Raw genomic sequence first — 71,310 nt, 5'->3', positions numbered from 1 at the left:
TTCGGTCCCCAGCTCCAAAAAAAAAAAGAACCGAAAAGGGGTCTTGCTGGATAGCTCTGGTTGGTCTAGAACTCATGGTTGTATAGACCAGGCTACCCTCAGACATGTGACAATCTTTCTGCTGTTGTCTCCTGAGTACTGGAATTTACTACCATATTCACTCTCTGTTAGGTCTTAATTGCAGTTCTCAGCAACCACCAGTCCCCCTGATCTGATCTCTGTGCCTGGGCCTCAATTTCCTGAGTGAAATGGGACCTCCGGCTCCACGCTGGACAGTAAAAGAATGGGCGAAATGATGGCTGGGGTGTGATTGGCAGAGGAGGACGTGGTTTCCAAAGATAGGAGGTGATCAATCACTCAAGCAGGAAAGCCAGGCCCATGGGAGCAGGCTATAATCTAGACCTCAAGAGGCGGAAGCAGAGGGGTCAGAGGTTAAAGGTCAGCCTGGGTTAGGGTGAGTCCAAGGCCAGCATGAGCAAATGAGTGGGACCTTGTCTCAGTATAAGAAGTATAAAGAGGACTAGACATAAATTCAAGATCAACCTCAGAATGAGTTCAGGCCTTCTGGGCAATGCAGCAAAATCCTTTCTCAGAATAAAAACTCCAGAGCTTGGTTAGAGTGTGCCGTGTGTGTGTGTGTGTGTGTGTGTGTGTGTGTGTGTGTGTGTGTGTGAGAGAGAGAGAGAGAGAGAGAGAGAGAGAGACCTCGTTCAATTCACAGTCCCACAAAGAAAACAGGAAAACCAAAAAGAGGAAAAAGAAACCACATAATTCTCCATTTTTTTTTAAACCAGTGAATCTAGTCTCTTACAGGAAGAAAGAAAACAAATCCAGTTTTGTGAAGTCCCTCATGCCTGTCATCTTGTCATTGTCAAGGCTAATGTAGGGCCTCACCACACTGCTGGGAAATCAGAATTAGTCCCATTTCACAGATGAGAAGACTGAGACTCAGGGGCTCAAATGACCCCACCTGAATGATGCAACTAAGAGCGATAGGGAAGGCCCTCTCCTCTCCTAGCTCCAGTACTCACCTTGCATATAGCTAGTGGTTGACACTCTCATATTAGACTCAATAGAGCAATGGTTCTCAAGCTTCCTAACGCTGCAACCCTTCAGTACAGTTCCTGGTGTTATGGTGACCCCCAACCGTAAAATTATTTTCATTGCTACTTCATAAGTGTAAGTTTCCTACCGTTATAAATCGTCATATATAAAAATATCTGTGTTTTCCCATGATTGAAAGTGACCCCTGTGAAAGGGTCCGCCAAGGGGTCACAACCCACGTGTTGAGAACCTTGACAATAGAGGGACACAGCTAAAACTGATAAGCCTCTCCCACACAGACTCAGTGAAAACCGGAGTAAACAGGATTCCATCCACACCAGGCCAGGGCTTATGGAGCCGCACCTGCACAAGCAGCAGCCTGTTCCCAGCACAGCTGTTCCCAGAGAGGCAGCAGGGATTTGCTTAGTTGCCTGGCCACCACAGGAGGCACAAGTGTGGGCCAGGCAGCACCTAGCCTTTACACCCAAACTCAACCATCACCCCAGGAGATCTCTTCCCTGGCCTGCTTCCCTCTGTCCATCCTGACCATGCCCTGGTCCAAGTCCTCACCCAGTCTGTCCTTTTGGGTCTTTCAAGTCACTCAGGGACTGAGTGAGGAGCCTGGCCTAGGTCCTGTTTGCATGTGACCTGACAGAAAGTGAGCAAACTGTCCCAGCAGTGTCCTGGGACAGCCCAGGGTACACTTGTCCTGCTAGGATGTAAACAGCCTGTACCTGACTTCCTGAGGAGGTAATCCTGTGGCTTGCCCACCTGCATCTACAAAGGAGGGGGTTTTTGAGGAGTTCATATCCTCATTCCCCAGATGACTTCTACGGCTATGGGTTCTGTTGGGCCCAGCACGGAAGACTGTGCCCTGGGCATTCTTGAGAACCTGTGTTTCTTGTGTGTATGCACATCCTGGGGAGGCTCACCGTGCCACAGAATCTGTCACCACTGCATGTGTCTGTAGCCTGTAGCCCGGAATGGGTGATCTTTTTCACTGAGTGTCTCGTGTGTGTGTGTGTGTGTGTGTGTGTGTGTGTGTGTGTGTGTGTGTGTGTGTGTGTGTGTGTGTGTGTGTGTGTGTTTGCAATGCCCCACACACCTGCGCCTGTCCCGCGAGAGTGAATGCAGCCCCCTCATGGGCTGGCACATGCGGAATGAGTAGCTCGCTGGGGCCAAGTCTGCGACCCTAAGTCAGGGAAGGCTCGGAGTGGCCCTGCGCGCCTCCCGTGTGTGTGAGCGCGCCCTGTGAGCGCGAGGAAGTGGTTGCTCTCCTGGCTCGCTCGCTCGCTCCCTCACTCTCTCCGTGCCCGCCAGCCCGCCCGCCCGCCCGCCCGCGCGCGCAGCCCGCACACTCACCGCTTGGTTGCTGCCGGGTGACGCGGGCTGGGCCCGCCCCCTGCTGCCGGCCCCGCACTCACTTGCACCGGCCGCCGCCGAGCAGGCAGCAGCCGCGTCAGGGCCGTCCGGGGGCCACACCGGCGATGCCCGCAGCCCCCGCAGCGCCCCGCGGGACCCGCTGACTTACCCCCGGGCCGGGGTCATACCGGGCCGGGCCGGGCCGCGAGCGGCGGCGCTGCCTGCATGACCCTCCGGAGGCGCGGGGAGAAGGCGACCATCAGCATCCAAGAGCATATGGCCATCGACGTGTGTCCCGGGCCCATCCGGCCTATCAAGCAGATCTCCGATTACTTCCCCCGCTTCCCGCGGGGCCTCCCCCCCACCGCCGCGCCCCGCGCCTCCGCGCCCCCGGACGCCCCCGCGCGCTCGCCCGCAGCCACCGCCGGCCCCCGCAGCCCCTCCGACGGCGCCCGCGACGACGACGAAGATGTGGACCAGCTCTTCGGAGCCTACGGTGCCAGCCCAGGCCCCAGCCCCGGACCCAGCCCCGTGAGGCCGCCGGCCAAGCCCCCCGAGGACGAACCGGACGCCGACGGCTACGAGTCAGACGACTGCAGTAAGTTTCCCAGTCGCCGGCCGCGCGCCCCCTCCCAGCACCCGGGTCCCTGCAGGGCAAGCGCCGCCGCCGCCCAGTACACCTGCACACAAGAGCTGGGAAGTTTGGGGGCGTCCTCTGGGGGCGCCCCGTCTCCAGGCCTCCGCTCCCCGGGGCGCGCCCCGCACTCCTTCTCGGCCCGCGCGCCGGGAGCTCCAGCGCGGGCGGCGGCTTTTGTTCCCGGGAAGGGCGGAGCTGCGCCCCGGAGAGACACCAGTTGCTGCGGGCCGCGCGGTCCCTCCCGGCCCCAGAGCCCTGTGCGGGCAGTCCCGAGGTGGCCACCTGGAGAGCTGGGGACCCTGCGGTAACTGGGGCGGGCCCCGCAGCCCATACCGCGCCGCGGCTCTGCTGGTGCGCGGGGCCGAGGACCAGGACCATGGGGCTGCTTGTCCTTTGGAAAAACCTTGGCGGTTCCTCTTCCCGCATCCGCGGACCCCGCTGGCCCTGGCCGTGGACCTTCGCCCACCTGTTACGCCGGCTTCCCTAATCAGGAATGTCCCTAGCCACCCCCTCCTCACGGACTCAGCCCCAGGGAGACAACAGACAACAGGGTCTCCTGAGCCAGGCCAGGACCTCTTCTGGTGTCTTGTGTGGTCCCTAAGGGTGCCTGATCCGGCCCACCAGGGACCATCCAGAAAGCAAAGGAGGAAAGAAGTCACATCACCCGTCCCATGAATTTGCTAGGGGCTGGGGTTGGGGGTGACTACATGGAAGGGCCCCAGCCCAGCTGTCATCCTGGTTCACTTAGAAAAAAACAGAGCCAGCCTCAAAACCTAGTCATGGGTGCCATGGGACCGTGGGATTGGGGGATAGCATACCAGCTTCCCCAAGGCAAAAGCAGCCCCTCCTCCGTACAACATTTGTAGTTATGCCTTGTCTGGGCGTTCCCCAGGGCCTCTGGGCTAGGGGCTGACTGTTCCCCAGCATAACATGTGCCTTGGATGCTGAGGCTGGGAGTTCACAGTGTCACCCTGGGAACAGACTCCACGTTTCACTTCAGGGAGCCCATCGACAGAGGTGGATCAAGTCTGGGCAGGGAACACTGCCTTTTGTGTGTTTTCTAGGCCTGGACCCTCTAACTCAGGGCACATGGAGGCCCTACCCACAAGCATAAAGGCTGAGGCGCAGGCCCCGCCCTCTGCTCTCCTGCAGGCTGAGGGAAACTAGAGGGGCTGCATTTATTAAAGTCTGCAAAGCTGCGCCCTGGATTTACTCTTTGCCCAGTTCCTGGCACTCTCAGCAAGGATCCAGGCTGGCGGCCCTCTAGGAGGCCCTAAGTAGGACCACAGTTAGCCCCCTTAGTGGGGTCCAGAGCCATCCTGGGAAGAAAGGATAGGAAGCCATTCCCATTTGCAGCATTCTGTCTGAGCAGGTGGACAAAGATTGTGCCTGAGGCACGGGCCACCCTCAGGTGCCATAGCAGCTCAGGGGATGACATAAGGCCAAGAGGGAAGAAACCTAGTCATTTTGGCTATCCTGAAACCCATCAGAAGGAATAAAGCAGGCCGGAAGCCCCACCTCCGGTCTGTCGACTCTGGCGTTTTTTCAGAACTCTGTCAGCAGCTGGGAGTGGAGCAAAGGGAACCGTGCTGAGTCCCTGGGCTCAGGCCACAGGTGTCCTAGCTGGAGACAGGCTCACATGAGTAGGGCCTAGATACAACGTTCTCAACTGAAACTGGGGGCTGGCCACACCCAGGTGGCTGTGATACACTGACCAAGTGTGGAGAAGAGGTCTGGAGCTTGCAGAGCTGAGGAAGTGGGGATGAAGCTGAGCATCTTATTAGGGCAGAGAGCACAAGGGCTGTGGCTCTCACAGGTGAGGAGAGCCCGAGCAGGACCACTCTGTACCCAAGGCTGTGCACCCTGTGAGCTCTGACAACCAGACCTCTTAGAATAAGCCTAAGTGATTCAAGCCAGATGGTTCATTATGGCTTTAGCCAGGGTTATGCTATTTGCTGCTCCAATTATTGGATTATCTGTTCGGATGAAAAGAAATGAGGGCGGCTGCTCTGTTGTCCAGGCAGAGGCGCGAAAACAGCCTGTTTGCTTAGCCTGGTTCTCCTCTTTAAAGCCCCTCCCTTGCTGGTCACCTCAAAGTATGCAAGTATGGGCACACGAACACACACACACACACACACACACACACACACACACACACCTCATTCCCTGCTGAGCTTAGGAGGTCAGTGAAAAAGACACAGCATCACGCTAGACCCCAGCACCCAGGTATCACAAGCTACCTGCCCCCCCCCATGTGCAGAGGGAACTCGGACCCCAAAGCTGCAATGACTGAGAGGCTTTGGACTACAAGTACCATGAAATCAGTTCAAAGTAGCTCACACCGGCAGATCAGCAAAGGTCCTGCTGCAGACACCATGGTAAACTGGAGCAGCCCTCCAGCATCCCTGGCGATGAGGCTTCTGTCAGTCCTTCCTCTCAGCCAGCTCTTTCCCTCTTGGGCTGAAAACCAGGGCAGGTTCTCTATTCCCAAGGGCATATGGATGAGGAACACCAGATATAAAACAGAGTCACAGTTTTGGTCTCAGACTCCATCAGCTAAGTGGGACCCTCGTGATCCAAGGTGGCTGCTGTGGGTCCAGGCATCACATATATCTAAGGTCTTAGATTGGATTTAGAATGAAATATTTTCTATTCTCATGTCTAGGATCCAGAAAATCTCTCTTAGAAGTTCCCAGGAGACTTGTCCTTTTGTCTCATTGGCTAGAATTGCACCACGTGTCCATGTTCCCAAATGATTCACTCAGCTAGGTCAGGACAGGAGCCCACGGAGGTCTGGAGCAAGGGTGAAGTGGGAACCGTTGTCGGGTCTTCCTAGAAGGCCCTCCTGGGCCTGGCAGATCCTCGTTACTGATGTCCGTGCCTCTTCCTTCAGCCATAACACCTTTGGGTCTCCGTCATATTCTATCACTTCAACAGTATAATGACAACTGTGTATCAGGGCACCATATGGGGTCACAGAGGTCCAGGCATGGGCTGGACCACAGTCTCTGGTTTTAGGATACTCACGGAAACCCAGCACAAAGACCAACATGAGAGGGAGGGAGACAGGCCTCCGCAGAGGCCTCAGCTGGGGGAAGGAGAAAGAAGGTTAGCAGAGTGGAGGGAGATTTGGGGGGCAGCAAAGAAATGGAAATGTCAGAAGCACAGGCCAGAGGGGGTACGGTAGAACCAAGTGTCTGAGACAAAGGGGAGGGGCTGATGAGGTCAAGGCGATCAAACAGAAAGGTTTGTAAATGACAAACCAAGGATGGCTCGACTCGATGGGCTTTTGAACGACTTAAAGCAGTGGAAAAGGGAGCTTAAGTCTCAGCTCCGTCTCTAGACTCCACGAAGTAGAGATGTATCATTCACTCCTCTGCATCCAACCCCACAGTGCCTACCTAGTCCATGCCTCAGTTTCCCCACTTATGAAGTGCTTTCAAGTCAGGCTTGATGATTTTCTATACATTCTTGCCTATTTGAAAAATATTTTTATTGTATTTTTTATTGTGTATGTGTGAAGGGGTGCACGTGTGCCACAGCACACTTGCGGAGGTCAGAAGGCAACTCTGAGGAGTTGGTTCTGTCCCTCCACTTTGCCGTGCATCCCAGGGATTGGACTCAGCTCACCAGGAATGCAAAGCAAGTACCTTTACCCCTGAACCAGCTCATCAGCCCCAGCGAAACTATTTAAGAGGCTGACATTTTTCTTCCAAATACAAAACAAAAGGGACAGATTTCTGATTCCCAGGTGGACAGGTCAAGCGAGTTCAAGTGCAGACCAAGGTCACCGCCAGCTGCCTGTCTGCACTGGCCCTGTTGGGGAATGCTCAGCCTTGGAGGAAGCGACAGGGGCTTGTGCTTCATTCTCTCTGAATTAGCCCCATTAAAGCGCTATAATTATCAGCAAGTCAGTGACAACTCTCAGAGGCCCATTAGTGACCAACCTTCATTATTTTTCCAAAGACGTAAACTTTCGTCAGGGCCCATGATCTGAGTGGCTCTAAGGGCAAGGCCCTCGAGATCCTGGGGCTTACAGAGAGGCATACTCTCTTGTCCTTTGGGCCCTGCCATTGTCACCACCACTGCCACCGCCGCTCTGCTCAGGCCCTTCAGGTTAGTGGTGAGTCCCCATTCCCACCCTGCACCAGTGCTGAGGCTCAAACCCAGGGGCCTGGTCATATAAGGTAAGGGCTCTACTGCTGAGCCATGTCCCCAGCCCCTTCTCCTCCTCTTCTTCCTCTTCTTCCTCTTCCTCCTCCTCTTCTTCCTTTCTTTGTTTCTTTCTTTCTTCCTAGCTGCATTTTCAGGACTTGAGTTACACACAAATTGGGGAAGAAAACCCTTCAGGAAGCCACTAGGCTTTAAGACAAACTCCCGCTCTGCAGAGCCACCCTCACTCAGCTACCTCCCCACTCTGAGCCTCATTTCTACAAATGGAAAAGGGCAAACTTTGGATCACCCACCCCTTAAGACAGCTCCTCCACACATGTGGTCTCTCCAAATGGTGACCAAGCTTCTAGGGACAAGACAGAATTTCTTCTAGGACTTTGGTGTACTAGACATTCATCAGTCCTTTCTGGCCACACACTGGGCACACTGTTCTTTCCCCGGGGGTGGCAACAGGTGTTAGTGTTTCAGGAGACAGCCCTCCATGTTCCCTGTCTCGTCCTCTGGAGTTGGGACACAAGTAGACATCGTGGGGTGTGTGCTGTTGCACATGGAACCACACCAAATCCCTCCTCTGGGAAGTTGGCTGAACCTCAAAGCCATTTGAATGACTCCACCATGAGCACTAACCATCTGCTGCTTGCTGGTCCCCTGGGTACCTGAGGCAGCATCCTGCCCTCATAGGGTGAGGTCTTCAGGGTGCAGGTAGCCTGAGCTGGACATCATGCAAACTGATTATAATGCAAAGCCATCACCTCTGCAGAATGATGTTGCAGAAGCCCAGCTGGGCTGCTGATATTAAGGTGATGGTGCTTTGCAGTATTCTCATGCTCAGTATCCTTGCCTGCAGCATCCTCAGTATCCTCACCCTCAGTATCCTCTCCCTCAGTATCCTCTCCTCACCCTCAGTATCCTTACCCTCAGTATCCTCTCCCTCAGTATCCTCACCCTCAGTATCCTCTCCCTCAGTATCCTCCCCCTCAGTATCCTCTCCCTCAGTATCCTCTCCCTCAGTATCCTCTCCCTCAGTATCCTCTCCCTCAGTATCCTCCCCCTCAGTATCCTCACCCTCAGTATCCTCTCCCTCAGTATCCTCTCCCTCAGTATCCTCTCCCTCAGTATCCTCTCCCTCAGTATCCTCTCCCTCAGTATCCTCTCCCTCAGTATCCTCTCCCTCAGTATCCTCTCCCTCAGTATCCTCACCCTCAGTATCCTCTCCCTCAGTATCCTCACCCTCAGTATCCTCTTCCTCAGTATCCTCACCCTCAGTATCCTCACCCTCAGTATCCTCTTCCTCAGTATCCTCACCCTCAGTATCCTCACCCTCAGTATCCTCTCCCTCAGTATCCTCTCCCTCAGTATCCTCTCCCTCAGTATCCTCACCCTCAGTATCCTCTCCCTCAGTATCCTCTCCCTCAGTATCCTCTCCCTCAGTATCCTCCCCCTCAGTATCCTCTCCCTCAGTATCCTCACCCTCAGTATCCTCACCCTCAGTATCCTCTCCCTCAGTATCCTCTCCCTCAGTATCCTCACCCTCAGTATCCTCTCCCTCAGTATCCTCTCCCTCAGTATCCTCTCCCTCAGTATCCTCTCCCATAGCATCTTCCTCTACAGTATCCCACCCACAGCATCTTTACCTGCAGCGTCCTCATCCTCGGCACCCTCTTCCACAGCATCCTCGTCTGTAGTAGTCTCACCCACAGCAGCCTCTCCTGCAATACCTTCATTATCTTCTCCCACAGCACCCTCCCCCACAGCATCTTCCCCTACAGCAACTTCACAGTGTCCTTACCTGCAGTATCCTCGTCTGTAGCCTTCTCATCCATAGCATCCTCACCTGCACACCTTTCGGAAGGGGGAAAGGATACTGCAGCAAAGAACCCAGTGTGGTCATCACTAATGCATGCATTTCTCACTAGGGGATGATACTTGCAGCTCACTGCAGGCTTGTTGACTTAGTCTGAACCCGGTTCTAACAAGTATTACCTGGTTTGTGGGAGAAAGAGCTGTTTGTGCTTCCGGAGGAACCCCCCAATAGAGCAGTCACCTCACACCTCTTCTGTCTGGTGGTGACTGTGACCCACAGCAGAATCACTGTAGTCATAGCTATGATTCTGATGGTATATCGTGTTTCCAAAGACAGGGAGAGGGTGATCAAGCTTAAGGCAGTCCTCTCTAGGAAGCCCTTAGAAGGGCAAACTTAGCGCTCTAGAACCATCATCAAAGTGTGTCTACAGTGCTCGCTTCGGCAGCACATATACTAAAATTGGAACGATACAGAGAAGATTAGCATGGCCCCTGCGCAAGGATGACACGCAAAGTGTGTCTACTGTTCCTATAGCTCCTGGAGGAGCCCCATGTGCTTGGAGGTAGATATAGTTATCACTGGGTTGCAGGTGGGGAAACTGAGGTGAAGTCATGCAACAAGAATGTGCTGAGCTGGGATTTGAACCTGTGGAGTGCAACAGCAGATGTCATTCCACACACTCAACAATTGCCCTGCAGAAGGAGGCAAAGACACCACCCTGTTGGGATGGGGGAACTTGACACATTTCCACATGTCTCTCAGAACAAAGAGCACAGCTATTGATGTACCCACTCCCTCCAGACACAGAAGGCTGTTATGATGTGGCCCTGCCTTCGTTAGTAAATGCAGACACAACTTGGAGTCTAGAGCAGAACCCTGATGAGGACAGTACCCCTCCCAGTACCCCTTCAGCCATCAGCTCCATCACAGATGCCTGTGGTTATGATGTCCCCTCTGAGTCCCTCGTACCATTGGCCAACTACTACCTGTTGGTCCCTCTTGTCCCAACAAGGGACATCGAATCCTCCAAGATGCCTCCCCTAATTCACACTGAGGCCTAGAGACCCTCTTGAAGCTGTCATGGCTCTTGCCTTGCCAGACAAATGTGGGACCTGACCAGCAGTTGGGAGCAAATCAGGGATTTTAAGATACTGAAGAATGTGTATCTTGCTGTCTGGGAACTTCAGAGGTCTCCCTTGCTCACACCCTGCCTCTCTTCCTAGGACACAGCAGGCCACAGCTGTAGCAAGAGACTGTTCCTAAGGTGGCAGCTGAACCCAATTATTGCTGTGTCCTCTGCCTGGCCCTTGGGACTTATTGATGCCTTTGAAGACTTGGAGGCATGAGGACCCAGCTGGCTTGTCACTGCCCGCTTTGATCTCTGAGGGCCCAGGAGACTAGGGAGCTGCGGTGTCACTTGTCACCTGGGGGCTCAATCAACAGTCAGTCACTCAGGCTGGTCCTGCAGCCTCTCAGAGCCTGTCCTCTGCCTTGTCATATCACTGTGTCATTGCTTGTGTGGGGGAACTGAGGCAAGGGTACCCAAGCTGTCTGGTATACAATAGCACCACCATGGGACAGGACAGACAGTGCAAAGGAAGGTTTGAGAACCGCTTTCTGGGCCACCTACCTGGTTATGATCAGGTTACCTCGTAGGGGATTTAGGTGATCCACCCAGAATCTGAGAACCTCCTCATCTGGTAGTGACAGGAACTGTCCCTCCCAGGGTTGAGTGTTTCAGTGGGAGGGATAAGGAGGCTGCCACATTGTAGTTGCTCAACTGTCACAGAAGTAGCCACTGAGCTGGAGACAGTAACATTCTTTACTGGTAACTTTTATTTCTAGGAATTGAACCTGGGGCTTCAACCATTAAGCTAGATTCCCCAGTCCAAAAGGTAGTGAATGGCACACCCAAGGCCTGTGGTGAGCATGTTTGCCCTGTGGTTCTTCTTACACCCTTAACCCTTCACCTGTTACCTGGGAAGAAGGGTTATGCTGTTAACACACGTAGATTTTTCACTCTGTATTTAGTAGAACTTGAGGTGTTTGTTTTATTTTGCAGTGCTGTGGTGTAACCAAATGCCCAGCACGGGCTAGGCCATCGAGCTGCTCCTAAACCACACTCCTGTCAACATCTTTGCTTTATTTCTGAGACCTGTAGATTGGGCTACTGATGGTGACTTTGAACTTGTGCCTCCACCCTACGTCAACCGCCATCGGGCCTCAGCACTGTGGATCTGTCCACTTGCTTAATCTCCATGTGAATGTCATCTGCATAATTTAAAATGGCTTCAGTGCCACCCCCATGGGGCTTCACCTAGCCTTGTTGTAACCATATTTCGCTTGCTCTAGCTAATTCCAGCCATTTAGAAGCAAAAACGGTTTTACATTTTAGTTTGTGCAGCAGACTGAAGACAGACACTGGGGACAGCTAGTGTCCACGGGAGTAGAGTCTGTCACTGTGCACCATGGGGTGCAGGAAACCAGCTCACCTGCAGATCCAGGCCATGTATTCTCTTTTTAAATTATTTACTTACTTACTTTATGTGTATGGGTGTTTTGTCCGCATGTGGTGCCTGGTGCCCATAGAAGCCAGAAGAGACTGTCAGATCCCCAGAACCGGAGTTTTGGATAATTGTGAGCCACCACGTGGGTGCTCAGAATAGAATCTGGGACCTCTGAAAGAGTAGTCAGTGCCCCTAACCACTGAGCCATCTCTCCAGACCCCCCCCCATGTTCATATATTCTGAGGATTGTGATAGACATATTTGCCCTAAGTTTCTTCCAAATAAATTTTATTTATTCATTTATTTATGTATTTATTTTTGAGACAGGATCTTACTTTGTAACTCCGGCTAACCTGGAACTCAGTTTGTAGACCAAGTTGGCCTCAAACTCACAGGGATCCACCTTACTCTGCCTGTCAAGTGCTGTAATTAAAAGCAGATTCCGTCAAATAAATCTGTTAATGTGTCATGCTCCGGGAAGCAGGGGTGGGTGGCACACACCTTTAACGCCAGTACTCAGGAGGCGAAAGCAGGTTGATCTCTGTGAGTTTGAGGCCAGCCTGGTCTGCAAAGCAAGTTCCAGGAAAGAGGGGAGTGGGGGGGGAAGAAGGAAGAAAACAGTGTGGCTGTTGGGACAGTGAGATGATTCAGCAGCCAAGTATGAAGACCCAAACTAACATCTCATAGCCCCCATGTGACGGAGAAAGCTGACTCCTGCAAATTGTCCTCTGGCTCCATGATGCATGTCCTGGCACATGTATGTGCATAGGCATGTACAAATAAACACATGTAAAGTAACAATACTGTGGCTGTTGAAGCCACACAGGGGAGTATCACGTCTCCCACACGGTCAGCGTGTGACCCACCCTCCTTCTCCCACAGCCGCCCTGGGTACACTGGACTTCAGTCTGCTCTATGACCAGGAGAACAACGCACTGCACTGCACCATCAGCAAAGCCAAGGTAGGCCCTGCACCAGCCGCAGCTCGGGGTTCAGGAAGCAGACAGGGTCCTGCCCATGTTTTCCGTCCAGGTTTCCCTGGGGTCCCTGCTATATGGCGTGCAGCTGTCCACTTCCCAGATTGGCATTGCCCAGTAAAGCATTTAGATTCGGATGGTTTAGGATGGGGTCACAGAAAGCCAGGCGGCTTTTAGGGCCTGGGAGGGGTCTCAGAGGAAGGGGGAAGATGGGAGCTGTCTTGCAGTTGGGGGAGCGAAGGAGGTTGAATTCCACTGTCCCTGGGTCTCCCCGCTCCAAAGTTCCAGCCCCCTAGACTCCCTAGAGCTCCTAGGAAGTTCCTATGCTGGAAGCCACAGATGCCACTAGAAAAGCTAGGCTCTAGGCAGGGTTGCCATTGGTCTGAGCCCCAGAGGCCCTCTGAGCCTCACTGTGGAGTCATGGACATCTGTAGACCCAGAGTAGCCTGTCAGACCCTATTTCCTGGGCTCTTCCATGGCTCTGCTTTGAACCTGTGTCTGTTCCGTGGTCTCAACCGTACTGTTCCCTTCACACTGCTCCCTCTGGGAGAAAGGTGCCAAAGCTGATGTTTTCCAGAAAGGTAAGGGCCCAAGTGGCCATTAGAGACCCTTGTGGGGCTGTGAAAGGGCCTAGGCCAGCACAGCACACATGGAATAGCTTCCAAGCGCTGCCTGGCCTAGACCTCACCCAGCACCCCTAACCTGTAGTATCTTTTTGCCCTTCTCTCTGACCTGCCTCACCAAGGCTGCCCTTGACTCTATGCCTAGAGGGACACCCCATGCCATATCTCTACCCAGCCTGAGTCACTCGTGTGAACTGCCATGGGCAATTATGAGAACCATCAACATTGGGCTCAGGGCCCAGGTTGGGTACTTGAAGGCCCAACCACTCCATGCTGCATTCCTGCTCACTCCTAAGATAGCTTTTGAGGCTGCAATAGCCCAGGGAACAGAGCGGAGCACCTGGGGACCCCAGCCTGGCAAGGGAAAGGCAGGCTGCAGAACTGAGAAGAGCCCATCCTACCCTTCCTCCTGGCTTAGCAGAGCTTGTCCACTCCTCGCTTAGGGACCAGCTGTCTGATCACTCTGGTAGAGCCCAGCTTCCCCCGCCACTTCTCAGAGCCTAGGGTTCCTGCTGCCTCTTCCCTCCCTGTTCCAGGTGTGTGTGTGTGTGTGTGTGTGTGTGTGTGTGTGTGTGTGTGTGTGTGTCTATGTGCACAGATCTACATGGGCGCTGGTGTACACAGAGGTGAGAACCAAAGGCCCGTGAACCATGGCGGCCCTGTTCTCTGTAAGTGTCTACTATAAACAAAGACAAAGCCTGGGAAATGCTGAGGCCCCAGAGGGGAACCACAGTGTTCGCTGAAGCAGGGCTCCCACTCAGAGCCTCATGGGAATCTATGGTATATGGACTTCCCAGGCTGTGCTCCGACTTGGTGTCTTAGTTTAATTTTCTTTTGCTAAGATAAAACACTGACCAAACAGTACTTGGGAAGGAAAGGGCTTGTTTTATCTTCCAGCCTGTAACATCATTCAGGGAAGTCGGCACAAGTACCCGCAGGCAAGAGCTGAGGTAGAGGCCAGTAAGGAGTGCTGCTTACTGGCTTGTTCCTCATGGCTTGCTTTCTTCTTAGACATACCCAGGACCATCAGCCCAGGGGGTGGCACTGCCCATAGTGAGCCAGGTCTTCCCACAGCAAACAGCAAGAAAATGCATCATAAGCCAATCTAGAGGGGACATTTTCTCCTCTCAAATGACCCCACCTTGCATCAGATTGACCTAGAACTTACCAGGTCACTTAGTCACCCCCAGGTAAGGATGTATCTCAGTTTGTTATCTGTAACAGGACTCACCCCACACCCCGTGTAGCCAGGTAGGAACAATACACTTGGCACCTGGCACTTTGTCTAACACTGTCTTGCAGGGTACCACCAGGGAACATGTCCACCCACAGGTAAACTTAGGGCCCACCTTCCCAAGCAGTGCCCAGGAAAACCCCAACAGAGCCACAGCGCTGGGAGACCAGTGTTACTTCTTTTTTATTTCCAGATTTATTTATTTATTTATGTGAGTACACTGTAGCTGTCTTCAGACACACCAGAAGGGGGCATCAGATCTCATTACAGATGGTTGTGAGCCACCATGTGGTTGCTGAGATTTGAACTCAGGACCTCTGGAAGAACAGTCAGTGCTCTTAACCACTGAGCCATCTCTCCAGCACCCCCTTTCTTCCCCAGCGTTACTTCTTAACTGTGATAAAATATCACACACATGAAACTTAGCAGTGGATGTTGGGCCCACTCCAATCACTATGTTAACATCACCGCCATCCATCCCAGAGCCTTCCAGCCTGACAAACTGAAACTCTTGCCCTCAGAACAGCTGCCTATCTCCCCTTGCCCCTCCCCCCTGTCTCCAGGGACCTTATAGGGACAAAGTCATGCAGTTACTGTTCCTGTGTACCAGGCCATCTCGCCATATGGTGTCTCTCTAGGCTGAGCACTAAGAGCCCCAGCTTTGACTATCCAAAAGGTTCCAGTCCCTAATACCTAGCAAACAGTAGCCTCTGGGCAATGCAGGGACAACAAGAACTTGGCTTGGGTGGAGTCCATTCTCAGTAGACCAGTATGGCCCCATACAGTACCTCCCCTACCCATCCCTGAGACAGTGGCACCTGCTTCTATCCCGTGGTAACATGATAAGCTGATGGGCTCTGCCTGAGACAACCCCTTTCCTACCTGTGGCTGAACACAGCCTCCTGCCCCTCTCCTGGATTCAGTCAGCGCCTGGGGGTGTCCTGCAGGGCAGACCCCAGACTCAGGGACAGGGAGGCTACCTGAGCTGTGACTCTAGCTGAGCTCATCAACCCTTGCTTCTACCCCAGTGTGCTGCTCTAGGGTGCCCAGGGGCCTGCTAGGTAGACAGGTGTAAAAGTACCATCAGGGACTACATCATAGACTAGGGAGCCAACAGGCAGAGCGTGCCTTGTTGCCATTCTAGCATGACAGCTGCCCCTGTCCCTGCCCACCTTTATGGATGCCCTGGGCCTCAGGAGTTGGACTTGCCCTATCTCTGGTCAATCTCCTGCCTCAAAGATCTACAAGGGCAAAGAGAAACCAGTGAAAACATTGTAAACATGATAAACAGGAAGTAGAAACAAAACAGAAACAGTCAGTTGTCTCCTCCTCGTGCTGGGTCCCCAGATGCCCCAGGGCAGCTGCCCTTTACTGCCTGGGGGTGAGGAGTCACAGGGGGTGTAAAAGGCTGTCATTACCAAGGCACATACACTGCCTCCAGGTCAAGCCCCAGTAGCTCTGAGCCTAGCTACTTTTTTTTCTGTTATTTTCTGAGGGGGAGAAAAGGGAAGGGAAGTCCCACCCATTCTCCCTGCAACTGTGTTCCTCCTTGCTCTGTTCCACTCAGATTGTGGGAATGATTAACACTTTACCTGTGATAAAGCTGAGACTGCTAAGTGTTTGCTCCACTAATTAGGAAGTTCATGGGCCTGGGGCCACACAGAAGAGAAATGATGGGTGAGCGGGTGAGTGCCCCACCTGAAAGCTCCTCCAAGTCCATAGAACTGGGCCTGGAAGAAAGATCTGGAGCACTGTCTTAGAGTTTTACTGTTGTGAACAGGAGCCATGACCAAAGCAACTCTTAGAAAGGACAACATTTAACTGGGGCTGGCTTACACAGTCAGAGCTTCAGTCTAGGTCAGAGGTTCAGTCTAGTATCATCAAGGTAGGAACATGGCAGCCTCCAGGCAGATGTGGGGCTGGAGGAACTGTGAAGTTCGTCCTTTCGTTCGGAAGGCAGCTAGAAGACTGTGGCTTCCAAGCAGCTAGGACGAGGGTCTTAAAGCTCACACCCCAGTGACACACTTTCTCCAACAAGGCCACACATCTCCACATAATGCCACTCGCTGGGCCAAGCATATTCAAACTACCACAGGCACATGGCCAGGAATGGAGCCATTCCAGATATGTGCATCTGGAATGTAGACCATGTACCCCTTTGCTGCCTCCCTATCTCCCACCCCGTAGGTCTTCAGCACCCGGGGGAATAGACATAATTCCCAGGTTAGCTAAGGCCCTTGTGAGTCTCCTGCCGTTAGCTGTCCATTCCTGGGCTGGCAAAAGAAACTGAAGTCAAAGTTAGCGAAGGGTGCCATCTTGTGGAAGGACACTCCATGGCAGGTAGCCTGTGACTTCTAGGGACACCAACCAGCAAACGCAGGGGGAAATGGCAGTCACAGGTGACCTCCAGGACTTTCCCAGCCTCCACAGGAATGTAGGGATGAGTATACAGCCAATCATGGAGACTTGGGGTCAGAGAGGGAAGACCCAACAAGTAGTAGTGTCTGGAAAGTGGGGAGAGAGACAGGCCTCCCCAAGTTTAGAGCAAGGTGTCTCTGGGTTCAGTTTGTCAAGAAGTAGGAAGCAAAAGGACCCGGGAGTGCAGAGTGTGGGGAGGGATGCCTACCCCAGCACAGCTTGGACCTATCTTCAGGGAGATTCGAAATGTCGGAGAGGAAGCTCTACTCAGCAGGCCTCTTGTTAACTCTCTCTCAACTCACACCCTCTCTGGTCTCTGCTCAGGGCCTGAAGCCGATGGATCACAATGGACTGGCTGATCCCTACGTCAAACTACACTTGCTGCCTGGAGCCAGCAAGGTGAGGGTTTCTGCCCCAGGCACAGCACTGGCTTGGCCCTCCTGGCCTCCCTGGAGCCTCACGAATCCATTACCTGTCTGCCGAGTGAGCTCCAGAGAATGTCCAGCTTACCTCGTATAAAAAACCATTTTAGCCTGAGGTTCATATTACACCAAAAAAAAAAGAAAAGAAATGACTTCTTGGTTAGATGTGACAGCGCATGCCTTTAATCATAGCACTCGGGAGGCAGAGGCACTAGATAGATCCCTGTGAGTTAAAGGTCAGACTGGCCTACATACACAGTGAAGCTCAGGCCAGCCCAGGATGCAGGGGTGTGTAGCTCCTGCCTGTAGGACCTGTCCGAGCCGTCAGTGTTTTGATGGGCCGCACTGTGGCTTCATAATGGGGACTGAGTGGGAAGCTTTGGCCTGTTTGTTTGACCACAGAACCCCTTTCCTGCTCCCCTGCTGGGTGACCCAGCACAGAGGCAATATTTCACCCATAAGGCTTTCACTAGGAAAACATGGGTTACAGGCAGAATGAAGACCATGAGTAAAAAGGAGGGGAACGAAGGTGATCCAGGAAAGTGGTCCTGTTGTGCCACTGGCTTTGGGGACACTGCCAGTCTTGATATGGAACTCTCTTGTTAACAGTGGGGAAGAAGGACTGGGGAGATGGCTCAGTGGTTAAGAGCACTGACTGCTCTTCCAGAGGTCCTGAGTTCAAATCCCAACAACCACATCTGATGTCCTCTTCTGGTGTGTCTGATAGCTACAGTGTACTCATATATAATAAATCAATCAAAAAAAAAAAAAAAACTGGGAAAGAGGCTGGGGCTGCAGAGCTGCAGTCTTAGGTCCGGGCTAATGCCATTGGACATTCCAACTTCCCGATTGGAATGAATCTCATAGCAACCTCCCATTCCCTACAGGACTACATAGCCATCAGCTCTGTCCTACAGGACCACCCCATAGCCATTTCTCAATCCTGCTGCTGTTGCCAGAGTCCGGGGGTGGGGATGCTCCTCACATTAGCTTTCTGTGGTTTCCTCGACAAATTCCCACCGCTTGGCTATTTAAACATGCCCGTCACCTCCCTGGTCTGCTGATTGTCAGCCAGGCAGGTTGTGCTGATTGGACCAGAAGTCAAGATGCCAGCAGGACTGTGTCCATTCTGGGGACGATCATCCCCTCTCCTTTCCAAGTAGAGGCTGCACACTTCCCCAGCTGAGCTCCCAGCTGAGCTAGTCCTGTCTCTCCTGGCTCCTCTCTTGCTGCTAAATGACCCCTGGGACCACAGGGGCCTTTCGCACACCTCCAGAAGGCTTGCTGGTTTTAAGTCAGCTAATTAACAATGCAGGTTTCACCTGCCTCAGGTCCCCTCCACTGTGTCAGATAGGAATGGAGGGACCAGGCCTGCCAGCTCTGAGGCCACACTCACTCAGGACCAGAATAAGATCACTCTGTTTTTTTCCAGGCAAATAAGCTCAGAACAAAAACCCTACGGAACACTCTGAACCCCTCCTGGAACGAGACCCTCACCTATTACGGGATCACGGATGAGGACATGATCCGAAAGACCCTGAGGTGGGTGAGGGCCCCTGTGCCTACACCCCACCCGGGACACCCTACCACTTGTGAATTCCCACTGACTGTGGAAGCCAATCGCCCCCAGGATCTCCGTGTGTGACGAGGACAAATTCCGCCACAACGAGTTCATCGGAGAGACTCGAGTGCCCCTGAAGAAGCTGAAACCCAACCACACCAAGACATTCAGCATCTGCCTGGAGAAGCAGCTGCCGGTGAGTGGGGGAGTTTATTGAGCCACTACTGTGTGTCAGTACTACATTCCAGGCACAGTTACAGGGCAATGGAAGGAACCTGCTGCCTGTGGATGGCACAGGAGTAGGGCTAATTCATGAAGTAGAGAGTACAGTGGAGGGGGCAAGTCTAGGAGGGGACATCACAGAAGTGGCAGGGGATCATTGCACCTTCCACAAGTAACAAGGTAGCAATTCTTGTGGTGCTGAGGACTAAATCCAAGACCTGAGTGAATAAGAAGCACACTTCCCCTGAGCCACATCCCAGCCCTTTTAAAATTTTACTTCTACAAATACTTTTTAAATGTTCACGGGTATGTAATGCAGTGTGTATGAGTGTATGTGTGTGTGTGCGCGCACGTGTGTGTGTGTGTGTGTGTGTGTGGTCTATGTGAGTGTGTGTGCAGTGGGTAGGTATGTGAATGTATAGGCCTGTATGTAATGTAGTATGTATGAGTATGTACATGTGTGTACATGTGTGTAGTCTGTGATTATGTGTACAGTGGGCAGATGTACAAATATAGACTTGTATGTAGCATGTGTATGAGTTTGTACATGTGTATGTGTGTAATATATGTGAGTGTGTGCATGTATGTAATAGCGTGTATGAGTATATACATGTGTGTGCATGTGTGTAGTCTGTGAGTGTGTGTGCAGTGGGTAGATGTATGAATGTGTAGACCTGTGTGTAATGTAGTGTATATGAGTGTGTACATGTGTGTGTGCATGTGTGCCTGTGTGTATATAGTCTGTGTGTGCAGTGAGCAGATGTGTGAATGTGTAGACCTGTGTGTAATGTTGTGTGTATGACTGTGCACATGTGTATACATGTGTTTGTGTGTAGTCTATATGAGTGTGCATGCACTGGGTACATGTGTGAATATGTAGACCTGTCATCACATCAATATGAAGTATCTTCTTTTTTTTTTTTACAAAAGATTATTTATTTATTTATTTGTTTGTTTATTTATTATAAATACACTGTAGCTGACTTCAGACACACCAGAAGAGGGCATCAGATCCCATTACAGATGGTTGTGAGTCACCATGTGGTTGCTGGGATTTGAACTCAGGACCTCTGGAAGAACAGTCAGTGCTCTAAACCACTGAGCCATCTCTCCAGCCCCAGGACCTTCTTTAATTGCTCTCCACCTCATTTTTTTGACAAGGTTTCCCACTGAACCAAGAATTCACTAACTACTCTTACTGGCCAGTGGTCTGGGACTCTCCTGTGTCCACTTCCCCCAGTGCTAGGATTACAGATTTGAGCCACAAAGCCCAGCTTTCCAATGGTGCTAGGGATCCATACTTACACAGTAGGTACTTGACTACTGAGCCATCCTGCCTACCCACCCCTAAACAGAATCTTGCTAAATTCTCCAGACTGGCCTTGAACTTCCTCTATAGCTCAGATTGGCAGTAAGCTCTTTTTCCTTTTGTTTTTTGTTTGTTTGCTTGCTTTTTATATTTAAGTCAGGGTTTCTCTGTGTAGACCTGGCTGTGGTGGAACTCGATCTGTACACCAGGCTGGCCTTGAACTCAGTGATCTGCCTGCTTCTGAGATAAAAGTATGTGGCTACCTCCACCACTTGGCTGGCAGTGAATTCTAGATCCTCCTGTCTCAGCTTCCTCAGCAACTAAGAGTACAGCCCTGGGGATGTTATTTTAGAAGCTCCCTGCCTGCTGGGCTCAGAATGGCCAGAAGCAGAGAGAGGCAAGGGCTGGAGCCAAGAACCAGATAGAACGGGCTGGATGGAGACAAAGATTTGTGGCCAGGGCAGTTCCTGGTCCGGGGAGCCTTCACTAAGGACGACTCAATTGGAGCGCGTTAGGCCAAGAAAGCCATGAGATGCCCAGAGGAGACAGCACATAATTCTCTCCTAGACATTGTAATTGTTCAGCATGTCAGGACAAATTTGGCCCCCAGTTGTCTTCAGCAGCTGATCTCTCCCAGAGCCTTGGTGCCTGTTCCTTTCCAATCAGTCTCCTGTTTGCCTTCTCGACTTATCTCTCCTTCCCCTAGTTCATAGGGCAGAGGGTCCAGGGAGCCCCAGTGCTCAAGGCTGTCAGTCAAGCTAAGTCCTTTTCTCTCCCAGTGTCCAGGGCATGGCTGTCTTCCCAAAGCCTGAGCCAAGGAGAGGAAGCCCAGCATTTAACCTCTGTGTGCTAGGCCTGGGATATTGCTGCTCCAAAAGCTGGACCCAAGTCCAGCCCTTAGAATCCACCCAGCAGCCGAGACAGTGCCTTCATGCATGGCTTTCTCAGACTGTATTCTCATGTCACATTCTCTCCACTCAGGTACATGCATGATGGGTAGATCCTTCAATGTCACTTGACAGAGGTGACCCAAATTTTCCAAATGGCCTACACCTCTCAGGAGGGCACTACCCGCTCCCATATCCGAGTTCTGACCTCAGATATAAACAAAACTCTGTGCACGCGGGTGTACGAATGCTATGGAGCATGTATGCACATGCATGTACATGTATGTGATTGAGCATGCATGAGAATGTGTTGAGTATTCCGTGGCATCTTTGGCCATTGCTGAACCTCCCTCGAATTTACTCTTTGCTCAGTGGCCAGTTTGTGGATACACAGGGGCCACAGGAGTGGCATTTGGGATAACCACTCTGGTTGTAAGGACATATTTTTGTGTTTTAGGTTTTATATTCCTTTTATATTTCTTGTTCTAAGTAAATACTTGGCTCAATGGCTGTCATGTGAAACAGCCCAAAGTATGGTAGTGCCATCTGCCTTCGAAAATCTCTGCTCATATATGCAACGTGCAAAGCCTGGACTCCCACAGCTGCACTGTTGGCCGTGAATGCCTCAGTTTAGAAGGATGCCAAGGCTGAGTTTGAATTTGGGGTGAATGCTTGGATCCATGTCTGCTCTGGGCATGAAGCTTGGAGAAAGTCCTATGGGTCACAGACCTCCCTCCCTCACCTCGCAGGACTCTCATCTCCAGGAAGGTTTGGACATGGCCACATGTGGACTCAGGTCAATCCCAAACAGAGCGCAGCTGCAGGCAAATGCTGAGGCTGTGGAAGAGGGAACCCTGAGGAGGGACCCTCAGGGACGTGAGCTTCCAACTGAGCATGTCTGCATGACTTTACTGGAGTACGATTAAGGGAGAAGGTTTCTGTCATTTAGGGACCCACCCCCACCCTGGGCAAACTTTCTGGAAGTGAGTGGAACTGAGCAAAGATCCGGTCACCACCTCAGAGCCAAAGTCCACAGAGAAGGCTCCTTTGGGTGTGAAGAGGGGCACAGCAGGCTGGATGACTTCCTACCCAGGTGACAAATGTGCCTGGCTCTACAGAGCAGGCCATCTCTGTCACTGCCACTCACTTCTCCTACAGTATGCTACAGTAGCTGCAGGAGAAATGGAAATTGGGGGTTAAAGGGTGGGGTGGGGGGGTGAGCAGGCTCTATTCCAGAAAAATCAAACTTAAGGATATAGAAGTTGCCTGTCAACCTTCCCTTACTCCCTCCCGATCTCCCTTCTTCCCTCCTTCCTTTCCAAGCTAGAGATGGGCCCAGGGAGCTCACTTGGCAAGCGCCATACCACTGAGCTGCACCCCCAGCCCTCTGGGTTTCATGCATCTTTTATATCCAAGCCTGTCTGCTCACATCCGCCAGTGGACACTAGGGGAGGAGACTAGGGACAGCCTCTCTGTCTGCTTAGCCCAGAAGGTGGAAGGAGACAAGAACAGCAGAGTGACCACCCTCTCCTGCAGGTGGACAAGGCAGAGGACAAGTCCCTGGAGGAGCGTGGCCGCATCCTCATCTCTCTCAAGTACAGCTCACAGAAGCAGGGCCTGCTGGTGGGCATCGTTCGCTGCGCACACCTGGCGGCCATGGATGCTAATGGCTACTCAGACCCCTACGTGAAAACGTGAGTGTGCGGCCAGGCCTGTGCTTGACTCCCCTGCTCACCTGAGAGAACCAGAGTCCAATATGGCTGGAGCTAGAGCCCAGCATGGCAGACACTAAGGGGGTTTCCTCAGAGTAATGGGCTTTGTCCAGCAGGGTTCTTCTGGGTTCCCTTTGTGATTCTGGGGTTAAGTACAGCCATCTCATTTCATAAAGGGGGGAACTGAAACCTGCAGAAGGGTCACCCACTGGGAGAGAGAAGAGTTAACTCCTTTTGGACATAGGGAACATGGTCACAGGTATTCCAGGTGACCCTTGGATTTACTGTGTAGCCAAATTCAAGTTACATGATCTTCAGATCCTCCTTCCTCTACCTCAAATGTGATCTCTGCAACTGATGGTGTGAACCGCCACACACGGGCGTCTGCTGCTGGAGATCAAAGTGGGGGCCAGCGAGACAAGGTTCTCGGAGGAGGAGGTGCGGTGCCCTGAGCCAGGAGGCTAGGGGAGCTGGCAAGAGACCTTTGCCAAGTCTTCCTGTATGCTCAGCCCCTGTGTCTCCCCTCCCTACCACTGACAGTAAAGCTACAAAGAGACAAAGGCTTAGGGGTTGTACCAGTGGCCTGCGCCCCACAAAAAGTAGACCTGGACTGTGTTAGGCTGTTCTCAGAGATCCAGAAGGCAGGTAGAAGGGGTTGGCCTTTTGGAGAAGAAGGGGGCAAGTGCCATAGAGCCCACCCTTAGTGCTTGGGATGCTTCCCAATAGCGTAAACGTCATCTGCGTTTACAGGGATACTCTCCTGAGAAGAGCCTTGGGAAGAATTCAGCTCGACTCACCACTACCTGTAACTTCAGTCCCCAGGGGCTCCTGTGCTACCTTCTGGTCTCAGAGGGGATCAGGCGTATTCAGGGTGCACATAGACATATGCAGGAGCTCGCACATGCATGTGAAATAAAACTTTAAAAATCTAAGAGGAAAAAAGCTTTCTTTTGAGCATGTGCAGACTTTTCCTTGCCATTAGTCCCTAAGCTACAGAGAAACAGTCATGTGTGCAGCGTTTGCAATGGCTGAGGTATCAAACAGGATCTAGGGGCGACTTGGAAGTCTATAGCAGGCCGTGGAGGGTTCTGTGCAGATGCCCGCCCATTTTATGTAAGAACTAGGGAAACTATAGCGTCTGTAGATAGGCCATCATCCACAGACACGGAAAGGCCATGCAGAGCATCCCTGAGGGGAGACACAGAGGCACAGAGCAGCGGCATTGCAGGGTCACTGGGTGTGTCATCTCCACCTGTCACGCTGTGCTTCCCTTCAGACAGAAATGAGATGTGGAACCAACATGGCAGGGGCATTTGAAGTCATGTCCAGTGCCAACCTTGTGGGTGAATGCCAATTCCAGATCATGTGAAGGGTGAGCCAGAACCCAGGGTCTCCCTCGGTGCTGACTTGCATAAGCAAATTGGCTGGAGCCTTTTGAGACTTGGGGCTCCTCCCTGCCACTAGAACTTTGTCAATGTGCTATCTGAGAAAAGATGGAGGAATCTGCAGGGGTTCCGTACAAGTGAAGTTTCCTCCTCCTCTACAGGGGTAGGGGCTGAGGCAGGATCTCACTACATACCCCAGGCAAGCCATAAACTTGTGATCTTCCTGCCTCGGCCTTCCAAGAACTGGAATTTCAGGCATGCACCACCAAATCCAGCCCTCACTTGGTTGAATCTAAGGGTCTAAAGCCAGAGAAGATGAAAAGTCAGCTGTTTTGCTCTTACCCAGAATTCACTTAGCTCTAGGCATCCAGTGGCCTGTTGTCTATCCCAGTAGCATCGCCTTTTCCAGATCTCACACCAAGCATCATACGGACTCTGCTTGGTTGAGCTTCTCTCCGGCAACGAATGGTTTGCCTAAGGTTTACCCACACAGCATAGACATGGGGGATGTCATCTTTGATACGACTGCGTAGCTCTCAGTGTGTACCGAGATCTGCCTGCCTCTGCCTCCTGAGTGCTGGGATTAAAGGCCTGAGCCCAAGCCTTTGAACCATCAGCCCAAGCACCATTCTTGGCAGCTGTGTGACCTTTGGGCAAATCACTCCACCTCTCAGGGCCTAGGGGATTAAAGTTCAAGGAGGGAAAGACACTAGCTTTGTTATGCTTCAGGAGGAATCAACCCCGATAACTGCAAAAAGAGAGCCTTCCTCAAGGCTCTAATGAAGGGGTGACGCTTGCCCAGTTCAGGGGAGAGACTGAAAAACTGAATTTTACACTTGAGAAAAATGGATTGTATGGTGTGCGAATTCTTAATAGATTGTGGGGTGGGGTGGGGGGGGGGAAGCTCTTAGCTCTTGGGACTGGGGCTAAAATCAGCTTGTAAAGCATTTGCCTTGCATGCAGGAGATCTTAGGTTCTGTATCCAGCACTGCAATAATCCCAGTGCCCCACCCCTCAAAAAAAAAAAAAAAAAACCAACAGCAATTCCTGAAAAAGGGACAAACTCTGGTTAACAAAACTGGCTTTGTAAAGATCATGTTTCCAGAGAAAAGACACATCCTCTTCTGGGGACACATGTGTGCTTGGGTAACCCTGCATGCGCCTCAGTGTTACCCGTGGGTGGGCAGGCTGGGGTCTGCGGGAATAGGACAAAGGTGACCAGGGAAGCATCTCCAGGCTAGAGCCCATAGCATTCTACTAGCACCATCTTGCCGCTCATAGCTCTCCCAGCCTCTGATTGTCCCCAGTTATCATTCCAGATATCTGAAACCAGATGTAGACAAGAAATCCAAGCATAAGACCGCAGTCAAGAAGAAAACACTAAACCCTGAATTCAATGAGGTATGGCCAGGGACCTCTGGGCTTTATGAAAGCTGTGGGGTTACCCTGGGCTGGGTGGGTATCTGGAGGGACCTGGTCTTCAAAAGGGTAACTGTGGGAACTGGAACGTAGTAGGAGAGAGTGGGGAGCAGCTGCCAGAGGAGCCCTCAGCCACGGTGGGTAAGGCTCTACCAGACTGCTTGGCAATGGGACTAAGGAACCTTCCAGAAGGTTAATGTTGATGGAAAGAGAGAATGTTGGGCAGCTCCTGAGTGACCTTCTAGATAACAGAGTTGGAAAGAGAGATGTGAACAGAATGGGGAGACACTCTGGATAGGCTATGAGGACTCAAGTTACCCCAGCAGGTGTGTCAAGACGGCTCTGAATGCAGTGAACCCCATACCATGAGCTTACTAAAATGCTATAGGACCATTTTGCAATTTGTTTGTAACTCAATCCCACAGATCTCAAGCATGAACTTTGTAGATGAGAAGGTCACAGCACAATGCCTAAAGTGAAGACACACCTGCTAGGGCCACTGGAGGAACAGGACAGTGGGTGACCAGGTCATTAGAGCAGAGGGCGGGACATAGACCAGGACATCTGCTACTGAGTACATTGGAAAGAAGAGCAGAGCACCTGGGCCCTGATTCACAGACACAGATTTGCAGGCAAAGGTGACAACAGGAGCTTAGGAAGCAGGCCAGTCCCAGATAATGACAAAGACTTTACTAGACAATTGCAGCCAGGGTCTCTGCAGCACCTGCTTGCAGCTTGAGGGACAGAAGGGTACGTGGGTGGAGGAGGGGCCTGCTTAGCCTCCCTTCAGGCAGAAGTGGGCAGCTTGGTTAGAGTGACCCCACACTGACCACTTCCATACTTCAGCACATCACAGACCTTTCAGCCAGGTGGCCTTGGCTCTAATACCCTCTTCTGGCCAGCAGGAGTTCTGTTACGAGATCAAGCATGGAGACCTAGCCAAAAAGACCCTGGAGGTCACTGTCTGGGACTATGATATTGGAAAATCCAATGATTTCATCGGTAAGGAATATGAGGGGAAGGCCACTTAGCTTTGTGCCTGTCCAAGAACCACTTACCCCTAGTGAGTGGGATCTCAGACACTCTCCAAACTATACTCAACGTGACAGAAGACAGGCCTGGGGAGGGGAGGAAGCCTGGGAAGACCTCATGGCAGTCTGTGGTGACACAGAATGATGATGGTCAGCACCTGAGGGGGTCAACACTCAGAGCCCATGTGACCACGTTTCTGGTGGGCATGACTTTGGTACATAGTGGGGCACTATAGCCCTTTCTCTCCTTTTTACTCCCTACTATGTGCCATGGAACCCTGACCCACACGGGCCCCTAGTAGAGGAAAAACATGACATCAAACACTGGGTCAAGTGGTTAGGGTGTGGCTGGAAGCTAGGGGCTGTCCACACACAAATGGGCAGGAGGGAAGGCCTAGACACTGGGGTCACTGAATTCTTAGCTGCTCCTCTGTCTCTCCCGCAGGTGGGGTGGTTCTGGGCATCAATGCCAAGGGTGAGCGCCTGAAGCACTGGTTTGACTGTCTGAAGAACAAGGACAAGAGGATTGAGCGTTGGCACACGCTCACCAATGAGCTCCCAGGGGCTGTACTCAGCGACTGACTGTCCCATCTGCTGCCACCCACCCTTGCCACCCAGCCCACACAGGTCCAACCCTGGGCTTTCTCAGCTGCCACCAAGGGCTGTGGCCCTCACAATGGGCAAGATCCAGGTTGTCTGCTCGGACATAGCCACTGCAGCCCCTGCTAGGAGGCTAGGAGGCCAAGAGCACCCAGCCTCTCGCAGAGGGACAGGAAAACACAACATGAAACCTGTTTCAGCTCCCCTGGCACCCCAAAGGGCCAGAGCTGGGAGAAATCCTCAGCCTCAGCTCTGTCCAGTGGAAGGGCTATCTACAGTGAGGACCTATCAGAGGTGAGGGGTGGAACCCTGCTGCAAGCACAGAAATGGGGGTACTCTGGCTACCTGGAGACCACAGAGGGAGGACTATGGGCAGGCAGAGCCCAGGACTCCAGGACAGACAATGTAGCCAGCCAGAACTTCCAACTTGCTTATGCGTGGCATTGATGGACAGATAGAGTCTGTAAGCTTCTGGGGTGGGGGTTTCTAGTCTAGCAGGGCATCTGGGTACATATATTGCTACAGAGGGGTGAGGCATACCAGGACCAGCCAGCTGTCTGTAGGGCCCATGGGTACTGAAGACTGCTGAAGGGTGGAGGGCAGGGAAGGCATCCTGGGGGAGTCAGGGCTCAGCACAAGTCTTTGAAACACCAGCTGTGGCTTGAAATCTAAGAGAAAACCAGATACAGACAAGAGGAGGCCTGAAAAAGGTTACCAGGGGACAGGGAGCCTTGGTAGCCTAGAGTTCCCCTGGGGCAGCACTGTGTTTGGGGATGTATACAAACATTAGGAAAACTGAATGTTCAAACTCAAGCTCTCCCGTTTGATCTTGCTCCCAAGGGTCTCAATGCACACTGTTCCTGTTCTCAGCATAAATATCCAGTCAGCTTCAGGGGAAAGAGAAAGGGATCCTACTAACAGGGACAGAGGCAAGCATCCCTCCTGCCCTCCCGTCCCCCCCCCCTTTGTCATCCCCTCAGCTTGGGCTGATGTTAGGTCCCTCACAGCTCCCCATGGCATCCTGGCCCTATGGAGACAGCTGGTTGCCTTTGGGGCTGGCAGTGGAAAGTAGAGAGCCTTAGGTTGGGGGAAGGCCGGGCATGGGGGTTCTGCCCTGAGGAGCTGAGCGCTCCCTTCCTAGGAAAGGGTAGGGCACTTCTTAGTCTTGAAGCTCCCGACTGTCTCCTGCCAACTGGGGCTGCAGGAACATAGAAGGAACAGGGAACAAACTGAGGAGCTCTACCATCATCTTAGAGCCCCATTTTGTTCAGCCCATCACTGGGTGATAAGACATAGGGGTCCTGCCCTAAGCCTGGGCCTCCTACAGTTGAAATAAGGACTCAGGACCCTGGGGCATGATTCCAATCCAAAGTGCTCACCAACCTTCCCTAGTTGGCAAGGAAAATAGGTCTCTAGCCCTTCATGACGCCAAGCCACCTGTTGCTTGTAGAGGCTGGGTTTCCCTCTTGAAAAGGTGTTGCCTTTGTTACTGAATTGGCAGGCACCTTCTTATTGAATCTTTACCAGGTGTGACCAACCCATTTTATAAATAAAATGGCCTCAGAGTAGTTGATAAACTTCCAGGGCCGCCAAGGTGGGAGGGGCTGAAGCAAAACTCCAAGCCTTTGACTGAGGATGAGGCCTCCCAGGTCCTTCTGAGTCATTGGAGCTTGGTGAGGTCTGTTACAGAGAAGTCTTGTTATTGTCCGCCACCTCATCCTCTAGCTGGCTTTGAAGTCATCTGTGCCATTTAGGATTTGCCAAAAGGCCACAGCCAAGCCCTGGAACTCAGCTGTCCCACCTCCAGCCTGAAGTCAAGGGGCCTAGGGGACAGGCCTGATGTTTTCCCATACAGTTAGAAACCGGAGCGGTATTTTAGTGCACCTGACTGAGCTCTGGGTAACTGAGATTTTGCCTTTTGGGGTGCTTTGTTCAGAGAGGAGCCTGGAGACCTCCTGAGGATACAGAACCGTTTATTAGACTGAGGCTCAGCAAAAGAACAGGGCTCAGGTGGGCAAGAAACCTGGGTCCCTCTGTTGCTGCAGGCAGTAAGTGGGCTTAGGCCTCAATGATGATCCTTGCCAATCCCAGGGACAGGCGGGGTGGAAAGCAGGGCTTCTAGCCACCTCACGTGTAAGATGAACCCACTAAAAAGTGATGGAACTCTCCTGGGATCCTGGGACGTTTCTAAATTCCCAGTATATTACATGTCTGCTGAAGGAAAAAGACCCTTTGAGAAGTTGCAGTTCAGCCTTTCATCCCAAACGAGTATCTTCCTACTGGCCCATCGGAGTGGCAAAGAGGAAATCTGATACCAAAAACAAAGGTTATTCCAAAGTAACTAGGGCATCTCTTGATGCCCATCATCCACCTCGCGTCCTGGTCTCCGCCCCGCCCACCGCCACCGTTAGCCAATCCCTGAACGGGCTGGTCTTCCAACCCTGAGGCGGTGACCCTCTGACCTCTAGTGGCAAAAACGAGGAGCTGCACCTCCATGGCCCGCCTACCCGCCGACCTCCGGCCAAGCATGTCCAGCCCTTCGTCCTTATCCAGCCAAGTGAACCTCCCATTGCATGGACTCTGGCTGTCGTCGACACGGACTCGTGCACTGCTTACAGTTTTGCTGCCACGTGACGGCTGCAAAATACATCCTCAAACTGCAGCGCCACGACACAATTTTTGTAATCCTGTCTGACCTTCTCAAAGGTGTCCTTTTTAAGTCTTATTTGTTAATATTTATAAGGATATATAATTCAAAGTAAATGGGAATGTCGTATTGAAGTCGCACTAGCTTGGGAGACTCCTTCGAAGATATGGAGGGAACAAGTGAAAGGCAATTGGGGCTTACATGTGGCTTTTATTTTTGTTTTTTGAAATGCACTTGTAATCCAATTTGTGGTGATCCTACTGCCTCTCATTTACTCCTCACCAAGAGCTATTTGAAACAGGCTCCCAGGTTACATATAGAGAAACAGACTCCGAGGTTTGACTAAGTGAGGCTGACCAGATACACTTGCCACACAAGCCTCAAGATCTGAGTGATCCCTGGAAGCCAAATAAAAAAAGGCAAGACTTTTTCTGGTGTGGCCCACACCTTTAATCCCAGCACTTGGGAGTCAGATGGATCTGAGTTGAAGGCCAGCCTGGTCTACACACCCACTTTCAGGACAGACAAAGCTACATAGTTAAGACCCCATCTCGAGTCCAGAGGCAGTGGAGAGTAGATCTCTGAATTCAAGGCTATCCTCATCTACAGAGCTAGTTCTAGGACAGATAGGGCTACACAAAGAAACTCTGCCTCAACAAACAAGCAAGCAAAATCAGGGTATGTATGCCAGGTTGTGGTAGCCAAGGCCTTTAGTTCCAGCACTCAGGAGGCGGAGGCAGAGGCAGAGGCAGGCAGATCTCTGAATTTGAGGTCAGCCTGGTCTACAGAGTTAAGTTGTAGTTCAAACCATTTCAAAAACCAAGAAAAATCAGGATGTAATGTGACATTAATAATCCCAGCAATTCCAGGGGCCATAGGCAATTGGGGACAGGGGAATTACCCAGAGCCTTCCTGACGACTAACCTAGAATAAACACCTGAGAAACAAGAGCGCCCCTGCATCAAGGGATAAGGTGAGAACAGTTATCTTCTGACCTCCACACAACTGAGCCATCTTGCAGGCTCAGTATCTCAACCTCCCTCTCCCTCACTTATATACACAATAAAATTTTAAAATAAGTTTAAATGCTTGTAAACATCACATGGTGCTCAAACCTGGATCTCTGGGATCAGTGCTGTCCACAATGCTAGGATTGGTGCTGATGCTGGTGTACCTGAGGACAATCCTGTGATCTCCACAGACGGACTTGAGCTAGAGGAGGCCAGAGAGGGTACTGGGGATGGAATACTTGAGGGGAATGTTCCAGGTGAAGGGAACATGTGGCCTCTTGGAACAGGATTAGGCTTGGTATGGCTGAGGAACCTCAAGGAGCCCAGTGTGGCCAATTGGGGGTAGGTAAGGAACGAGGGCAGTGCACATAAAATATTTCAAATTAATTATATTTACTGAACCCAATGTTCAGGGGATGCTACTAAATCAGGAGCTCACACTTTAGGAGACTCAGCCTCTGTAGCCCAGTCAATGGAGTAACTATCCTTGCAGGGTTAATCACTTTCCTGTATCACATTTGCTTGGAAAGGCCCATGAAGGGCTGGGTGATGTTGCAGTTTAGAGAATTTGTTGCTTTTTCGTAAGACCTGACTTCTGTTTAACTACATGGCAGCTCACAACTGCCTGTAACTTCAGTTCGAAGGGATCAGGCTCTTCAGTGAGGAGTGCTTACATACCTACTGTACATACATAACATGCAGGAAACACATGTACAATTCTTTCAAAAACTTGGTGGGGCGTGGTGGTACAAACCTTAATCCCCAGCACTTGGGAGGCATAGGCAAGCATAGGCAGTCAAGAGTTTGAAGCCAACCTGGGCTACAGATAGATGGGTAGCCAGGGCTACAGAGAAACCATCTCTGGAAAACAAAAAGTCACTGTTTAGGACTTGGGTTTGCTGGCCACATTGAAGTCCACATTCTGGACAAGCTAACTTGACAATGACCTCTGTATTAGCCAGGCTTGGGGTTATTAGCTTGGTTGGCACAGTGCTGCCCAGTGGACAAGCTCTAGGTTTTATCCTCAAGCACACACCTGTCCTCCCAGCACCAGGGAGATGGAGGCAGCAAGTTGAAGACATCCTGGACTGAATTCCCAGGCCAGCCTGAGTAAGAGACCCAAACTCACAAAACAGAATTAGGTGTTACTTCACGCTAAGGATGAACTCAGCATCAGGCTAAGGTTGGATGTCTGAAGGGTTTTTTTTTAATTCAGTTGTTTTTGCCTTTTTTGAGACAGGGTTTCTCTGTATAGGTGTCTGTCCTAACTCTGTTGACAAGGCTGACCTTGAACTCAAAGAGATCCACCTACCTTTGCCAGAATTTTTTGTTTGTGTTTTTAGCTTTGTTGTTTAAAAAACAATTTTTTCTTCCTACTAAATATATACTCCAGTTTGCTGGTGCTTGTGGAGGCCAGGTGTCAATTCTGTTGGAACTGGAGTTACAGGCAATGGTGAACCACTCAATATGGGTTCTGGGAATTGAACTGGAGCCCACTATAGTATGTGCTCTTACTCACTGGACCGCGTTTCCAGTCAGCACTATTATCTTCACTATCTGGATCAAGTCCAGCAATCAGGTAGACTTAGTGTTTGGTGCAGTAATACTGAACACCTGAATTCCCTGAGTGGCTTTAAAAACGGTCTTACGACTTTGATTTTGGTCATAAACAAGTATCTGGAAACCTTATACTAGATATAAAGCAATCAATCATCTGAAACCCCTTTATGACACTTAAGACAACTGTCTCCTATCAAGTTGATGGAAAAGGAATTCACAAAAATCATTATTTCATATGGTGGCATGTCCTGGAAATGAAAGTAGAATCTGGTTATGTGCATGCCTGTGATCCTATCAATTTGGAAGGCTGAGACAGGATAGTGCCTTTGAGTTTAGCTAGCCTGTGTGACTGGACTTTGTATAACAATCATGGTCCTCCTACACCCGATTACAGGAACTCTTAGAAAAAGTGGCACTCTTAGAAAAAGTCAACTGTTACCTGTTTTCTAATTGAAAATATTTTCAACCCCAGCATTGCAAAAGGAATGTTTTCTGACACAAGATATTTACAAATGCACCATGCTACCCCCTACCCATACAACACCTCAACACTCAACTGTATTATGGCAGCGAGACTAGGTGTGCCTTATGAGTTAGTCGTTCTCAGGAACTCAGGCATTTACCTGTTACACTACCACATGACCTGCCTCTGAAGAAACTGTTATAGCTGTTTTGGTTAATAGGTGACACTGACAAGGGATTCATTCAACTACGGTTCTTGCTGCTGACTTTTACAGTGAGAAGTATAATTGTACTTTAGACCAAGAATTATTTCCACACGCTGAGCCTCATCTGGTTGCAGAAGTCAGAATTACACATTAGAAAATGATCCATAGTTACACCTGTGTTAAATGATTGTTGTACTTTAATGATAAATTTAAACATAAATATTGTGTTGCTAACTGGTTTGAAAGACAGGACAATCTACTGACTTAGTTGTTCAACACCAGATTACAAGCAATTTCCCTACCCCACCCCCAAATACACATCATTGGGAAACAAATGATTTATGGGATAAAATGGGGGATATTTTCACATTCAGACAAACAATACTGTCAAATATGTTTGGACTAGAGATTTTATTTTAGAAGTATAAAGGATGGAGGCATAATATATTTGGCATTTTTAATTTAGGTTTGTTTTATTTAAGTTTAATGTTAATTCCATGCTGTGTTTCAGTAAGAACAATACAGATCTGTATCTGTGGCTCCAGTCAGATATCCAGTAGTACAAATTAGCTTCAAGTTACACATACTGAACAAAAGAGGTTGAGCGAGCGAAGGAGGAAGGGATGAGGGAGGCCGAGGAGGAGGGAAGAGGAAGAGTTGAACACGCATGCAGGCTTCCATACCACCTTCAATGCTAACCTGCGTCAGAGGGAGGAGTCGGCAAGAATGAGCAGCCGCGGACTGTTGGACTGTTACCAGCACCGTGCTTTTCAGCAGCCCTTCAGCAGAGTTCCAAACACACGTTACAGCAAAACCATTACCGCAAACTCCCCCAAAACACCTCAAGCTAACACCCAATTTAAGTTTAAACATTGGTATAAAATTCAATTTAACAATTAAAAAAAGGAAAAATGACAGCGCATATGCCTCTATTGTGTGATTAATCTTTCTTAGATGCATCACCTAGAAGTCTAATGGCTCTCAAATGTCATTTCCATTTCTAATGATGATCTTGCCACATGTGGCCGGAGACAATACAGTAATGCTGAAAAAGCCTCTATGCAGTCCTGTTAGTGTCGTAAAGAACCTAAAGCTGGGACCAGTAAAATCCACAGAAATTCACTCTTGCCTTAAGAACTTCTGAAAACTGTTTGTTTTAAAAAAGGGGAGGGGAGAAAAAAAAGAAAAAGAAAGAAAAACAACAGGGCAGGAACCTAAATTCTGAGACCAAATGTGAAAGTCAAATTTGGTGGTTCTCAGTGACAATGGGGAACTTCCAAGGGCAGGGGTGGGGTGGGGTAGTCAGAGATGGTTTCTCTTGTTGGCTTTATTACGTCTCACTGATTCTCATCTTCCACATCCTGCAGCGCTTCTTTATTCTGCTCTTCACCTGTAAGGAAAAAGAACAGTTACTGCCACATACGCTAATGGTCACAAAGACACCATTCCAAGCTAAGGGCCTCTAGTTTCACTATAACTGTTAGCAAATATGAGCAGGCAAAGGTCTTCTAACCCTTACAGCTGAGGTACTTAAACCAAGAGCTACCAACCACAGTCCTGAAATAATCGAGTGTTAACAAATGATAAAATTAAAAATGTTAAAGGTTCGGAAATCAAAAGTCTCTGTTAAACAAGCTTTTCAAAAGTAAACACAAAAACACACTCTTTTAAAATGACCTTCAAACCACCCTGTGTTTCTTGGTCAAATACTCTTTCTCAATAACCTCACCTCTTTAAGAACCAATAGTATTTTGCTTTGACCTGGGGTAGAGGAGGTACTTATCCACAAGCTCAATATCAGCTATCCTTCCAGAGAATATAAGCATCACAGGAGTTCTACGGTGTGTGGGAGAGATTGCTATGTATACGAACATCTCTTTTACGGTGGCCAGATAGGCCAAACAGCAGATATTATTCTTCAGAGTGAAGCACATGGTCACTGAGGTTATTACAGAAGGGCATTTGGGCCAACTTTCATGCCATTTCTCTTTACTCTTTGAACATGACAATTAGCCTGCCAAATTTCAATTGCATTGCTAACATGCAAGAGAAAGCCAAGTCTATTCACGGGAAGATCATCTACCTACTTATAAGCATGAATCAAGTCAGCCATAGTTAAGGAAACATGCGAAGCTTTTGCCCCACCCCACCCCCCAAATAAAAAAAGATCCGACAAGTAAAAATTGTATCCTTTTGTACATTATAATTTTGGAGAACTATTTTTAATTAAAAAAAAAAAACTTCAATTAACTGGAGGGTTGGGGGTGAGGTGGGGTGGAGTGGTAGTGGTGGTAGTAATACAGCATGTACTTGCACACAAGGCTCTATGTTCACTCCTCAACAATAAATAAAAAGAACATATAACCACACACTCAGTTAAGTGCTACTAGAACATTTAACAAACACAAGCAGTCTAACGAGAACAGCTTAGAGGACAAGCTTCCTGTTTGCAATGCTCACACATGTAGCGTTTACATGGAGTCTAAAGCATCACAGCAGCAGTAAGCATCAAGAAAGTTCTCTAAAGTTCTTGTGGTGAGAAAAAGTGACACTGATGTGATTAACAAGTTACATAAAAGGCCAAGCCTTCTTATCACAGCACGAGGGTTCAAAGGTCAGTATGAACTACATATTAAGATGCTGTCTCAATGAAAGCTGCTTAGAGCACATGGAGGGTTTAACTTGTAAGATGGGAAAGACATGCGCAGACAAACATAACCATCCTAGGAAAGAAGAGGGAGGCCAACCCTCCAGAGCAAGGCACCCACGCAGGAGCTTGCACGGTCAGTCTCATCTGTAAAAGGACACACTTGAAGTGTGCTAGCGGACCAAAGGAGCACACACAAGCAACTGGCAAACATGGCAAGAGTCCCAGGCACTCAGACACAAGACAAAGTCACACATCGTATAAGCCACACCTAACTAGCCAAGGCAGGGGAGCAGGCCATGGCTGTCTCCAGACTTAGCACCTGAGAAGGTAACCAACCAGGTGAGTCTGTGGGGACAGGTGCTCACAGGCAAGCATTATTAGTGAGACCCAAACAGCAGAGCTCCCTGCAACACAACAATGACTTACAACGCAGTTTTAAGGGAAGGAAGAGTTGGGTTTTCCTTTAGGAATCTACAGTCAAGGAGAGAGGGAGGGAGATCAGGTGAGAGCACATTACAGGAAAATAAACCACAATATGACAAAGGGAACATCAAGAGTCAGCTCTGGTCTTTCTACTTGAACAAACCTCAAGAAGTAAATAACCTGTCTAATTTTTCCTTTACTACTTTAAACTCTGGATGTTTGTAAGTGGGGAGGGTGCACTGACGTATCTTTGCCCACTTCAGGAGTAGAAGGCAAAGCATAGGCAGAGCATACACATTTCCTCTCTATGAAACCAATCCTTTTAAGACTTGGAGAAACAGACTGAATACCCTGGGAAACAGCAGCTGGGTGATGGTGAGTGATGCTGGCAATGCCTTTTATCCCAGCAGAGACAAAGACAGACAAATCTCTGAGTTCAAGGTTAGCCTTGTCTAGAGCATTAGTTCCAGGACAGTCAGGTTTACACAGAGAAAGCCTGTCTTGAAAAACCAAAAACATGAGGGGGGAAAAAACCCATAACCACGGGAAACAGCAGGATCACAGAATCTCTGTCCTCCACAGACACACACAATGAACTACAACTTTCCTTTTTTAAAAAGAAATCATCTTCCTGAGCTAGTACGGTGGCGTATCTGCTCTGGCTCTTCTTACAGATGACATGGGCTCAGATCTTAGCACCATGTGGTGACTCACAGCCATCTGTAATACAAACTCCAAATGATCTGACACCCTCTTCTGGCCTCTGCAGGTACTAAGCAGACATGTAGTGTACATACACACATCACGCACAAAAAACACACACAAAATAAAAATGAAACAAAAAAATTATGTTCCAATAACGACCAGTCATTAGCAGGATCTACAGGAAAAATATACAAGAAAAACACATGAGACTCATCAGAAATTCCCAATTCAAACAAAGCATTTAATAACTCTATGTTTCATGTAAAAGTCTCTTAAGCTATATGCTGGAAGGTTGCCAATATCAGCAATATTGGAAGGGGAGGCACCTAAGGAAAAACAGCACCCTAGGCTCTCTGTCCTCTGGCTTCTGTATGTACCACAAACTGCTGCCACTCTCCTACCTTAGAATTTTTAAAACTTTTAAAACTTAGAACACAAGATGGAAAAAACATAAGCAAAGTGTGGTTGGTGCACACCTTTAATCCCAGCAATCAGGAGGCAGAGGCAGGTGGATCTGAGTTCAAGGCCAGCCTGGTCTATGTGAAGAAACTAGGAGCCCTGACCTACCAAAAAAGATGGAAAGAAAGACTTCATGAAGTTGTCTTCAGACTTCCATGTGTGCATGCTCATGAAAATAGGTGTGCACACATACATCAAAAATAAAGTGTAATTAAGAATAAATGTGTATAAATTATATTTTATTCTTGTAATTGGGGGGGGCTTGAGATAAAGTTTCAGACATAGGTACACATCTACTCACATCCATGCATAATTACCTAAAAGGGGGGGGGTGTTATTTTTCAGACAGGATTTCTCTGTGTAGCCCTGGCTGCCCTCAGACTTGCTCTGTAGACCAGGCTAGCCTCAAACTCACAGGTGGCTGCCTCTGCCTCTTGAGTGCTGGGATTAAAGGTGTGTCACCAAGGTCAGCCTAGAATGGCATTATAATCCAGTAAATTTAAAATTTAATGTCCCCAAAGATTTGAAAGGTATAGTGTTCAATACTGCTGCTCAGCAAGCTCTCCTGTCTTCCCTTATTCCTTCTAAGATAGAGCTATTAGCCCTCCGTAAACTATGGAGCACTACAAAATGCAGCTGACTACAGTCATTCTGCAAACTTACTGTTAAAGTACAACAAAATCTACAGCTACCAAGAACTTTAGGTCACAGTCATCAGTTCTCCTTAAGGCTGACAGAGGCTGTGTAATGCTATGTGGAAAAGTAGGCCATGGCTCTCTCAAGGCTGGAAAAGAAGTTCATATCATGTATCTCATTACAACACTCGTCATAGAATATATAAATATCTGATGACCTAGTGAGCTTTGAGAAGCTAAACCAAACAAGGTCTCACGTAGGTAGCAAAAATAAAGTAGGAAAACTCAGCTTTGCTACAAAAGGGAAGTTATACCATTCATAACCCACGGACATTTCCAAGAACAATCAATATAAAGCCTATCTATCTAACCAGAATTAAATATAGGCTTCTGCCTGAGTAACACGCTTAACATGATTGCAATTAATACAAACTCCAGGGGCTGGGCAGTAGTGGTGCACATCATTAATCCCAGCACTCCCCAGGTGGATCTCTGTGAATTTGAGTCCACCCTGGTTTTCAGAGCAAATTCCACGATAGCCAGGACTACACAGAGAAACCCTGTCTTGACAAATAAATAACAAAACCCACAAACTTGGGCTGGAGAGATGGCTCAGCAGTTAATAGCACTGGCTGCTTTTTTAAAGGTCTTGAGTTCAATTCCCAGCAACCACATGGTGGTTCAGAACAATCTGTAATGGGATCAGGTGCCCTCTTCTAGTGTGTCTAAAGACAGCTACAGTGTACTCACATATATAAAATAAATATAGAATATAAATAAACCTAAAACTCACAAACTTTGGAGTTGGAGATGGTTCAGCAGTTAGGGAATGCTTACTGCCTCTTCAGAAGACATTTGAATTATATTCCATATTCCCATTATCCACATGGTGATAACCCCACTTCCAAGGTATCTGATACCCATTTCTAACTTTGCTGAACACTGAACATGTATGAGATGTTCATGCATGCATGCCAGCAAAACATTCTAAATAAATAAATAAATAAATAAATAAATGAGGAGACAGCTCAGAAGTTAAGAACAGTAGTTGTTCTTTCAGAGGACCTGAGTTCAATTCTTAGCACCCACACGTAGCACACAGCTGTACCTCCAGTTCTAGGGAATTTCACAAACTCTTCTGCCCTCTGAAGGTACGCGGTACACAAACATATATGCAGGCAAATAATAACAACTGTTTAAAAAATGAATCTTATTTTAAAAAATGTTTCCAATCCCCCACACATCAACTGTACAAAACTACCTCGTGATATAGAACAACCCCAAATAAGACAGCTAGCTGTACTTCTCCAAAGTGTTAGAACATGTGCTTAACATGCACAAGGGTCTGAATCTACCCTACACACACATACCCCTACCTCTACCTTAAAAACACAATAAACTTCAACTTTTGTATCTCAAGTTAAAATTTACCCACACATCTCCCAAACATCAATTACTTCTGCAAAAAAGTTAACTGTAAATGAAAATCCAAGACCAGATAATACCATAATTCATGTATGGACGGACTTAAGGACAGAACCCTAGGGAAAACCAGTTGCTTTTTAGAGAAAAAGATTTCTACACAGGCACTCAAATACAGCCAGAGATTAAGTTTGTACCTGGCATGCACAGGCCTAAGGTTGGAAAAGAGAACCCACACATAGAAAAAATGTTTCATTAATATCTACTAATGCAATATAGTTTTATAAGCAACCGCTGTCACCCTCTCCCAAGTACATTTTGGGGATATAAAAGGAAATGACAGAGCCTGGAAAGATGGCTCCAAGCTTAAGAATACTGACTGTTCAATCCCAAACACCCACATGGAGGCTTATAAATATCTGTAACTCCAGTTCTAGAAGATGCATTGCTGCCTCTGGCCTCAGAGAGGACATTCATGCAGTACACAGACATATAATTTAAAAATTATAAGTTTGTAAAATAAAAAGGAATGATGGTTTCCTGTAATTCTGTCCCTATAGTGACTAGTGCAGGGTGAGTGAGTACTAACAAAATTAAAGGCAAAACCTTTCCACTAAATATTAGCATAGTATTTCTACACCATGTATGAAATTGTCAAATAGGCCTTTTACTTTCACTATAAAGAGGTCAAAATGGTACTCAGACACGACTTCCTACAGAAGGAATAAACGTTAACTACTGCAGACAGGCTGAGTCTGAATTATAGACCAAGACTAAGAAACAGCAAAGAATTTAGAAGAAGCAACGTTAGAGAAGCAGTCTGGGCTTGCTCACCATCGCCCTGCATGTCTGAGGTCCACAGCGTCAGGTTATCACGTAGCAGCTGCATGATGAGTGTGGAGTCCTTATAGCTTTCTTCACTCAGCGTGTCCAGTTCTGCAATTGCGTCATCAAAAGCTGCTTTTGCCAACCTGAAATGAACACACTATCATTAACCAACTAACAATAAAGAAAGCAACAATGGGCACGTCTCTCAGTGATTCTACCAGTCACAAAGACAATTGCCTAGATAACTTTAAATATTTTTTGTCCAGCTTGGTTTTTTTTTGTTTTTTTTTCAGAGCTGGGGACCTAACCCAGGGCCTTGCGCTTCCTAGGCAAGTACTCTACCACTGAGCTAAATCCCCAACCCCCAGCTTGTTTTTAATAATAAAAAATACATTTCTAAAATTTTATATAGATGAACCTGTCATAGTTGCCTCTCTATCTCCATCACATAAATCCTAAGAACTAAACTCTGGCTATGAGGCACCCTACCTACTCAGCCATCTCAATAAATGCTAGAATTGCTTTTTAAACACTTTCCTATATATAAACCAAGGCAGTCCTTGGAATCCCAACCCTAGCCAAGAGTGCTAGTACATAACTAACTTCTGCACTTGGAAGGGAGCAAGATCTAGTTCCATGCCAGCTGGGGTGACACAGTGAGAGCATATCTCAAAGCAATTATATAAACTGCCTCAGTCTCTCACAGCCCTGTACAACCTCACTCAGCTAAGGCGCTAATTCTTTAAAAAAAAAAAATTTTTTTTTTGATGTGTGTGTGTGTGTGTGTGTGTGTGTGTACACAAGAATGTAGGTGTCTGATGAGGGCTGAGGCATCAGACCCCCTAGAACTGGAGACATGAGCAGTTGGGGAGCTGCTTAATGTGGATGCTGGAAATAAAACTCAGGTCACCTGAAAGCACATATTCTTAACACTACGCCATCTCTCTAGCCCCAAGGCACTAATTATTAGTATGATTTATACAAACTATTATAAATAGGCTAGACCGTAAAGAACTATATACCCCACCCAAAACCGCCATAAAAATATATGTGTGATATTTTTCTGAGTTCTATTAAGTTTTAATGAAAGAGAAAATCTTGGATGCACAATAGTATCAATCAATACATTTTAATAGAGACTGGACTATGTGAGCCAATTTACCAATGAGCAACAGCCTCAGTCCCATTGGCTACATCTTAAAAAAAGAAATGAAATCTACACTTAGCCAAGGCAAAGAGGCATCTGTATGGGAAACAATAGTGAGAAATTCAGTCAACACCAGCACTAACAGCTATAGCTTCTTCAGTAAAAATCTATGGAAACCTTGTCATTCAGATAACAGGTACAACTACCTCCACATTGTTCTCTGACACACACACAGAGAAACACATACACACACACATTAAACACCTTTTATTTTGCACTGTGAGTGGGCATGTGGGTCCTGGAGGTGACTCAGGCTGGCAAGCCTCATGGCAAACATTTTTACCTGCTGAGCCACCTCCCTGGCCCATACATTTAAAAAAAAAAAAAAATTTAAGAGGTGCCAAGTGAGAAAAGCAGGCAATGAATGTCCACTTTTCCCTCCCACCTCAACCAGGCATAAACACAAACATATATACACAAAAAAAAAACCTTAAAACACACAGGCCTTGGATTCAATTTTCTGCACTAAAAACAGGGGGGAAAGTTCATATATCAATGCACTTTACAAAAGGTGAAAAGAAGCCGGCGATTTCACACTGTAACCAAGGCAAGTGTGCTCATCCTCCTGCCTCAGTCGCCTGAGGACTGGATTACAGGCACAAGCCACCACCCCTGGATGGGATAGAAGATTTATAGATACTGTTACCAAGAAATTAAAACAATTTTACTTATGTAAGATGCCAAGAACAAGCAAATTCAGACAGTGAAACAGGTTAGGAGAATCTGGATAAGAGTCACAGGTTAAACTCAGATAGGGTGGAGTGAGGAAAATGTTTTGAAATTAGCTGATGCTGAGGGTTCTAAAGCATGATTTAAAAACCAGAAACAACCTGAAAAATGGGAGAAAAGGAGGTTGGAGAGATGGCTCAGTGGTTAAGTACATTAGCTGTCCTTCCAAAGGATCTATGTTCAGTTCCCAGAACTCCCCAAAAGAGTTCACAACTAGTGAGTGCCATGATTTGACTCCTAGGGCCCATCATAGCAGGGAGAGAATCAATTCCCTCAAGTTGTCCTCTGATTTTCATCTGCCCAGCTATGGGGACATCTACGCATCTACACCCACAAATGTGCAAAAAAACTTAGCATGACAATAGTGTCACATCACCAATGAGAGTAAAAATAAGACTTCATATTAAACAGAAAATATTTTTGAAAAGGAAAGTTGTTCACTAAGAGTAGTAAGAGTATAATCCATTCAAGGCTATACTAGACACCTAGTACCAAGACCATGCCTCAAACAAAGCAAGCAACCCCAAAAGACTGAATAAACGCTAATAAAAATTAAGTCAAGAGAATCCTGTGACACCTACAAGAAGACAGAAGGCAGGTCCTCTAGAGCCTTTGCATTCCACACTGGGAACTTTCGTCCACTACTTACCTGCAGGCACGGTCGGGGGAATTAAGAATTTCATAGTAGAATACGGAAAAGTTGAGAGCAAGACCTAAACGAATGGGGTGCGTTGGAGGAAGTTCTGTCATCGCAATGTCACTAGCAGCTTTGTAAGCCACAAGGCTGTTCTCTGCTGCCTCCTTCCTGTCGTTTCCTGTGGCAAACTCAGCCAGATACCTGTGGTAGTCCCCTTTCCTACAATACAATAGTAGACAAAAAACACAATTAGAAAATTACATGTCCTTACAGCATGGCAATTTTCTCTACCATGTAGTACATGACAAAATGTTATGTTAACACTTAAGATACAGATTTTTTCTGAAACTTTAATAAATGACATATTTTTAGAAACTTTACAAAATTCAGAATCCATCAGGATGGCTCATCTTTTCTTTCTTTACCTGTTTTAAATTATTGGCAAACTATCTCAGAAATAACTGAAGAAAAAAAGATTCACAGAAGTGTCTCTGAAGAAAGGCGTATATTCACTCATCACACAACACATTTGCTGCCATCGCTTCAGTGCAGGAGCCCAGGAGCCCCGAGCACGCTGAGCCCCCACTATCCCTGAGTAATTCTCAGCCTTACTTCTCTACAGAAAGTTAAGATTATACTGTGAACTGGGAAACTTTAGCTAAAAAGACCAGGAAATCAAAAGCCCAGGCAGGGTGTGGTAACATACAATCCTAGCACTTAGGAAGTTGACCAGATCACTCCAAACCTGAGATGAACCCAATCTACACAGTTCAGGACAATCTGGGCCACACTAACCTTTTCTCAAAATAAACTAGGCATGGTGGTACACACCTCAATCCCACCCAGGAAACAGGCAAACAGATCTCTAAATTCTAGGCTAGCATGGTCTGTCATTAGTTGAGCTCCAGGCCAGTCAGGGATGGTGGGGGTAAGGGAGGGTGGATCAATAATAAAAAGCTAGGTATTTTGTACAGATACTTTGCACAACAGTCAGACAATCTCAAATATAACAATTCATTAGCATTGTGTTTTCAACTAATTAAAACTTTTACGTTCTGATAACTAACCCTCCAAATTCTCAACTATTTTTAAATAAAAGTTGAAAATCTACATCTTTACAACTTTACATCTTACATTTTCCCTTCTAGTATAGGACCTACATTTTATAATAGAAAACCTTGGACTCGCCAGTGTTAGCTGCTGGAATGAGGTGCTTGTCCAGTACATCCAGAATGTCACAACAGATTAACTTGAGCTCAGTTTCAACCTAGGGAGGGAAAACACCAGATTAACTTAGGCAATTATATTCCACCTGAGTCTAATCTTTAGAAGAACCTAGTCTTTTTTTTTAAAATATTCTATTTATTTATTACATATATGAGTACACTGTAGCTGTCTTCAGACACACCAGAGGGCATCAGATCCCCTTACAGATGGTTGTGAGCCACCATGTGGTTGCTGGGAATTGAACTCAGGACCTCAGGAAGAGCAGTCGGTGCTCTTAACCACTGAGCCATCTCTCCAGCCCCGAGAAGAACCTAGTCTTAAATCATGTTATATCTCCAAATTCTTACTCCTTAACCTTAAGTTGACAGAAAACTGTTACAAGTATGGAAACCCTCTTCTTCCTTAAAGCTCACACAACCCCCACAGTTCACCTAAAGCATCACCTGGACTCAAGAGTGTGAGGCACTTACATGAATTAATTCCCATTATAAGGTACCAACTGTGATGGTTACTCTTGGTTTGTCTGCTTGACTATATACTTGGAAGTAACTAAAACAGCCAACTTGAGATGGGAAACCCATCCCAAATCACGAGAAGTTAGAAGACCCACCTAAACCTGGGCCACAGTTGACAAGGATGAAGGAGAATGGTGCTTTCTCTGCACCCACTCTGTCATCTATCCTGAACCATCCCTTCCTGGTATTAGAACCTATCCTCTGAAGCTCCGATGTCCAACTGAAAACTGGCAGCTTTCTCTACACCTCCCAGAGACTCCAGCTCTAGACTGAACTGCTCCAACACCTAGTCTCAAGACAACTACTAGATCCTTGGCCATTCTGTCAGGACACAGCTATCATTGGACTACTTGGGCCACAGTCTGTAAGTCACTCTAATAAATCGTGTGTGTGGTGTGTGTGTTCATTTAAAGATAGAACATTTGCCCAAAGGCCATCAACTTATAAGAACTTCAAAAAAACAGGAGAGTGAATGGACTAATTCCCAGCACCACAACAAATATGTAAGGAGAATGTTACAGGATTTGAACCAAAGCAATTCCAAGACAAAAGTCAAAATTCAAATCCACTTTGTCTTCAGTACCAATATGTTCCTACAATCACTCACTCTACTGTAGAGATCAAGAACCGGTTACAACAGAAAAAAAAAATCTGTAGGCCAAAAAATTTTTTTAAAGATTTATTTATTCTAGGGGGTTGGGGATTTAGCTCAGTGGTAGAGCGCTTGCCTAGGAAGCGCAAGGCCCTGGGTTCGGTCCCCAGCTCCAAAAAAAAGAACCAAAAAAAAAAAAAAGGACCAACTCCCACAGTTGACTTCATCTCCACATGCACCATGGCAACCACCCATGCACATACACAAATAAATGAACTATTTGTTCACAAATAAATATGTGAACACAAAAAACTGAAGTTGTCCTATGTAGTCAGTCACTACAAGCAGTCAATGAAGTGCTTTACAATAGCCATAGAAAAAGCAACCACTCCATTTATTCTGTATGTGTGTTTTGTTCAAAATGTAATACCTACGCTGAACACAGCTCAGTGGCATAGTGTGCACCCCAAGCCTAATCCTGAGTACTGCACCTCCCTATGAGAAATCTCCCCCTGTGCAACTTCTAAATCAGCTCTTTGCTTTTATCCCAAAATACTCTCTAGGTGTAATTTCTAATCAAGATTAAATGAAACGCTAACAAAATACATTTACATATATACTTATGTAGCTTATATTACGCAGTGACCTAAAATTACTTAAAGCTACAGGCCTGAGATTTAGCCAGATACTCAAACAAACAGGTCCCCTTTCTCTACCAGGTTATTAAATATAAACATAAAAGGCAACAATTTAGGACATTCAGGTAAAAACCACCCTGTTACTTCTGTCACAAATGCTACTATTTCTGGTCACTGCTTTGGCTTGGATAAATGTCTTCTATGCTTCCTAGCTCAAGATAAAAGTAGTTTTGCTCTTAGACATGTACGCTGTCACTGCCATCCAAAATGCACAAACAGTGATTCAAGATCTACTTCAATCCAGGACAGAAACTCTAACTGTGAGCAAAATAAACGTGTTCTTTATATAAATTAATCAGTTTTAACAGAGATACAGAAACTAATGGCACTAAAACTGCAAATTAACTCAATGTCACCTTAAAGGAGAAACAATCATTCTTCCTTTAAAAAAACATGCTATCAAAAGCTGGGTGTGGTGGTACAATGCCTTTAATCCCAGCCTGGCCAACACCATGAGTTCCAGGCCTGCCAGGGATACAAAGAGAGACCCTGTTGGAGCACTGTCTGCTCTTCCAGAGAACTTAAGTTCAACTGTCAGCACCCACTTGGCAGCTTACAACAAACCACCTCTAACCTCCTTCTGGCCTTCAAGGGCACCAGGTACACACATGATAGATACAAAGATAGGTAAAGACAAATGCTCACGCATATTCAAAAAACAAAAACAAAACAAAACAGTATCACATCAAAATGGTTAAGAACTCACCATTTGCCGGTACTCCCGAATCATCTTTAATTTGTCCTCTCCTCCCTTGTTTTCTTCCTTCTGTTCAATGCTGCTGATTATTCTCCAGGATGCTCTTCTGGCTCCAATCACATTTTTATATGCAACAGATAAAAGGTTTCGTTCTTCAACTGTCAGCTCCACGTCCATTCCTGCTACTTTCTTCATTGATTCCACCATTTCTATGCAGGAAATGGTAAAAGGAGACTATAGATTTAACAAGTTTTGTTGACCCATCCCTTTCATGGTTATCTTTTTCCCCCTGCAAAGCTAATAGAAAACAAGAGATAATTAGGGGGGCTGGAAATCTAGAAGTAGGAGGCTGATGCAGGAAGACTGCCTTAAGTTCAAAATCCACTATGAGCTACAAAAGTATGGGACCAGCCAAAGCTACATAGGAAGAGCTGGCCCAGCTAGAACATAAAAGCCCCAGGCTTAATCTGGAGCATACATCCTTTCCAATTAAAACTTTATAATCATTAAGTGAGTCAAGTCAAGCATGGGGGTGGGGGGACAGCATACATGCATGCCTACAATCTTAGAAGACTAAGCCATCAATGAGTTAGATGTCAGTAGCTCTTGCCTTATTTCTTAGTACCAAGTGCTGAAACAGGATTTCTCTAAGTTTGAGGACAGCCTATATTGGGGGAAAAGGGGTAAGACGATCCACTCTGAATTCCTCTGTGGGTAGAAATTTTGGTGACTATTTATTTGTTACCACTAGATGGCAAGCAAAGAAAAGGAACCCGATAGTCTTGAGATAGTCCAAATAGAGTAATAAATAAATAAATAAATAAATAAATAAATAAATATTAATGGTTTGTGAATAACAATGGAAAAACTGAAAATGTAATAAATACTGAGTACCTACGATAAAGATAAAGGGGAAAGGTGGTTTAACAAAGGTCTATTACCAACTAGACCTTTAGATTTACTGATTCAGAGTCCCTGGTGTTAAGAAGCAAGAACCGGGGCTGGGGATTTAGCTCAGTGGTAGAGCGCTTACCTAGGAAGCACAAGGCCCTGGGTTCGGTCCCCAGCTCCGAAAAAAAGAACCAAAAAAAAAAAAAAAAAAAAAAAAAGAAGCAAGAACCTACACTTTAACAAGCAGAGGCATAGAGTAATACTCTGAGAGTTAAGTATACATTAGCCAAGAGTTATCACACAGTAAATTAGGCTATATTAAGCCAAATGCAATAGTTCATGCTGCAATTGTAACCCCTGCACTAGGAGTGCTAGTTAGAAGTCGTCTCATAAAAATTAGAGTGTTTTCCAAATTAGCAATCTGAGTTTTATGTTTCAAAATCTACCTCTTTACGTATGATTGCTGAAATGATTGAACCCAGGCCAGTTACATGCTAGATAAGCACTCAACCATTAAGCTATGCTCTCAGCTCCCCACTGTGGTTTTGGTCTGCATTTCCATAAGGGATGATGATGTTAAACTTCTGCTCCATCTTCTTTCTAGTTGCTTCTTAGTTGTTTTGGAGGGATGAACTGTCTTCAGATATTTGGCAGGGCCACCTAATTTTTAATAAATTCTTAAATGACCAGTATTAAACATTTATTTTTAAAATTCCAATAAACTCAGGCCCTTCATCTTTAAAATTTTCTATTCCTTTATGCAACAGACTCAGAGACAGCAAGCATCAGCATGAATCCTCCAAGGTCTAATCTCCTCTGAATGTCTACAAGGAGGGCCTATGAAGTCCTTCGTGTAATTCATCTTTATTCTCTATTATTTTAAAAAGATGTATGTATTTATTTATTTATTTATTATATAATTACACTGCAGCTGTCTTCAGACACACCAGAAGAGGGCACCAGATCCTATTACAGACAGCTGTGAGCCACCATGTGGTTGCTGGGAATTGAACTGAGGACCTCTGGAAGAGCAGTCAGTGCTCTTAACCGCTGAGCCATCTCTCCAGTCCCCTTATTCTCTTAATACCATCAATGGAAGCATAACCCTAACAGTGTTCTTCAAAGCTATGCACAAAAGCTGCCTGATCCAACTCTGGACCAACCTGGCCATTCAAGGACTCCCACTAACCTATTAGCATAAAGTTCTTCAATCAACATGTCTAACATTTCATGAAATCTCTGTAGCAGATGTGATCAAAATTTCGGCAACTCAGGTTGGGGATTTAGATCAGTGGTAAGGCCCTGGGTTTGGTCCCCAGCTCCGCGGAAGGGGAGGAGGGAGAAGAACTGCAACTACTGACTGAATCACTACTTGGGGTAACAGACTTTTGAGTCTCTTCTCCCTCCACCATGTGGGTTCTGGGGATCAAAAAAAAAAAAAAAACAAAAACAAGAAACCTTCATGACAAAGATTGTTACCTGAGCCATACTGTACAGCCTGAACACATTTTCTGAAATTATTTTTTTTTTTTTGGTTCTTATTTTTCCGGAGCTGGGGACCGAACCCAGGGCCTTGCGCTTCCTAGGCAAGCGCTCTACCACTGAGCTAAATCCCCAACCCCTGAAATTATTTTTTAAGAGGCTGGGGAGTAAAGCAGGGTTCCTGTTATATAGCTCAGGCTGGCACCAAATTTCCACAAATCTTCCTACATCTGCATGTTGAGATTAAAGGCATACCCCACTTGCACCTGACAATTAGCTAGCTTTCTTTCCTTTTTGTGGGGTGGGGGTGGGGGAATAGGTGTTTGGGCTGCATATGTCTATGCATTACATGAATACTTAGTGCTGGAGGCTAAAAGGCAGAGCATCAGATCCCCTGAACCTAGCTGTGAGTTGCTAGAAAACAAACACAACTCCTCCGGAAGAGCAGCTCTCTTGACCACTGAGCCATCCATCTAGTCCTCTTAGACTTTGAATAGCTAGAGGACAATGAGTGGCTTGCTGAAAATCACTATTGCATAAAAATTCTGAAACATAATATCAAGACATCATAGACTATGTTAAATCAAACACACTAGATCTGTTGTGTTCTGGGTCATTTTCATTCACTGTGTGGTAATAGTCTAGATTAGTGAATTCCAGGCCAGCCAGGGTTACACAGTGAGATCATTTTTATTGTTTTATTTTGGGGTTTTTGTTGTTGCTTTTGAGACAGGATTTCTCTGTATAGCTGTCCTTGAATTCAGGACTCTTCTGCCTCCCCAAAGTGTCTATCAATACCATCCAGTTGAGACCATTTCTATTAATTAATTCAAGATGTGAATCTTGGGCATATTGGCACAATTTTGTAACACCAGCATTTAAAGCAGACACGAGAAATCAGGAGTTCAAGGTCATCCTCCTTTAAAGATAACCTGGGCAAATGAGAGCCAGTCTTTAAAAAACAAACAGCAACAACAAAAACAAGACAAAACAAAAACCCCTAAAATAACAGAAAATTTAATGTTAAGAAACTAAGGTTGAAATTGGTATGACATGAACCTTGAAACCTTGGAGTGAGAGGCAAGAGAGATGGCTAAGCAGCTAAGAATGTATGTATACAGTCCTCGTAAAGAACAGAACCTTTTCTAGCACTTATGCCAGACAAATTATAACCACCTACAACCTCCTTCCTACTCCAGCTCTAAGGAGATCCAATGTCTTACCCTTCTCCCTGATATCTGCACTCAGGAACACATATCTATACACATAACACACTTTATTTCTCTAAAGATCCTGATTTGAGATCCCAAGCTTAAGAAAGAAATTTGAGGACTAAAGAAATGGTTCAGCATTAAAAATACTTACTGCTCTTGCAGAGGACCTAAAGTTCAATTCCTAGCACCCATGTCAAGGATTACAACTGCTCTTAACTCCAACCCAGGATATCTGGCAACCCCTTCTGGCTTTCAAGGGCACCAGGCAATCAAACATTGATATAACACACACACACACACACACACACACACACACACACACACACACACACACACTCTCACTCACTCTCTTTTGTGACAGGGTCTGGTAGTCCCAGTCCTGGCTGTCCTAGAATTCATAGAAATATGCCCTTCTGCCTCTGATGAGATTAAAGGAATGTAACCACTATGACCAGGTAAAAATTTCTGTAGAGAGTTCTTAAATTTTGTAGAGAGATCCATCTCATGGCCCCTGGCATACAGTAAACTTAATTCTATATCAACTAGACCTAGCAGGATTAACCTTACAAAGGATATGTGAAATACCTAAATGATACAAGTATCTATTATGAAACTGGCAAGTTACCCCAGGGTCTAATTCAATAGTTCCTAATAAAACTGAAGGTCATGCTGGCTTGTCAGCAATATTCCTAAGGCCAGAGCACTCAGGATGACAGGAAACTGAAGCCAAGGGTATCTGGTTAAAGTCAGAACAATAAAGCCAAGACACAAACCTTAAGTGCAAGCCAAACAAGGTTACAAAAGAATGTATGTATGATAGTGACAGAAAATAAAAATCACCATCAAAATAGCAGTTCTTTGCTAGAAATTATCAAGAAAATGTAAACAAAAAAGTGCAGCATTTACTCTAGATGGTTTAGCAGGCTAATGCGCTTGCTGCCAAGCCTAGCAACCTGTGTTCAAGCTATAAAGTCAGAGTAGAGAGAGAACAGGCTGTCTTCTGACCTCTGTACACAGTACACCAGTGAATATGCATACATCCACACTAATATATGTGTCCTTTAAAAAAAAATTTAAGGGGCTGGGGATTTAGCTCAGTGGTAGAGCGCTTACCTAGGAAGCGCAAGGCCCTGGGTTCGGTCCCCAGCTCCGAAAAAAAAAAAAAAAAAAGAACCAAAAAAAAAAAAAATTTAAGAGCCAATTAAACCACAGTTTAAAAGGCTATCAAATTAGGTATCATTAAAAAGGCAAAGACACTTAAAAAAAAAAAAGGATAAAGACAAACTAGGCACTAGGCATGGATGGTGGTATAGTCTTTAATCCCAACACTCAGGCAGATCTCTGAGTTCAAGGATAGCCTGGTCTATACAGTAAATTCCAGGACATCCAGGGAGGGCTATGCAGGGAAGACCTGTCTCAAAAACAAAAACAGAGCACACCAAAACAAAACAAAAATCCAAAGTAGAGACAGAACATTGATATGACTTTAAGTAGAATTTTGACTGGTTGTTTTTTTTTTAAATACTTTCTATGATTAATGGTAAACAATAACATATCTACTTGAAACAGGGACTTAGACGCTTTTCAAAAAAAAAAAAAAAAAAAGCTCAGGTACTCACTTGAACCTATTAGATAGTAACTACAATTGGGATGAGCATTGGCAAAACAGTTCATTGGGTAAAAGCACTTGCCACAAATGTGTGGCAACCTGATCCCTAGAAGTCATGGCAAAGGTGGTAGAAGCAGAGAACGGACTCCACAGAGTTGTCTTCTGACATCTCCATGCACACGTGTGCACACATCCGCACCTACTCATGCTTGCAGGCATATACAAAAAAACTAAAACCAGGATAAAAGCCTGAATTTGCCAATCAGTATGTCTCCTTCACTTGGAAGAAGGCAAGGACTAAGTAACTGTCTTTAATCTGCAATCACCTTGGAAACCAGGGAACACCCCTTCAAGCCCCCAAACCAAATGAGAACACCCTAAAACACAGGCAATAATCACTTTGTATAAACCAGTCTGAGCCCCTTGATGATGATGAGAGAGAGGGATTGTCCCAGACCAGCTTGCAAACCACAACCAAGACAAAACTCGACCAGACCACACCCTACTCAGGTTGTGCTAGTTCTTTCTTCCTCTATTGTTGGGCTGCTTTCAAATAATTCCACAATATTTACACAAACTGCAAGAAACCAATAATGATCATGTAGGCAAAATTAGAACTTTTACTAAATATAGTAAACTCATCAATAATTTAGTAACAATATTAGGCTTTATGTCGTTTTATGCTGTTGTTTGCAATAAGGTCTTATGTTCCTCTAGGTAGGTTTCCAACTCCTCCTCCTTCCTCTCTCCACCTCCCAAATGCTTGGAAGAGGTAAGTATGCACCACCACAGCCAGCTTGAATTTTAAACAAGCCAGTCTTCCAAGTGAAGAAGAGATCATGCTGTTGCTGTTATCTAGGAACAGAGATAAGGCAACCTTTTTCTACTTGATGCCTCCAGTACCTCCTATATGGAGCCCTATAAGGGCTGGAGAGATGGCTCTTCCAGTCAGTGCTGAGTTCAATTCCCAGCAACCACATGGTGGCTCACAACCATCTGAAATGGGATCTGGTGTCCTCTTCTGGTGTGTTTGAAGACAGCAACAGTGTACTCACATACATTAAATAAATAAATCTTAAAAAAAAAAGTATACACCATAAAACATAGAAAAGAAATCCAAGGTCTGGAGAGGTGGTTCAGAAATTAAAAGCACTGGCTATTCTTCCAGAGGACCAGTGTTCAATTCCCAGTACGCTCACAGCAGGCACAGATGTGGTACACAGATACACATGCAGGTAAAAACCTACATAAAATAGTAATAAATGGGGCTAGAGAGATGGCTCAGCGGTTAAGAGCACTGACTGCTCTTCCAGAGATCCTGAGTTCAAATCCCAGCAATCACATGGTGGCTCACAACCATCCGTAATGAGATCTGATGCCCTCTTCTGGTGCGGCTGAAGACAGCTACAGTGTACTTATATATAATAAATAAATAAATCTTTAAAAAAAATAGTAATAAATGTTTACAAGAAATGCAACCTGAGCACTGGAGAGATGGTTAGGAAGGAGCACTGTCTGCTCTTCCGGGTCCTGAGTTCAGTTCACAGCAACCACCCAGTGGCTCACAGTCATCTGTAATGGGATCTAATGCCCTCTTCTGGGGTGTCTGAGGACATCAACAGTGTACTCACATACATAAAATGAATAAATCTTAAAGAAAAAAGATGCAACCTGAGCCACACCCACCACTTCAAATGCTGGCACAAAGATCAGAAGTTCAAGGTTATCATCCCCTACATCAAGTGAGAGGCCAACCCACGATATATGAAAACTCCCTCAAAAAACCTGGATTTTTTAAAAAAAAAAAAAAAATAGATTCTCACACTGCTGTTACCCAGGTGGCTTAAAACTCTATGCAAGCTCAGGCTGCCTCAAATTCACAGCCATCCTCCTGCCTTGGCCTCTCAAGTGCTAAGATTCTAAGGATGAGTCACCATCTGAGCACTTTAAAACTGTGTAAATGTATGTGGTATAAGTGAACGTTCACATGAGGCCAAGGAAGATGCCAGATGCCCTGCTCTATCTCTGTCTTGTTCTCTTTAGTTGGGTCTCTCACTGAAGTTAAGAATTAGGCTGGGGGTTGGTTGGGAGGTGGGGTGGGGTGGGGGGCTTTTAACTCTTAAGTCAACACACCCCAGCATCCTCTAGACCAGCAGTTCTCACCTGTGGATCCAGAGACTCCTTTGGGGAAGGGGTGTGGTATGTCACACAACCCTTTCATGGGGGTTGCCTAAGACCACTGGAAAACAGATATTTATACAATTCATCACTAGCAAAACTAGTTAATGAAGTAGCAAGGAAAATAATCTCTAGTCGGGAGTCATCACAACCTAAGGAACTGTATTAAAGGCTAGCATAGCAGCACTAAGAAGGTTGAAAGCCACTGCTCCAGAACCAAAGTGCTTGGCCACATCCAAAGTGCCATGTAGTGATGGAGATTTGAACACAGGCCCTCACTGCTTATGAAACAAGCACTATTAACCCATGGACTCATTTCCCCAACCAAATTTGGACAATTCCGAGAGCAGATATGAATTAACAATTATATAGAATGAGCTGGGAGTAAAGGCATACATCATAAATGCCAACACTGCGAAGGCAGAGGCAGGCAGATCTTTTGAGCTCAAGGCTAGCTTGGTTTACATAATGGGTTACAAGACAGCCAGGACTATAGAAAGACCTGTCTCAGAGATACTCAATATACCTTCAGAACATTTGATTACTGATAGGGCTACACTCTAAAGTGTTAGTTACAATGGCATCTTCAGAGGGTTAAACTCACTTATAACTGCTTTTTAAACATTAAATTTCTGCCAGACTTGACAATTTTATTGGTTTTCCTCGAGACAGGGTTTGTCTATGTACCCCTGGCTGTCCTCAAACTCAGATCTGCTTTTTTCTCCCAATGGTGCAATTAAAGGCATGTGCCCCACTACCTGGTGACAATTTTCCAGTTTTATCATAAACAATTTTGCTGTATAAGTGGGTTCAATATCTGCCCTGTCATCATGCATGGGGTGTTTGCACGTGCGTGTGCGCATGCACACACAACTTTGATCCCAGCACTCAGAGGACAGAAGTAGGCAATCTCTGAGCTAAAGGCCATCCTAGACTAGTCTACATAGTGAATTCTGGACAGCTAGAGCTACAAAAGCTACATGGTGAGACCTTTCTCAAAAATAAAAAAAAAAATTTAAAAAAAAGCTGCACTCATGAGTAAGTATCCTTTCTTCCAAATCTCGTATGAGCATTACAGAAGCCAGGCACTGCAGTATATCCCTGAAATCCCAGAACCAGGAAAGCTGCCAGTGAAACTTTCCTACAGTCTCACCAGGGGATCCAATGGTGACCTCCATGGTACTGGAACATATGTGGTGCAAATATATAACGTCTAGCAGTTACACACAAAAATATAAATCAATTTTTAAAAATAAAACAAACAAGGGGTTGGGGATTTAGCTCAGTGGTAGAGCGCTTACCTAGCAAGCGCAAGGCCCTGGGTTCGGTCCCCAGCTCCGGGAAAAAAAATAAAATAAAATAAAATAAAATAAAACAAACAAAAAAGACCAGGTGTGTGTGTGTATATGTATGTATGTATGTATGTGTGTATATATATATATATATATATATATATATATATATATATATGGGATGTGGAAGATGCTAGTCACACAGTCAAGTTGAAGGCCAACATGAAACAGTCTTCAAAAATATAAAGGCAGGAACATAATAATCAACTGACTGGTAAACTCGGGCCAAAGTGAAAGGAGACTCCACGGGTGCACCACAGCAAGTGTTCTAAGCGTTGGTAATATGCCTGCTAAAAGCAACCCTTAGAAGTTAGGTATAACAACGCTCTTTGTATACTCTGGTTCCAGTTTTCTAACCCAGGCTATGGTGAGGTCCAGTGCACAAGTCCTGCATCAGTACTTTTGATGATATACAGAGAAGAGCTTCTGACTTAACATCCTCATTCTCTTCCTTTCAGCTCCTGTGGTTTTCTTTTGTTGAGACAAGGTCTCATGGTTCCCAGACTGGCCTCAAACTCATTTTGCACTATGATGGATGACCACTGACTGATCCTCTTGAATGCACATAGCTCTCTGCTGGGCTTATGCAGTCCCAGAGATTGAACAGTTTCATGCATACCAGGCAAGCGCTCCACCACCTGGGCTACAACTCTAGCCCCACCACTCCTGTTTTCTGCTACATTTTCCTTCCTAACTACACTACGTGACAGCTGACACGTGCTGTACTGTAAGCCCAGCATTTGAGACTGAAGGTGCAGGTGCATCAGTTCAATGTCACCTCCAGCCACAGAGAAGTTTGATGTCAGCTTGAGCTACATGAAATCCTATCTTTAAAAAAAAAAGAGGCTGCCCCTAAGAAGAAAAGGAAATTTTCTGAGGAGCCTGAGGCTGCTGCAAGCTGCACAAAGAGCAGCACAAAGAAAAAGAAAAAGTCACAAGAGGCACAGGAGGAGGATTAGAACGGACCTGCTTGGTGGGAGGGGCATACTTAATGGTGGCAGTTCCTCCTGCCCATAATAAACCCCAATAAAAACGCAAAACCAGAAAAAAAAAAAAAAAAAAAAAGAGGCTGGAAGAAAGTTCTATTCTCAATACCAACATTGGGCAGCTCATGACTACCTGTAACCACAGCTCCAGAGAATCCAATACCCATCTGAGCCCCTTGGTCATACAAATAAATACTTTTTTTTCTTTTTTTTTTTTTTAATCGGAGCTGGGGACCGAACCCAGGGCCTTGTGCTTACTAGGCAAGCGCTCTACCACTGAGCTAAATCCCCAACCCCCCCCCCTTTTTTTTAAAGAAACTGCTTTGGCAAGGCACACATGATAGTGAACTGACTCCTGTGAGGTGTCCTCTGTCTCTAGTGCACAATAGTAGCCACGCAAATACAAACACACAAAAATCATTTAATTAGAAAATTGTATTGCTCCTATGCTGTATTAGATGAAAGTATTTGTAAAGAAAAAAAACCCATTGGCTGAAAAGTACATGATAAACCCATGACTATAACTCCAACATTAGAAGACTAAGGCAGAAAGACTGACGTGAGTAGTCTGGGCTACTCCATAAATTCCAAAACAGCCAAGACTATAAAATGGATGCCATTTCAAAAAAAGTAGAAGAATGGGTTTTTTAAAAACTGAAAAACATTCTAGGCCAGCCTGATCTAACAGAATGAGTTCCAGGACAGACAAGACTGTTGCACATATAAACCATGTCTGGAAAAACAAAAACTGAAAACAGCTGGGTGGTGGTGGTAAATACCAGCACTAGGGAAGCAGAGACAGGTTGATCTCTAAGTTCAAGGACAGCCTGGTTCCAGGTGAGCCAAGATTACATAGAAACCTTGTCTCAAAAAATAAAAATAGTGGGGTTGGGGATTTAGCTCAGTGGTAGAGCGCTTGCCTAGCAAGCGCAAGGCCCTGGGTTCGGTTCCCAGCTCCGGAAAAAAAAGACCAAAAAAATAAATAAATAAATAAAATAAAATAAAAATAGTTAAAAACAAAAACAAGGTTGGGGGCTGGGCATGGTAGCACATGCCTTTAATCCCAGCAGTAGGTATACAGAAGTAGGTAGATCTTAGCCAAGGCTATAGAACAAGACCCTGCCTCAAACAAACAAAAAAAAAAAAAAAACCCACTCAAACTGTTTAGGAGGGTAGGAAGGAATTTAGTAACTATCAACAGAAATGTAGAGGCAGACACAGAAAGAATGATGGGCATCAACCACCTACAGTGAAAATTATTACTATAAGGTCTGCAAAGTATACAAAATAAAAACAAATAGCTAGTTCTGAAGAAAGTTCCAGAGGCTAAAGCAGTCTGTGTGGTGGTGCACGGCTAAAATCCCTCCGATATTAGCAATATCTGGACTGAAGTCCAGACTGTGCTCCAGGAGGCGTTGTCTCAAAAGGAAGATCACTAGCCTACAGGCACCAAAACGGTAAAAAGTCAGCTGGTACAATCAACAGCATATCCAAAAATAAAATGATAAATTTAGATGCAGACCAAATCCCAGAGTTTAATAAGTGATGCTAACTTAATCAAGTATCTGAGAAACAATGGGTCTTGACCCCAAGGTTTTTCTTTAGGGTAAAACAACAAAGTGTTCTTTTTTTTTTAAATTGTTGATTTTGTTTTATTTTTTGAGGGACAGTTTTATTTTTTTTAAACTTTTTTATTTAGATTATTTATTCATTTACTATATATAAGTATACTGTAGCTGTCTTCAGATACACCAGAAGAGGGCATCGGATCTATTTACAGATGGTTGTGAGCCACCATGTGGTTGCTGGGAATTGAACTCAGGACCTCTGGAAGAGCAGTCGGTGCTCTTAACCGCTGAGCCATCTCTCCAGCCCACAACAAAGTATTCTTAAATACTATTCTTATTCTTAGTGAGACCGGAGACAGGTCTGTCTAAGAAGCACTCCCTGCTCTTACAGAGTTGTTCCCAGCACCCGCATCAAACAGTTTACAAGTGCCAGTAATTTCAGCTTCAGGAGATCCAACATCACCCTCTTCTGGCCTTATGGGCACACACAGTGCATATGTGTAAGTAAAGTTTAAATTCTTCTGACAATCTAGTCAAAATTTTGAAATTTTTTAATGTGTACACAGAAAAGTAGAAATTACTGAGTTCTGTTATGAAAACATTGTGTGCACATAGCACCTGTTTTAGTAAACTTTCTCATTTGCTAATCTTGACTTGTTGGCAACTACTCTCAGCTGCCAAATATCTCCTCATCTATATACTAAGACATACACAAAAGTAAGATAGCTAAGCACTACCTAATGACCAGTACATAATTATTCTTCTAGGTCTTAAGATGACAAAAAGAGGAGGCTGGAGAGATGGCTCAGTGGTTAAGAGCACTGCCTACTCTTTCCTGAGGTCCTGAGTTCAATTCCCACCACCCACACGGTGGCTCACAACCATCTGTAATGAGGTCTGATGCCCTCTTCTGAGCTACAGTGTACTCATATAAATTAAAAAAAAAGTGAAGGGAAGAAAACTGGAAGATAGTATTTATGTAATTTGTAATTCTGAAATGAAGGTAAATGAAGACTTTAATCTCAAGGGGGAAGGAGTGGGGGTGGGGGGTGGCGGAGGCATGTGGATCTCTGTGAATTTGAAGTCAGCCTAGTCTACAGAGTTCCAAAACAGCCAGGGCCACACAGAGAAACCCTGCCTCAGGGGAAAAAAAAAGGGAGGCACTACAGTGAGAGGGTATAGTTATCAGTTAACCTCTGTTCATCTGTTCACATTTCAAAACTGCATGCCAAAGTTATCTATTGCAAAGGGCTGAGAAGTAATGCTGAAATTATGAGCAATTGTTCTCGCAAATTGCAAAGGACTCAGGTTCAATTCCCAGCACCCACATGACAGCTCAGACATTCCCTAACTTCAAGGGGTCCTAACAATCTTCTGACCTCCAAGAATACCAGGCACAAGTGGTATACATACATACATACATACATACATACATGGGAAAGTACACACACACTACAAGCTATGAGAATCAATTAAGCTCCTAGAGGGCTCCATCTATTGAGCCCTGTATTGTGTCTGTTGTTTGAGATGTTGGATAACTTGGGTTAGCCCTGAATTCTGCTATATAGCAGAAGCTGGCCTCTTGCACCTACAAAGTACTAGGATTACACGAATGCCTGGAAGCCAAGGACAAGTTCCAAAGAGGGCACAGGATCCCCTGGAACTGAAGTTATAGATGGTTGTAAAAGTGCTGGGTATCAATCCTGGGTCCTCCATAAAAGCATTAAGTGCTCTTTATACTGCAGAGCCACCTCTCCAGCCCATTTGTTTATTTTTTGAGTCAGGGTGCTGGATAGCCTAGAATTTTCTATGCAGCCAAGGATGACACTGATTCCTGACCCTTTGCCTCCACCTCCTGAGTTAGCTTTTATAAAGGTTTAGCTCAGCCAACTTCTGCGCATGCTCATAATCAGCACAAATGAGGCAGAGGTATCAGGATTATGGGTCAAAAAAAAAAATCATCCTGGGCTACACAGTAGGAACTGTGCCCCCCCCCCCAAACTCTGTAGCTAAAATAGATTTAAGTAGATACCCAAAGCAAAAACTTCATCCAGGCACAGTGTAGCACACATCTGCACCCCTAAAGTTCTAGCTACTGGAGAGGCTGAGGGAAGACAACTTGAGTGTCCCCCCATTCAACCCTAAGTAACACAGTAAGATCTCATTTTAATACACAGAAGGGGCTCAAAGGGGCTCTGTGACTTTAGTTCAATTTCTACAACCCACATGGAAGAAGGAAAGAACAAACTTCCACCAGCTGTCCTCTCACTTCACCATCATTATTGTAAGAGTATGCATCATACACATATTCACAAAAAAAGTGTAAGGAAAATGGTTTTTTCTTCTTTTTTCTTTTTTTTTTTGGAGCTGGGGACCGAACCCAGGGCCTTAGCAAGCGCTCTACCACTGAGCTAAATCCCCAACCCCAAGGAAAATGTTTTTAAATTTTTTTTTTTTTTTGCCTTTCTAGACAGAGTTTTTCTGTGTAGCCCTGGCTATCCTGGAACTTACTCTGTATACCACATTATCCTTGAACCAGAGGTCTGACTACCTGTCTACCAGAGGCATGCACTGCCACCCAGCTCTATCTAGGTTTTTAAAAACAACTTCTCTCACCAAGTCCTGTAGTTCAACAATTAGGCTATGACAACTGGTTAGGAAGTCCCAGGGATTCATCTGTACCGCCTCCCTCCCTCCCAAGAGAGGATTACAAACATGCTGGAATGGCAAGCAACAAGAGTTTTTAACTTGATGCTGGGGCTTCAACTCAGTGTCTGTGACATGCACTTGACAGACTGAGCTATCTCCCTAGGCCCCCAAAGCAATTTCCACATTATAAAATTAAAAACTAAGAATAGAGCTTCAATGAGAGGACCAGAAGTTCAAGGCCATCTAGGTTAAGGAAGCAAGTTCAAGGGTAGCCTGAGTGCATTCTGTGAGACCTTGTCTTGAACAGAGAGAAGGGAGGACTGATGTTTACAATGATGTTTACTGCACAAACATCAAGTGTGAAGTTACACTTCTAGGAAGTGGAAGTTACACTTTTATAGATTAAAACACACTTGACTAATAATGTTACCTTTTTGTCCTCACTTAAATCTTTTTTTTTTTAGATTTTAAGTGTATTTTTAAAATTACTTTATTTACTGTATATGTTCCCGAGTGTATATATGTACACCCAATGCATGCAGGTGTCTGTGGAGACCAGAAGAGAAAAAAACAGACTCCTACAACTGGAGTAAACAGGCAGCTGTGAGTTGCTTCATGAAACCAAGCCTAGACCCTCTGCAAGAGCAACGAACATTTTTAACTGCTGAGCAATGTCTCCAGCCCAGTCTCATTTAATATTTATCTGGAAAATAAGTGGTGCCTGCTTTGCAGGTCATTTCTTTTTTCTTGAAATCAGGTCTCACTATGCAGCCCCAGCAGGTCTAGAACTTGCTGTTTATTTAAACGAGGCTGCCCTCCAACCTAGAGATTCCCCCAATCTCTAGTTACAAAATGTTTTGATTAAAGGCATGTAGCATCAGCCGAACCATGTTGAGGCAAGACAGAATAGCATTTAAGAATGGTACTTAGAGAGATAGCTCAGCGGTTAAGAGCACTGACTGCTCTTCCAGAGGTCCTGAGTTCAATTCCCAGCAACCACATGGTGGCTCACAACCATCTGAAATGGGTTCTGATGTCCTCTTCTGGTGAGTCTGAAGACAGCTACAGTGTACTTGTATAAATAAATAAATCTTTGAAAAAAAATAAAAAATTAAAAAAAAAAAAGGTACTTAAGGGCTGGAGAGATGGCTCAGTGGTTAAGAGCACTGGCTGCTCTTCCAGAGGTCCTGAGTTCAATTCCCAGCAACCACATGGTGGCTCACAACCATCTGTAATGGAATCCAACGCCCTCTTCTGGTGTGTCTGTGGATGGCTATAGTGTACTCATATAAAAATAAATAAATTTTTAAAAAAAGAATGGTACTTAAACAGAATGAAGTTATTTTAAAGATGTATTATGATAGTCAACGGTTGTCTTTTAAGACAGGGTTTTATGACATAATCTGACTTATGTAGCCCAGGCTGACCTTCAGTTCAGAATCCTCCAACCTAAACATCACAAATGCTAGAATTACAAGTGTAATGCAACAGGACTGGCTGAAAATGACTGTCTTTTTGTTTGGGGGTTCTTTTTGTGTTTGGTGGTGGTGGTGGTGGTGGTGGGTCGGTTGTTTTTTGAGTCAGTCTCATGCAGCCCAGGCTAGCCTGCCTTTTACTTACTACGTAGTAGTTATTGTCCTCCTGCCTCTGAATGCTGGGATTACAGGTATGTGCTACCATGCCCATTTTATGTGGTGCAGGGAATCAACTGGGCAAACACTATCAAGGTTTTGTTAGTAGAGTGGCATCTTATATCAATACCAACTAGAACCAACAGGGAACACACTACCCTGCCATTCCATTACCCTGCACAGAACAGAGACCACTGTCAATAACTTAGGACAAGGTCTCTGTGTAATTCTGGCTGGCCTCCAATTCACTACGTAAACCAAGCTGACCTCAAACCAGAAGTCTGTGTCTGCCTCCTGGGTGTGAGTCTGTAAAGAATGCACTAAACTTCAGATTGACTCTTTATACATATTCAAAGTAGTGATTCCAGTCAGGCATGGTGATTGGGAGGATATCTGAATTCAATGTCATCCTGGGATTCAGAAGGAAAAAAAAAGGTCATGGTAAGGGATAGGAGCTCTAGAACCAATATGGTAAAAGAGGAGTCCTCTGACCACCACACTCTGATGCACATGCCCATCTCCACAAAAATTAATTTTAAGAGATTAAATTTCAAGGTCATAAACCAGGAAACATGTTGATGATTGGTTGTCAGCCTAGCCTTTAATGGCTGAGCCAGAGTATCTGCCTAGCACATGTGAAGGTCCTGGGTTCACTCCTCAATACAGAAGAGAGGAAGAGTGGGAGAAAGAGGAAAAAAGGATAAGGAATATCATGGTAATTATGTTTTCTACATAAAATCTGATGGTTTGTTAACTTATTTATATTCCATGTTCATTTGTATTTTGCCTGCATGTATGTTTGCGTGAGGGGTCAGAGACTTGGAACTGGAGTTATAGACAGATATGAGCTGCCAGGTGGTTGCTGAGAATTGAACCCAAATCTTCTAGAAGAGCAGCCAGTGCTCTTAACAGCTAAGCTATCTCTCCAGGCCCAAAATCTGGTGTTTTTGACAGCATAGTTATAAAGTACAAGAAAGTCCATAAATGTTTATAGGCAAAGTTCTGACCTTAGGTACAGTTGCCAATTCTAAGTCTCTTAAGTATTACTTAGAACCAGCTCAAAGCAGACAAAATAAAACAGCATATTTGGCTCTAACACTGTAAAAGAGCTAGGCATGCCAGCTAGTTGTTCATCAGCAGCTATCACATCCCTAACTTTTCCCATCTCCACTTAAGACACAGACAACTTACGGAGCTTCAGTTTTCCTTTCATCTATCTTATTTTCTACCAAATGCAAGATTGGAAGAAAGCCAAAATTCTCAGGACATGGATATACACTATCTGTGGTGGAAGAACAAAGCTTAGGAAGTTTTAAGTGAGAAAACTAACCTGGCTATGGTAGCATATGCCTGGAAACAAGACCCATGTCTCAAAATAAAAATTAGGCCAGGCATAGTGGCACACAGCAGAGACAGATGGATCTGTGAACTGAAGGCCAGCCAGGAGTACACAGTAAGACCCTGTCTTAAAAAGAAATTAGCTGGGTATGGTGAACATGTGCCATTTTCCACTGCTTGAGCAGAAGTAACAGAATAACTCACAAGTTTGAAGCCACCCAGGACCAAAAAGCAAGTTGCAGGCCAGTCAAGGATACAGAGAGACCCTGTCATCACCAAAAATAAAAGACATAAAAATAGGGACTGGGAAGTCAGTTTAGTCCATCAAATACTTGCAATACAAACGTGAGGACTTGAGTTCTATCTCCAAAACTTTTTTTATTTTTTAAAGGTTTTTTTAAAAAAGGTTTATTTTATTTATAGGAGTATACCAGAAGAGGGCATCAGATCCCATTACAGATGATTGTGAGCTACCATATGGTTGCTGGGAACTGAACTTAGGACCTCTGGAAGAGCAGTCAGTGTCTCCAAAACTTAAAACACGTGCACGAAAACTGGTAATATCAAATGGCACATTCATGCCAACTTCTGAATTTCATAATAAATTTTGAAGACCCCCTCATAACTTGCCCCTGGAACAGTTCCAATAGGCCTGGTTAGCTACAGAATGAGATCAATCTATAAAGGTTATAAGGGCAACTCCACTGCTAATTTGGATATAACAGGACTTAACTGTAGCAAACTAGTCACAGTGTGGTGCTGCTACTCACTACCTGCTGATAGATTCTACTTTACAACCATCTGGACTATCTGAAATACTAATTACATGCCCACCAACACCCCTCCGAAAATGTTATTTAAAGACATTTCTATAAATGAAAGGGTAGGGGGGTATTTTAGAAATGCTCTATTAATGTGTGACATTAGCCACAGCCCAGAAACACTGATATTATCAAAAGTACTTCTTTGTTTAGTTTTTAAGATTTTTTTTTTTTGGTTCTTTTTTTTTTTTCGGAGCTGGGGACCGAACCCAGGGCCTTGTGCTTCCTAGGCAAGCGCTCTACCACTGAGCTAAATCCCCAACCCTGTTTTTAAGATTTTAAATGGTGAATTAGATGTGCACTGGGAGTACACCAAGGAGGCCATAGGCCTATGTAAACTCTGATTGGCCTAGAACTTACTATGGATCAGGCTGACTTAACTAACTTCAAAAGTACTGGGATTAAAGACATGTGCCACCATGCCCAGCCTCAACTAGGGCTTTTAAGAAATACAAAAACTGGGGTTGGGGATTTAGCTCAGTGGTAGAGCGCTTGCCTAGGAAGCGCAAGGCCCTGGGTTCGGTCCCCAGCTCTGGAAAAAAAAAAAGAAAAAAGAAAAAAAAAAAAGATTCACCAATTCAAGGCAAGACCCATTATCAAAAACAAAACAAAACAAACAAACAGAAAAACTAAGGGGTTGGAGAGACAGCTCAGAGATTAAAAGTGCTTGCTGTTCTTGCAGAAGCCCAGAGCTTCCAGCATCCACGTAGTAGCTAATAACCACCTCTAACTCCAGTTTCAGGGGATGTGGCAACCTCTTCTGACTGACCTTCAAGGGCATCAGGTATGCACACGGTGTACTTTCACAGGGAATAAACCTTTAAAAAGTTTCCAAAACTATTAAAGAAACAAGCATATTACACACATACTCTGTACCTCCTTAGTCAATTACACCTGTCTTTTGTGGGAGTTGAGGAGCACACACTGGTCTAAAGGCCTCCCAAATGCTGACTGCTGGGTCTACAGATCTGTACCAGCACTCTATCAATGTACTACCCCAAAATAACTTTCTGTTAAAGGGGAAGTGGCACTGTTTGTCAGTATTGTTACAGAAGGTCTGTAAGCGTGTGCTTATGCTTTTATTCCCCCAGGCAGCAAACAGTGCCTCCCTGTGTTCAGCAGGCACTCAATCACTTAGTTAAGATACTCAAGCCTTGTTTCTACTTTAACATAAAGAAGATTTTCATCCTCCTGCCTCAACCTACTGAAATTAGTCATAATAAACCCTACTGCCCTGCTTCGGAACGTTTCTAATGAAAGGTGAAGAGGTTGGTTCAGTGGTTAAGAAGAGCATTTCTTCTTGCAGAAGACCCAGGTTTGACTCCCAGCACACACATGATCAGGGCTCACAACTACTTATAAGTCCAGTTCCAGGGGATTCAACATCCTTTTCTGACTCCGCTGGCATCAGGCATTCATTCATGTTGTACAAAGACATACTCGAAGGCAAAACCCTCACACAGAAAATAAAAGCAATTCTTAATAAAGTAGGGTTGGAAAGATGACTCAGTGGTTAAGAGCACTGACTGCTCTTCCAGAGGTCCTGAGTTCAATTCCCAGCAACCACATGGTGGCTCACAACCATCTGTAATGGGATCTGATGCCCTCTTCTGGTGTGTCTGAAGACAGCTACAGTGTACTCATATACATAAATAAATCTGAAAGGGGGGAGATGGAGGTAGAGGGAGAGAGAGAGAGAACCTGGGAAGACAGCCTAGGTGAAGACACTTGTGTCAAGACTGACCACCAGAGTTCACTCTCCAGGACCTACATGGTAGAAAAAGTTTTCCATCGGTTGTCCTCTGACCTCCACACATATGCCACAGCACACAACACACAACATGTACAGCCAGGCATAGTGGTGCACATCTTTGATTCCAGCACTCAGGATGCAGAGGCAAGTGGATCTGTGTAAGTTGAACTCAAGGCCAGACTGGTCTACAGACTGAGTTCCAGGACAGTCAGAACTACATAGTGAGACCCTGTTTCAAAAAAACAAAAAACAAAAAAAAAAAAAAAAAAAGAAAGAAAAATGAACAAACAAAAAAACGTTCATACATCAAATGAAATTTAAAATGGGCATCCTTAGAGAAGTGTCCCCAAATTGTATAACACAAAAGAATATGAACATGCTATACAAAAATCCAATGCACTGTGTCCCTTTACTTTGGAGGTGAGGAGGTGAGACAGTGTCATGTAACCTCAAACTCATTACATGCAGATACAGTTAGCCTTAAACCCCAGATTCTTGTCTAGTCCTTTTAAGCACAGGGTTACAGTATGTACCACAAACCTTGTAAAAAGCACCCCTTGCAAACAAAGACAGGGGTTAACATTAACTGTGAGCACATTTAATCCCAGCAGTTGGGAGGCACAGAAAAAGAGGGCCTCCCAAGTTCCAGGTCAACATAGTGAGACCCTGTCTCTGAATGAATGAATGAATGAATGAATGAATGAATGAATGAATGAGTTCTCATTCTTCCCTAACTAGCACAGTATGTTTTAGTAATGAGACTTTGGTATTTTAAAACGGGTCTCAAGCCAATGACTCAGAACAGATTCATTTCTGGTATCTCAGTATTCAGAGTGACGACCCAAGTGATGGGAGAGAGGGACTTTAACAACAAGCCCCACCCCATAAAGGCAATTCTTCTTTTTCTTTTCTTTTCTTTTCTTTCTTTTTTTTTAAGATAAAGAGTCTATGAAAGTCTGGCTAGCCTTGAACTCAAGGCAAAGTACACTGCTTCCTGAGTGCTGGGACTGAAGGTATGTGCCATCTCACCTGGCTCATTTGTCTTTTTCATAACTCAGGGTATCCTGAAACTTGAGATCCTCTTGCCTTGTCTTCTAAGTGTAGTTTAAAGGAATGTGCCACCATTCTAAGTCCCACTGAGCCAATCCAAGCAGCATGAAGCTTAGGAAAGACAAAAGCAGAACCACCACACAAGCCAAATATTACATATGTTGACCACTCCGATCCCAGAAAATAGGGAAAAAAATACTCCTTTTTTTGGACAGGCCAAACTCAGGTGCTTGGGAGGCTGAAGCTGGAGGACAGTAATTTCAAGGCCAGTTCAATGCCAACCTAGGCAATTCAGTCTGAAAATATAGCTGGATAGAGTTCCACGGTAGACAACTTGTCTAGGATGCAGAAGATCCTCAGTTCAATTCCTAGCTATGACCCCTTCCTTAACTTTTCTATACTAATGTGTTTTAAATGTATGAAAGTTATAATTTACTTGACTATGATAACTTGATTAATATGGCTACAAATATACAAAAAAAACCAAAAAAAACCAATTTTTAGACTACTGACTCGTTAAGAGATTACTATACTAGGCCAGACATATTGCGGTACTCCCCAGCAATCATGAGGCAGAAGCAGGAGGGTCTCATGAATTCTAGGCCAGCCTGGTCTATAGTGGTGAGTTCTGGGACAGCCAGGGGTTCTTCAGAGAAAACCTGTCTCAATAAATTAATTAAATGAGGAGGGGGGAGGGAGAGAGAGAATACTAACAATTAAAATGAACAGTCCTAGCCTCAAGCTTTAATTTTTCCTATATAAACCCCTAAATGGTTGTTCTTGGAACAGCTTCTCACCGCCTTTTCTAAGACCATTAAATAATCTATATAAATTGATTTCTATTCCTTATGGGGAAGTAAAAGATACTTCAGGACCAGGTTCCACCCAGCTTGCAAAATACAAGAGAAAGCCATGATGGCAGCAAGAAGGCAGTTAAAAGGCCACCATTTACACAGTACCCAAAACTCAGAGGATTTCCAATGCATTCTTTCACTGCCCTTGGCATTTACTTAGTGATCACTACTACAATCAGTGACTATAATCAAATTGTTACACTAACAAAACTGAGTTACCAGTCAATGCAGGAGTGATCACTTCCTATGAATGCCTTCTCCCTTTCTACTGATTCCCTTTTCTTACACCAAATCACAGGAGTGCTTCCTATTTCCTTCCCTCATCTAGTGTCTGAAAGGGGCCAGTCACCACATGGCTTTTCTACAACACGACACTCAATAGCCAACAAGGCCAGGCTTTGGTCAAAAATCTTCATCATTCAAACCCCAAGTATGGTTTAACTTGTCATTTATTTGGAAATACAATCTTATTTGCAAATCCCTTTTTAAAATGACTTAGAAACGAATCAAAAAGCTTCCCCATACCTCCTTTTTTTGGGGGGTTGGGGGTATCATATTTACATAAAGCCTAAATTACCAGAATGTAATTTCACATTTCCTCCCAAGAACACAAGGGGGGGGGGGGCTCTTCTGGAAGGTGAGAGGTGAAACCTCCACTACAGCCAACTCTCCTGGTTCAAAACACACTACAGATAAGGCTCACCTGGAGCTGCAGTAGTATTCCCCGTCCCACCTCCTCCAGCTCCCAACCGGAGCCTAGTTCAGTACAAACTTAAATCTGCAAGACAGGGGTTGGGGATTTAGCTCAGTGGTAGAGCGCTTGCCTAGGAAGCGCAAGGCCCTGGGTTCGGTCCCCAGCTCCGAAAAAAAAGAACCAAAAAAAAAAAAAAAATCTGCAAGACAAAATTTAGTTCATCATCTTTCCTAAATTGGAGGTTTTGAAGCCTGCTGTTCTACTTTCCAAATGCTGGAACAGTGGTGACTTTGGCAAAGACGTATGACTAGTTCAAAAGTCACCACAGGAGAAACTGGCATTCAAGGAAAAAGGGCCTGACCTAGCATTTGAGAAGCAAATGGTTTAACTTGGAAAAAACATGAGGAACACTTAATTCCAAAACTTGTCTCATTCGACCCTACCACTCCCTAAACATTAAACTCACAGGACCCAGTCTTAGTGTTCATTCCTTTAATCTCGGGGGGGAGGGGGGGAGCCTGGGAGGGGGAGGGTGTCAGGAGAGATGGATCTCTGGGAGTTCAAGACCAGTCTGGTCTACATAGCATGTTTCAGAACAGCCAGAGCTACACAGCAATTAATTAAATCACAGGAACCATGTGTGTGACTTTTCATTTTTAAAGACTAGCTTAACGGCCTATTGCCTAACTCCAGTTATCTAGTTACAAAATTAGAATTTTGTACCTAGGCTACACAAGCACAGTAGATGTCAATGAAATTCTCAAAAATGACTGAATTCAAATTAGCAGGCGCTAAGGATGTAGCTAAGTTGAGAGGAGAGCACTCATCTAGCACATACTAGGGCCTACGTTCCATCACCGGGAGGTGAGGGGGGTGTCAAATGAACAAAGAGTAACTACTGAAATTTGTACATAAAACCATTCACTTAAAATAGATAAAACAGAGCTGTGGTGTAGCACAATATTTGAGCACTTGTCTTGCCTGCATGCAACCCTGGGATCGAGCCTCACTCATGGAACAATGAAATCATAAAACAGAAAGAAAAAGAAAAAAAAACTACAATCTTCTACATTCCTAATTCAAAATCCCCAAGCCCCAACTGAGTGCTCAAAATAGGTAAGGATCCCCAAGCCAAGCAAGAACATGCATTCCAAACTTAGGTTGTCAACCAAACGTGTTACTAAACGTTATTTGAATTAACTATTTCTCAACAGGTCTATGTTTCATAATGCTAAGTGTGAATAGTAAAGTCTTCAATTTTACAAACGGGTAAACTGAGGCACTGGCACTGCAAAGGGCAATCAGTACTAAGGAGTCAAGGCAAGCCTTGGCCTCCTGTATTCTTATCCATCAGAACTCCATGCTTGTGAAGGTTGGGGGTTGGGGGGCCAAACGCAGGAACTTTGGGATATCCGGGGTAAGAACAAACGGAGCATGAGTGAGGTTGTGCACCTCCCCGGAAGAAGGTGAGGCCGAAAACCTCCCCAAACCCTCAAATCCAAGGTGTGTCGGCCAAAGGGAAGAAATCCAATCGCAGCATCTCAGCTTGCCTCCACCCAAGGATAGTCTGCAGTGATTTCCAAACACTCCACCCTCACCAAAGACTACTCTCCACCACCGGCCCAAAGAAGCCGTCCGCTCCGGAGGCTTCTCCTTTGTGAGGCTCCACAGCCGCCGCCCCACACTGGGCCTCCGGGGAAAAGCCACCGCCCCCACCCGCCATATTTCCCTGAAAGGCGCCGGAGCTACAGCTCCTAGATTCCGCCCTCTCCCGAGTGACCCGTGCTATTTCTCACACCACCCCACCCAATTGTCCTCCACACCCCGCCGCAATCCCGAAACCTCCCGTGGGGATTGCACGGCGGGAGACGGCACTCGCCATCTCCTCCCCCTCCCCCGCCCGGGGACTCGCCCTCCCCCTCCAGCCGCCATTTTACAACCAACTCCTCCACCCTACACCCCGGCCTGCTGGCTGGCGAGCGTCTGCAACCTAAGGACACCGGAGGGGTCAAATTCCTAGGCCCGGAGACTCCCACCGCTTCGGGAGCCCGCAGGCCATTTCCTGCTTCCCGACCCACGTCCCAAGCCAGGCTCGGAGACGATGCCGCCATTTTGTCTCCGGTTCCCGGCCTCTGTGGGCGGCGGCGGAGGGTCCGAGACTTCCAGCCCCCCGACACCCCCACAACTCACCGTCGTATCGCTCGGCCTGCTCTGCCAGCTTCGCCTGGTACACCAGATCCTCCCGATCATCCATAGCGGCAGCGGCTCCGGCAGGGTCTGCACGACGGATGGAAGCGGATAGCGTCTCCGACTCTCTCAGCTTCTCGCTCCGCGTCCGAGCAGTAAAAATGGCGGCGCCTCAATCCGGGACTTCCGCCTGCGCACGCGGACAACTGCTCAGCTCTATGGCAACCGCTCCCTGGCAACTGGCGCGGGGGGGCGGGTCCGGGAGTTCGGCGCCAGAAAAGGCTGGAACCTGCACGACGGACGCCCCTCCTCCGTCAGCTCAGCGGGCGACTCTGCGGCGAGGCGGGAACTGCGACTGCGACAGAGAGCGGCCCCTGGAGCGGCTGGAGGCAGGTCGGCTTAGACTGCGGGAGGGGA

The 71,310-nt window shown here is 46.2% G+C and overlaps 2 protein-coding genes, 1 long non-coding RNA gene, 1 other non-coding gene and 1 pseudogene across 7 annotated transcripts in view; 2 read left to right on the top strand and 3 right to left on the bottom strand.

Annotated features, from left to right (window-relative positions):
• The window catches only part of LOC134480823 (uncharacterized), an 8,680-nt gene extending 6,136 nt beyond the window's left edge, over positions 1-2,544 (bottom strand). The window contains exon 1 of one of the 3 annotated variants that reach the window (XR_010055678.1): positions 2,407-2,544. This is a non-coding gene — a long non-coding RNA (uncharacterized LOC134480823). Of the gene's footprint in view, positions 2,269-2,406 lie in introns of those variants that run through there. The other 2 variants (XR_010055679.1, XR_010055677.1) reach the window with 2 other exon arrangements.
• Doc2b (double C2 domain beta) lies at positions 2,477-27,715 on the top strand. Its single transcript, NM_031142.1, is given in 9 exon segments — positions 2,477-3,004; positions 12,410-12,489; positions 17,104-17,178; positions 18,634-18,743; positions 18,832-18,958; positions 22,717-22,874; positions 25,597-25,678; positions 26,602-26,698; positions 27,173-27,715. Coding segments are annotated over 9 exon segments (1,239 nt in total). The 5' UTR covers positions 2,477-2,631; the 3' UTR covers positions 27,310-27,715.
• LOC120095350 (U6 spliceosomal RNA) lies at positions 9,450-9,550 on the top strand (annotated as a pseudogene).
• A 5,676-nt stretch (positions 27,716-33,391) lies between the features above and the next one.
• Positions 33,392-71,076, bottom strand: Ywhae (tyrosine 3-monooxygenase/tryptophan 5-monooxygenase activation protein, epsilon). Of its 2 annotated transcripts, XM_039085798.2 has the most exons (7): positions 70,897-71,032; positions 46,646-46,845; positions 44,068-44,174; positions 42,920-43,126; positions 40,341-40,477; positions 36,289-36,333; positions 33,660-34,602 (listed from the first exon to the last, which is right to left on the bottom strand). In XM_039085798.2, exons 1-6 carry the CDS (start codon positions 70,958-70,960, stop codon positions 36,326-36,328), a joined length of 723 nt encoding a protein of 240 aa, XP_038941726.1. In that variant the 5' UTR covers positions 70,961-71,032; the 3' UTR covers positions 33,660-34,602; positions 36,289-36,325. The 2 variants fall into 2 exon arrangements, with proteins under 2 accessions (NP_113791.2, XP_038941726.1); NM_031603.2 differs by lacking the exon at positions 36,289-36,333 and having other exon boundaries at positions 33,392-34,602; positions 70,897-71,076.
• Positions 56,568-56,642, bottom strand: Trnat-agu17 (transfer RNA threonine (anticodon AGU) 17). The gene has a single exon. It is a non-coding gene; the product is annotated as a tRNA-Thr (tRNA).
• Positions 71,077-71,310: the final 234 nt, after the last annotated feature.

This window comes from Rattus norvegicus, chromosome 10, assembly GCF_036323735.1.
Source record: "Rattus norvegicus strain BN/NHsdMcwi chromosome 10, GRCr8, whole genome shotgun sequence".
Taxonomy (NCBI): Eukaryota; Metazoa; Chordata; class Mammalia; order Rodentia; family Muridae; genus Rattus; species Rattus norvegicus.
This window is presented reverse-complemented; position numbering and strand designations above follow the sequence as displayed.

Bases quoted from the DNA above. Each gene is read 5' to 3' on its own strand.
- Ywhae (NM_031603.2), bottom strand. From the start codon at position 70,960: ATGGATGATCGGGAGGATCTGGTGTACCAGGCGAAGCTGGCAGAGCAG. The intron at 46,846-70,896 runs GTGAGTTGTGGG...TTTCCTGCATAG, and splicing joins GCAGGCCGAGCGATACGACG to AAATGGTGGAATCAATGAAG. The intron at 43,127-44,067 runs GTAGGTCCTATA...ATTGTATTGTAG, and splicing joins AAGGTTTTCTATTATAAAAT to GAAAGGGGACTACCACAGGT.